The sequence below is a fragment of the Aotus nancymaae genome, unplaced genomic scaffold (assembly GCF_030222135.1).
Source record: "Aotus nancymaae isolate 86718 unplaced genomic scaffold, 86718_ANA_hifiasm-v0.15.2.pri h1tg000012l, whole genome shotgun sequence".
NCBI lineage: Eukaryota > Metazoa > Chordata > Mammalia > Primates > Aotidae > Aotus > Aotus nancymaae.
Genome location: NW_026988423.1, coordinates 39,699,652 through 39,768,445, shown reverse-complemented (window position 1 = coordinate 39,768,445; position 68,794 = coordinate 39,699,652). Strand labels below are relative to the sequence as shown.

Sequence of the window (68,794 nt, the reverse complement as noted above, 5' to 3'; positions counted from 1 at the left end):
TCCCTCCTTTCAAGGTCTAGACCAGGGACATACTTCAATGAGTAGTGGGTGATGACAGCGTGCCCTGATTGGGTCCGAACAGCCTCTTCAGCAAAACAGCACAGGAGCAGACGCTCGGCTGCTTTCTTCATTTACACTTTAATTCCGCGATGCCTCCGTGCCCGTCTGACAACGTCTCTCCTGGGGTCTGAGGCTCTGCTGCTCTTCAGTGTCCACTGAGAGGGGGCCCTGGCCGTCTTCAGGCATGAAAACCTCCAAGCCCGCCGTCCTCACCATGGGGTCCCTGGGCCAGGGCATCAGCCTCACTGGGAAATCTGTGGATCTGCTCATTCTTAGGCCCCACCCAGGCCTATTCAAAGACTCCAGAGGCAGGGCCTGGCAGCCTGTATTTCCACCAGATCTGTGTTAAAGCTCAGATGAAACAGCCCAGGCGATGCTGACACGGGAAGCAAAAGGTTGAGAGCCAGTGTCTAATGCACCTGTGCCCACAGGGCGGGGCAGCCCCTGCCTGCACAGCTGTGATCAGGTTTGTGTTCCCCTCGCTGTCCTGCAGTTGATATCAACGTGGGAGTACTCAGCTGAGGACACCATGGGATCCACAAAGCTGTGGTAGCAGGCGACAATAAGGCCGATCCGGCCACTGTGATCAGTCTCCTGTGCCTCCTCGATGCTCACCCCGCGTGGCACCAGCGTCCACAGCAGCACCCCCACCTCCGGGACGCCCTCCAGGAGGCTCTCCACGCTCTCGACGCCCTGCTCCTCCTTGTCCTGGAAAGAGAAGAAAGAGTCATCCAAGGCAATGCTGCTGCCGGCATAGGGCCGATTCCAGAAGTCCTGGAACTCTTCTTAGCCAGTGCTGTCCTCGACCTTCGCACCCCCAGGTGGGGATGGCATTGGCGCCCCGAGGTGGGGTCATGCAGCGCCTCCTGCCACCCTCCGGCGGGGTCCAGGTCAGCAGTACCATTCAGGCGGGGAGCAGGGGCCTTCCCGCCTCCGCCTCTCCGCCTCCGCCTCCTCCTCCTCCTCCGCCTCTCCGCCTCTCCGCCTCTCCGCCTCCGCCTCTCCGCCTCTCCGCCTCTCCGCCTCCGCCTCTCCGCCTCCGCCTCCGCCTCCGCCTCTGCCTCTCCGACTCCGCCTCTGCCTCTCCGACTCCACCTCTCCGCCTCCGACTCTTCGCCTCCGCCTCCGCCTCCGCCTCTCCGCCTCCGCATTGTCTGGAATACTAGACTAGGTTCAAAGGTTTCTTTTCTTATATTGCTGAGATTCCTTTTAAAGAGAAGCATCTAACATGTGAAAGAATAAAACTCTTACTTAAGTTCCTAGGTATGTGACATGGATAACATGCCACTAAAGTATAGGCGGAGGCGGAGAGGCGGAGAAGCGGAGGCGGAGGCGGAGGCGGAGGCGGAGGCGGAGGCGGAGAGGCGGAGAGGCAGAGGCGGAGGCGGAGGAGGATATAAAAATATCCCCCCCAAACCCATCTTTTTTTTTTTTTCCTTGAGACAGACTCTTACTCTGTCGTCCAGGCTGGAGTGCGGTGGTGCCATTTCGGCTCACTGCAACCTCCACTTCCCGAGTTCAAGTGATTCTCCTGCCTCAGCCTCCAGAGTAGCTGGAACTACAGGCGTGCGCCACCATACGCGACGGCCTCCGCCTCGCCTCCGCCTCCGCCTCCGCCTCTCCGCCTCCGCCTCCCCGCCTCTCCGCCTCCGCCTCTCCGCCTCCGCCTCCCCGCCTCCGACTCTCCGCCTCCGCCTCTCCGCCTCTCCGCCTCCGCCTCTCCGCCTCTCCGCCTCCGCCTCCCCGCCTCTCCGCCTCCACCTCCGCCTCTCCGCCTCTCCGCCTCCTCCTCTCCGCCTCTCCGCCTCCGCCTCCCCGCCTCTCCGCCTCCACCTCCACCTCTCCGCCTCCGCCTCCACCTCTCCGCCTCTACCTCCGCCTCCGCCTCTCCGCGTCCGCATTGTCTGGAATACTAGACTCGGTTCAAAGGTTTCTTTTCTTATATTGCTGAGATTCCTTTTAAAGAGAAGCATCTAACATGTGAAAGAATAAAACTCTTAAGTTCCTAGGTATGTGACATGGATAACATGCCAGTAAAGTATAGGCAGAGGCGGAGAGGCGGAGGCAGAGGCGGAGAGGCGGAGAGGCGGAGGGGCGGAGGCGGAGGAGGATATAAAAATATCCCCCACAAACCCATCTTTTTTTTTTTTTCCTTGAGACAGAGTCTTACTCTGTCGTCCAGGCTGGAGTGCGGTGGTGCCATTTCGGCTCACTACAAACTCAGCTTCCCGAGTTCAAGTGATTCTCCTGCCTCAGCCTCCAAAGTAGCTGGAAATACATGCGTACGCCACCATACGCGACCGCCTGCGCCTCCGCCTCCGCCTAAGCCTCCGCCTCCCCGCCTCTCCGCCTCCGCCTCCGCCTCCCCGCCTCTCCGCCTCCGCCTACGCCTCTCCGCCTCCGCCTCCGCCACCGCCTCTCCGCCTCCGCCTCCCCGCCTCTCCGCCTCCGCCTCTCCGCCTCCGCCTCAGCCTCTACGCTTCCACCTCCCCGCCTCCGACTCTCCGCCTCCGACTCCGCCTCCGCCTCTCCGCCTCCGACTCTCTGCCTCCGCCTCCGCCTCCGCCTCCGCCTCTCCGCCTCCGCCTCTCCGCCTCCGCCTCGGCCTCCGCCTCTCCGCCTCCGGCTCTCGGCCTCCGTCTCGGCCTCCGCCTCTCCGCCTCTCCGCCTCTCCGCCTCCGCCTCTGCGCCTCTGCGCCTCCGCCTCCGCCTCCGCCTCTCCGCCTCCGGCTCTCGGCCTCCGCCTCCGCCTCCGCCTCCGCCTCTCCGCCTCCGCCTTTCAACCCCTCCGCCTCCGCCTCCGCCTCTCCGCCTCCGCCTCCGCCTCTCCGCCTCCGCCTCCGCCTCCGCCTCCGCCTCCCCGCCTCCCCGCCTCCGACTCTCCGCCTCCGCCTCCGCCTCAGCCTCCGCCTCTCCGCCTCCGCCTCCGCCTCTCCGCCTCCGCCTCTCCGACTCCGCCTCCGCCTCCGCCTGGGCCTCCCCGCCTCTCCGCCTCCGCCTCCGCCTCCGCCACTCCGCATCTCCGCCTCCGCCTCCGCCTCTCCGCCTCTCCGCCTCCGCCTCCGCCTCTCCTCCTCTCCGCCTCCGCCTCCGCCTCTCTGCCTCCACCTCCGCCTCCGCCTCTCTGCCTCCGCCTCTCCGACTCTTCGACTCCGCATCTCCGCTTCTGCCTCCGCCTCCGCCTCTCCGCCTCCGCCTCCGCCTCCACCTCTCTGCCTCCGACTCTCCGCCTCCGCCTCCGCCTCCGCCTCCGCCTCCACCTCTCCGCCTCCGCCTCTCCGCCTCCGCCTCCGCCTCCGCCTCCGCCTGTCCGCCTCCGGCTCTCGGCCTCCGCCTCCGCCTCCGCCTCCGCCTCCGCCTCTCCGCCTCCGCCTTTCAACCCCTCCGCCTCCGCCTCCGCCTCTCCGCCTCCGCCTCCGCCTCTCCGCCTCCGCCTCCGCCTCCGCCTCCGCCTCCCAGCCTCCCCGCCTCCGACTCTCCGCCTCCGCCTCCGCCTCAGCCTCCGCCTCTCCGCCTCCGCCTCTCCGCCTCCGCCTCTCCGACTCCGCCTCCGCCTCCGCCTGGGCCTCCCCGCCTCTCCGCCTCCACCTCCGCCTCTCTGCCTCTCCGCCTCCGCCTCTCCGCCTCTCCGCCTCCGCCTCCGCCACTCCGCATCTCCGCCTCCGCCTCCGCCTCTCCGCCTCCGCCTCCGCCTCTCCGCCTCTCCGCCTCCGCCTCCGCCTCCGCCTCTCCTCCTCTCCGCCTCCGCCTCCGCCTCTCTGCCTCCGCCTCTCCGACTCTTCGACTCCGCATCTCCGCCTCTGCCTCCGCCTCCGCCTCTCCGCCTCCGCCTCCGCCTCCACCTCTCCGCCTCCGACTCTCCGCCTCCGCCTCCACCTCTCCGCCTCCGCCTCTCCGCCTCCGCCTCCGCCTCCGCCTCCGCCTCTCCGCCTCCGCCTCCGCCTCTCCGCCTCCGCCTCCGCCTCTCCGCCTCCGCCTCCGCCTCCGTCTCTCCGCCTCCGCCTCCGCCTCCGCTCCGCCGCCGCCTCTACACCTCCGCCTCCGCCTCCGCCTCTCCGCCCCCGCCTCTCCGCCTCCGCCTCCACCTCCGCCTCTCCACCTCCCCCTCTGACTCCGCCTCTCCGCCTCCGCCTCCGCCTCCACCTCAGCCTCCCCGCCTCCGCCTCTCCACCTCCGCCTCCGCCTCCGCCTCCGACTCTCCGCCTCCGCCTCTCCGCCTCCGACTCTTCGCCTCCGCCTCTCCGCCTCCGAATTGTCTGGAATACTAGACTAGGTTCAAAGGTTTCTTTTCTTATATTGCTGACATTCCTTTTAAAGAGAAGCATCTAACATGTGAAAGAATAAAACTCTTACTTAAGTTCCTAGGTATGTGACATGGATAACATGCCACTAAAGTATAGCGGAGGCGGAGAGGCGGAGGCGGAGGAGGATATAAAAATATACCCCCCAAACCCATCTTTTTTTTTTTTTCCTTGAGGCAGAGTCTTACTCTGTCGTCCAGGCTGGAGTGCGGTGGTGCCATTTCGGCTCACTGCAACCTCCGCTTCCCGAGTTCAAGTGATCCTCCTGCCTCAGCCTCCAGAGTAGCTGGAACTACAGGCGTGCGCCACCATACGTGACCGCCAGCGCCTCCGCCTCCGCCTCCGCCTCCGCCTCCGCCTCCGCCTCCGCCTCCGCCTCCGCCTCCCCGCGTCACCCGCCTCCGCCTCCGCCTCTCCGCCTCCGCCTCTCCGACTCCGCCTCCTCCTCCGCCTCTCCGCCTCCGCATCTCTGCCTCCGCCTCTCCGCCTCCGCCTCCGCCTCCGCCTCTCCGCCTCCGCCTCCGCCTCTCCGCCTCCGCCTCCGCCTCTCCGCCTCCGCCACTCTGCCTCCGCCTCCCCGCCTCTCCGCCTCCGCCTCCCCGCCTCTCTGCCTCTCCACCTCCGCCTCTGCCTCTCCGCCTCTCCGCCTCCGCCTCTCCGCCTATCCGCCTCCGCCTCCGCCTCTCCGCCTCTCCGCCTCCGCCTCCGCCTCTCTGCCAATCCACCTCCGCTTCTCCGCCTCCGCCTACGCCTCGGCCTCTGACTCTCCGCCTCCCCCTCTCCGCCTCCGCCTCCACTTCCACTTCTCCGCCTCCGCCTCTCCGCCTCCGCCCCCGCGTCCGCCTCTCCGTCTCCGCCTCCTCCTCCGCCTCTCCGCCTCCGCCTCCGCCTCCGCTTCCGCCGCCGCCTCTCTGCATCTCCGCCTCCGCCTCTCTGCCTCTCCGCCTCCGCGTCCGCCTCTCCACCTCTCCGCCTCCGTCTACGCCTCTCCGACTCTAAGCCTCCGCCTCCGCCTCTCCGCCTCCACCTCCCCGCCTCTCCGCCTCCGCCTCCCCGCCTCTCCGCCTCTGCCTCCGCCTCTCCGCCTCCGCCTCCGCCTCCGCCTCTCCGCCTCCGCCTCCCTGCCTCCGCATCTCCGCCTCCGTCTCCGCCTCAGCCTCCGCCTCTCCGCCTCCGCCTCTCCGCCTCCGAATCTGCCTCCGCCTCTCCGCCTCCGACTCTGTGCCTCCGCCTCCGCCTCCGCCTCTCCGCCTCCGCCTCTCCGCCTCTCCGCATCCGTCTCTCCGCCTCCGCCTCGGCCTCTGCCTCTCCGCCTCCGCCTCCGCCTCTCCGCCTCCGCCTCCGCGTCCGCCTCCCCGCCTCTGGGCCTCCGCCTCCGCCTCCGCCTCTCCGCCTCCGCCTCCGCCTCTCCGCCTCCTCCTCTCCGCCTCTCCGCCTCCGCCTCCGCCTCTCCGCCTCCTCCACTCCGCCTCTCCGCCTCCGCCTCCGCCTCTCCGCCTCCGCATCCGCCTCTCCGCCTCCGCCTCAGCCTCCGCCTCTCCGCCTCCGACTCTCCGCCTCCGCCTCCGCCTCAGCCTCCGCCTCTCTGCCTCCGCCTCTCCGCCTCCGCCTCTCCGCCTCCGCCTCCGCCTCCGACTGGGCCTCCCCGCCTCTCCGCCTCCGCCTCCGCCTCTCCGCCTCTCCGCCTCTGCCTCTCCGCCTCTCCGCCTCCGCCTCCGCCACTCCGCCTCTCCGCCTCCAACTCCGCCTCTCCGCCTCTCCGCCTCCGCCTCCGCCTCTCCACCTCTCCGCCTCCGCCTCTGCCTCCGCCTCTCCTCCTCTCCGCCTCCGACTACGCCTCTCTGCCTCCGCCTCTGCCTCCGCCTCTCCGCCTCCGCGTCTCCGCCTCTCTGCCTCCGCCTCTCAACCTCCGCCTCCGCCTCTCCACCTCCGCCTCCGCCTCCGCCTCCGACTCTCCGCCTCCACCTTCGCCTCCTCCTCTCCGCCTCCGCCTCCGCCACTCCGCCTCTCCGCCTCCGCCTCCGCCTCTCCGCCTCTCCGCCTCCGCCTCCGCCTCTCCACCTCTCCGCCTCCGCCTCCGCCTCCGCCTCTCCTCCTCTCCGCCTCCGACTACGCCTCTCTGCCTCCGCCTCTGCCTCCGCCTCTCCGCCTCCGCGTCTCCGCCTCTCTGCCTCTGCCTCTCAACCTCCGCCTCCGCCTCTCCACCTCCGCCTCCACCTCCGCCTCCACCTCTCCGCCTCCGCCTTTGCCTCCTCCTCTCCGCCTCCGCCTCTCCACCTCCGCCTCTCCGCCTCCGCCTCCGCCTCCGCCTCCGCATCCGCCTCGACGCCTCTCTGCCTCCGCCTCCGCCTTCCCGCCTCTCCGCCTCCGCCTCCGCCTCTCCGCCTCCGCCTCTCCACCTTCGCCTCCGCGTCCGCCTCTCCGTCTCCGCCTCTGCCTCCGCCTCTCCGCCTCCGCCTCCGCCTCCGCTTCCGCCGCCGCCTCTCTGCATCTCCGCCTCCGCCTCTCTGCCTCTCCGCCTCCGCGTCCGCCTCTCCACCTCTCCGCCTCCGTCTACGCCTCTCCGACTCTAAGCCTCCGCCTCCGCCTCTCCGCCTCCGCCTCTCCGCCTCCGCCTACGCCTCCGCCTCTCCGCCTCTGCCTCTCCACCTCCGCCTCTGCCTACGCCTCGGCCTCTGACTATCCGCCTCCCCCTCTCCGCCTCCGCCTCCGCCTCCCCGCCTCCGCCTCTCCGCCTCCGCCTCCGCCTCCGCCACCCCGCCTCCGCCTCCGCCTCTCCGCCTCTACTCCTCCGCCTCTCCGCCTCTCCGCCTCTCCACCTCCGCCTCTCCGCCTCTCCGCCTCCACATGTGCCTCTCTGCCTCTCCGCCTCTGCCTCTCCGCCTCTCCGCCTCCGCCTCCTCCTCTCCGCCTCTCCGCCTCTCCGCCTCCGCCTCTCCGCCTCCGCCTCCACCTCCTCCTCTGCCTCTCCGCCTCCGCCTCTCCGACTCCGCCTCCGCCTCCGCCTCTCTGCCTCCGCCTCTCCGCCTCCGCCTCCGCCTCCGCCCCTCCGTCTCCACCTCTGCCTCCGCCTCTCCGCCTCCGCCTCCGCCTCCGCTTCCCCCGCCGCCTCTCCACCTCCGACTCCGCCTCCGCCTCTCCGCCTCCGCCTCCGCCTCCGCCTCCGCTTCCGCCTCCGCCTCTCCGCCTCCACCTCCTCTTATGCCTCTCCGCCTCCGCCTCCGCCTCTGCCTCTGCCTCTCCGCCTCTGCCTCTCCGCCTCCGCCTCTTCGCCTCAGCCTCCGCCTCGGCCTCTCCGCCTCCGCATTGTCTGGAATACAAGACTAGGTTCAAAGCTTTCTTTTCTTATATTGCTGAGATTCCTTTTAAAGAGAAGCATCTAACATGTGAAAGAATAAAACTCTTACTTAAATTCCTAGGTATGTGACATGGATAACATGCCACTAAAGTATAGGCGGAGGCGGAGAGGCGGAGAGGCGGAGAGGCGGAGGCGGAGGCGGAGGAGGATATAAAAATATCCCCCCCAAACCCATCTTTTTTTTTTTTCCTTGAGACAGAGTCTTACTCTGTCGTCCAGGCTGGAGTGCGGTGGTGCCATTTCGGCTCACTGCAACCTCCACTTCCCGAGGTCAAGTGATTCTCCTGCCTCAGCCTCCAGAGTAGCTGGAACAACAGGCGTGCGCCAACATACGTGATCGCCTCCGCCTCTGCCTCACCGCCTCGCCGCCTCCGCTGCTCTGCCTCTCCGCCTCCGCCTCCGCCTCTCCACCTCTCCGCCTCCGTCTCCGCCTCTCCGCCTCTCCGCCTCTGCCTCCGCCTCTCCGCCTCGGCCTCCGCCTCTCAGCCTCCACCTCCGCCTCTCCGTCTCCCCCTCCGCCTCTCCGCCTCCGCCTCTCCGCCTCTCCACCTCCGCCTCTCCGCCTCCGCCTCCGACTCTCCGCCTCCGCCTCCGCCTCCACCACAACTTCTCCGCCTCCGCATCTCCGCCTCTGCCTCTCCGCCTCCGCTTCCGCCTCTCCTCCTCCGCCTCTGCCTCCGCCTCTCCGCCTCCGCCTCCACCTCTCTGCCTCCGCCTCCGCCTCTCCGCCTCCCCCTCCACCTCTCCGCCTCTCTGCCTCCGCCTCCGCCTCCACCTCCACCTCTCCACCTCCGCCGCCCCGCCTCTGCCTCTCCACCTCCGCCTCTGCCTTCGCCTCCGCCTCTCCGCCTCTGCCTCCGCCTCCAACTCTCCGCTTCCGAATCCACCTCCGCCTCCGCCTCTCCGCCTCCACATTGTCTGGAATACTAGACTAGGTTCAAGGGTTTCTTTTCTTATATTGCTGAGATTCCTTTTAAAGAGAAGCATCTAACATGTGAAAGAATAAAACTCTTACTTAAGTTCCTAGGTATGTGACATGGATAACATGCCAGTAAAGTATAGGCAGAGGCGGAGAGGCGGAGAGGCGGAGGCGGAGGTGGAGAGGCGGAGAGGCGGAGGCGGAGGAGGATATAAAAATATCCCCCACAAACGCATCTTTTTTTTTTTCCCTTGAGACAGAGTCTTACTCTGTCGTCCAGGCTGGAGTGCGGTGGTGCCATTTCGGCTCACTACAAACTCAGCTTCCCGAGTTCAAGTGATTCTCCTGCCTCAGCCTCCAGAGTAGCTGGAACTACATGCGTACGCCACCATACGCGACCGCCTGCGCCTCCGCCTCCGCCTCCGCCTCCGCCTCCCTGCCTCTCCGTCTCCGCCTCCGCCTCCCCGCCTCTCCCCCTCCACCTCCCCGCCTCTCCGCCTCCGCCTCCGCCTCTCCGCCTCCGCCTCTCGGCCTCCACCCCCGCCTTTCCGCCTCCGCCTCCGCCACCGCCTCTCCGCCTCCGCCTCCGCCTCTCCGCCTCCGCCTCCGCCTCTCCGCCTCCGCCTCTCGGCCTCCGCCCCCGCCTTTCCGCCTCCGCCTCCGCCACCCGCCTCTCCGCCTCCGCCTCCGCCTCTCCGCCTCCGCCACCGCCTCTCCGCCTCCGCCTCCGCCTCTCCGCCTCTGCCTCCGCCTCTCCGCCTCCGCCTCCGCCTCTCCGCCTCCGCCTCCACCTCCCCGCCTCTCCGCCTCCGCCTCCCCGCCTCTCCGCCTCCGCCTCTCCGCCTCCGCCTCCGCCTCTCCGCCTCCGCCTCACCGCCTCTGCATCTCCGCCTCCGTCTCCGCCTCAGCCTCCGCCTCTCCGCCTCCGCCTCTCCGCCTCCGCCTCGGCCTCCGCCTCTCCTCCTCTGCGCCTCCGCCTCTCCTCCCCCACCTCGGCCTCCGCCTCTCCGCCTCCGCCTCCGCCTCCGTCTCTCCGCCTCCGGCTGTCGGCATCCGCCTCCGCCTCCGCTTCTCCGCCTCCGCCTTTCCACCCCTCCGCCTCCGCCTCCACCTCTCCGCCTCCGACTCTCCACCTCCGCCTCTGCCTCGGCCTCCGCCTCTCCGCCTCCACCTCTCCGCCTCCGCCTCTCCGCCTCCGCCTCTCCGACTCCGCCTCCGCCTCCGCCTGGGCCTCCCCGCCTCTCCGCCTCCACCTCCGCCTCTCTGCCTCTCCGCCTCCGCCTCTCCGCCTCTCCGCCTCCGCCTCCGCCACTCCGCCTCTCTGCCTCCGCCTTCGCCTCTCCGCCTCTCCGCCTCCGCCTCCGCCTCTCCGCCTCTCCGCCTCTCCGCCTCTCCGCCTCTCCGCCTCCGCCTCTCCGCCTCTCCGCCTCCCCTCCTCTCCGCCTCCACTTCCGCCTCTCTGCCTCCGCCTCCGCCTCCGCCTCTCCGCCTCCGCCTCTCCGCCTCTCTGACTCCGCATCTCCGCCTCTGCCTCCGCCTCCGCCTCTCCGCCTCCGCCTCTGCCTCCGCCTCCGACTCTCCACCTCCGCCTCCGCCTCCACCTCTTCGCCTCCGCCTCCGCGTCCGCCTCTCTGCCTCCGCCTCTCTGACTCCGCCTCTCCACCTCTCCGTCTCCGCCTCTCCGCCTCCGCCTCTCCGCCTCCGCCTCTCCGCCTCCGCCTCCGCCTCTCCGCCTCCGCCTCTCCGCCTCCGCCTCTCCGCCTCCACCTCTCCGCCTCCGCCTCCGCCTCCGCCTCCGCCTCTCCGCCTCCACCTCTCCGCCTCCGCCTCCGCCTCCGCCTCTCCTCCTCCGCCTCTCCTCCTCCGCCTCTCCGCCTCCGCCTCCGCGTCCGCCTCTCCGCCTCCGCCTCCGCCTCCGCTTCCGCCGCCGCCTCTACGCCTCCGCCTCAGCCTCCGCCTCTCCGCCCCCGCCTCTCCGCCTCCGCCTCTCCGCCTCCCCCTCCGACTCCGCCTCTCCACCTCCGCCTCCGCCTCCGCCTCCGCCTCCGCCTCCGACTCTCCGCCTCCGCCTCTCCGCCTCCGCCTCTTCGCCTCCGCCTCCGGCTCCGCCTCTGCGCCTCCGCATTGTCTGGAATACTAGACTAGGTTCAAAGGTTTCTTTTCTTATATTGCTGACATTCCTTTTAAAGAGAAGCATCTAACATGTGAAAGAATAAAACTCTTACTTATGTTCCTAGGTATGTGACATGGATAACATGCCACTAAAGTATAGCGGAGGCGGAGAGGCGGAGAGGCGGAGGCGGAGGCAGAGAGGCGGAGGCGGAGGCGGAGGAGGATATAAAAATATCCCCCACAAACCCATCTTTTTTTTTTTTCCTTGAGACAGAGTCTTACTCTGTCGTCCAGGCTGGAGTGCGGTGGTGCCATTTCGGCTCACTGCAACCTCCGCTTCCCGAGTTCAAGTGATTCTCCTGCCTCAGCCTCCAGAGTAGCTGGAACTACAGGCGTGCGCCACCATACGTGACCGCCAGCGCCTCCGCCTCCGCCTCCGCCTCCGCCTCCGCCTCCCCGCCTCTCCGCCTCCGCCTCCGCCTCCGCCTCTCCGTCTCCGCCTCTGCGCCTCCGCCTCCGCCTCCGCCTCTCCGCCTCCGCCTCTCCGACTCCGCCTCCTCCTCCGCCTCTCCGCCTCCGCATCTCCGCCTCCGCCTCTCCGCCTCCGCCTCCGTCTCTCCGCCTCCGCCACTCTGCCTCTGCCTCTCCGCCTCCGCCTCCGCCTCTCCGCCTCCGCCCCCGCCTCTCCGCCTCCGCCTCCGCCTCCCCGCCTCTCCGCCTCTGCCTCCCCGCCTCTCCGCCTCCGCCTCCGCCTCCCCGCCTCTCCGCCTCTCCACCTCCGCCTCTGCCTCTCCGCCTCTCCGCCTCCGCCTCCGCCTCTCCGCCTCTCCGCCTCCGCCTCCGCCTCTCCGCCTCCGTCTCTCCACCTCTCCGCCTCCGCCTCCGCATCTCCGCCTCCGCCTCCGCCTCCGCCTCTCCGCCTCCGCCTCGGCCTCCGCCACAACATCTCCGCCTCCGCATCTCCGCCTCCGCCTGTCTGCCCCCGCTTCCGCCTCTCCGCCTCCGCCTCTGCCTCCGCCTCTCCGCCTCCGCCTCCGCCTCTCCGCCTCCGCCTCCGCCTCTCCCCCTCTGACTCTGCCTCCTCCTCTCCGCTTCCGACTCCACCTCCGCCTCCGCATCTCCGCCTCCGCATTGTCTGGAATACTAGACTAGGTTCAAAGGTTTCTTTTCTTATATTGCTGACATTCCTTTTAAACAGAAGCATCTAACATGTGAAAGAATAAAACTCTTACTTAAGTTCCTAGGTATGTGACATGGATAACTTGCCACTAAACTATAGGCGGAGGCGGAGAGGCGGAGAGGCGGAGAGGCGGAGGCGGAGGAGGATATAAAAATATCCCCCACAAACCCATCTTTTTTTTTCTTTCTTGAGACAGAGTCTTACTCTGTCGCCCAGGCTGGAGTGCGGTGGTGCCATTTCGGCTCACTACAAACTCAGCTTCCCGAGTTCAAGTGATTCTCCTGCCTCAGCCTCCAGAGTAGCTGGAACTACAGGCGTACGCCACCATACGGGACCGCCTGCGCCTCCGCCTCCGCCCCCGCCTCTGCCTCCGCCTCCCCGCTTCCGCCTCCGCCTCCGCCTCCCCGCCTCTCGGCCTCCGCCTCCGCCTCCGCCTCTCCGCCTCCTCCTCTCCACCTCTCCGCCTCCGCCTCTGCCACTCCGCCTCCGCATCCGCCTCTCCGCCTCCGCCTCAGCCTCCGCCTCTCCGCCTCCGAATCTCCGCCTCCGCCTCCACCTCAGCCTCCGCCTCTCCGCCTCCGCCTCCGCCTCCGACTTGGCCTCCCCGCCTCTCCGCCTCCGCCTCCGCCTCTCCGCCTCTCCGCCTCTGCCTCTCCGCCTCTCCGCCTCCGCCTCCGCCACTCCGCCTCTCCGCCTCCGCCTCCGCCTCTCCGCCTCTCCGCCTCCGCCTCCGCCTCTCGGCCTCTCCGCCTCCGCCGCCGCCTCTCCTCCTCTCCGACTCCGACTCTGCCTCTCTGCCTCCGCCTCCGCCTCCGCCTCTCCGCCTCCGCGTCTCCGCCTCTCTGCCTCCGCCTCTCCACCTCCGCCTCCGCCTCTCCGCCTCCGCCTCCGACTCTCCGCCTCCAACTCCGCCTCCACCTCTCCGCCTCCGCCTTCGCCTCCTCCTCTCCGCCTCCGCCTCTCCGACTCCGCCTCTCCGCCTCTCCGTCTCGGCCTCTCCGCCTCCGCCTCTCTGCCCTCGCATCTCCGCCTCCGCCTCTCCGCCTCCGCCTCTCCGCCTCCGCCCCCGCCTCTCCGCCTCCGCCTCCGCCTCTCCGCCTCCGCCTCTCCGCCTCCGCCTACGCCTCCACCTCCGCATCCGCCTCGCTGCCTCTCCGCCTCCGCCTCCGCCTTCCCGCCTCTCCGCCTCCGCCTCCGCCTCTCCGCCTCCGCGTCCGCCTCTCCGTCTCCGCCTCCGCCTCCACGTCTCCGCCTCCGCCTCCGCCTCCGCTTCCGCCTCCGCCTCTCTGCCTCTCCGCCTCCGTGTCCGCCTCTCCACCTCTCCGCCTCCGTCTACGCCTCTCCGACTCTAAGCCTCCGCTTCCGCCTCTCCGCCTCCGCCTCTCTGCCTCCTCCTCCGCCTCCGCGTCTCCGCCTCTGCCTCTCCACCTCCGCCTCTCCGCCTCTGTGTACGCCTCGGCCTCTGACTCTCCGCCTCCCCCTCTCCGCCTCCGCCTCCGCCTCCGCCTCTCCGCATCCGCCTCTCCGCCTCCGCCTCTCCGCCTCCGCCTCCGCCACCCCGCCTCCGCCTCCGCCTCTCCGCCTCTACTCCTCCGCCTCTCCGCCTCTCCGCCTCCGCCTCTCCGCCTCTCCGCCTCCACATGTGCCTCTCTGCCTCTCCGCCTCTCCGCCTCTCCGCCTCCGCCTCTCCGCCTCTCCGCCTCCGCCTCCTCCTCTCCGCCTCTCCGCCTCTCCGCCTCCGCCTCTCCGCCTTCGCCTCCGCCTCCTCCTCTGCCTCTCTGCCTCTGCCTCTCCGACTCCGCCTCCGCCTCTGCCTCTCCGCCTCCGCCTCTCCGCCTCCGCCTCCGCCTCCGCCCCTCCGTCTCCGCCTCCGCCTCTGCCTCTCCGCCTCCACCTCCACCTCCGCTTCCCCCGCCACCTCTCCACCTCCGACTCCGCCTCCGCCTCTCCGCCTCCACCTCTCCGCCTCCGCCTCCGCCTCTCCGCCTCCCCCTCCACCTCCGCCTCTCCGCCTCCGCCTCCGCCTCCGCCTCCGCTTCCGCCTCCGCCTCTCCGCATCCACCTCCTCTTATGCCTCTGCCTCTCCGCATCCGCCTCTTCGCCTCCGCCTCCGCTTCGGCCTCTCCGCCTCCGCATTGTGTGGAATACAAGACTAGGTTCAAATGTTTCTTTTCTTATATTGCTGAGATTCCTTTTAAAGAGAAGCATCTAACATGTGAAAGAATAAAACTCTGACTTAAGTTCCTAGGTATGTGACATGGATAACATGCCACTAAACTATAGGCGGAGGCGGAGAGGCGGAGAGGCGGAGGCGGAGGCGGAGGCGGAGGAGGATATAAAAATATCCCCCCCAAACCCATCTTTTTTTTTTTTTCCCTTGAGACAGAGTCTTACTCTGTCGTCCAGGCTGGAGTGCGGTGGTGCCATTTCGGCTCACTGCAACCTCCACTTCCCGAGTTCAAGTGATTCTCCTGCCTCAGCCTACAGAGTAGCTGGAACTACAGGCGTGCGCCACCATACGTGACCGCCTCCGCCTCCGCCTCCGCCTCACCGCCTCGCCGCCTGCGCTGCCCTGCCTCTCCGCCTCCGCCTCCGCCTCTCCGCCTCTCCGCCTCCGTCTACGCCTTTCCGCCTCTCCGCCTCCGCTCCGCCTCTCCGCCTCGGCCTCCGCCTCTCGGCCTCCACCTCCGCCTCTCCGCCTCCGCCTCCGCCTCTCCGCCTCGGTCTCTCCGCCTCTCCGCCTCCGCCTCCGCATCTCCGCCTCCGCCTCCGCCTCTCCGCCTCCGCCTCCGCCTCCGCCACAACATCTCCGCCTCCGCATCTCCGCCTCCGCCTGTCTGCCCCCGCTTCCGCCTCTCCGCCTCCGCCTCTGCCTCCGCCTCTCCGCCTCTGCCTCCGCCTCTCCGCCTCCGCCTCTCCGCCTCTGACTCTGCCTCCTCCTCTCCGCTTCCGACTCCACCTCCGCCTCCGCATCTCCGCCTCCGCATTGTCTGGAATACTAGACTAGGTTCAAAGGTTTCTTTTCTTATATTGCTGACATTCCTTTTAAACAGAAGCATCTAACATGTGAAAGAATAAATCTCTTACTTAAGTTCCTAGGTATGTGACATGGATAACATGCCACTAAAGTATAGGCGGAGGCGGAGAGGCGGAGAGGCGGAGGCGGAGGAGGATATAAAAATATCCCCCACAAACCCATCTTTTTTTTTCTTTCTTGAGACAGAGTCTTACTCTGTCGTCCAGGCTGGAGTGCGGTGGTGCCATTTCGGCTCACTACAAACTCAGCTTCCCGAGTTCAAGTGATTCTCCTGCCTCAGCCTCCAGAGTAGCTGGAACTACAGGCGTACGCCACCATACGGGACCGCCTGCGCCTCCGCCTCCGCCTCCGCCTCTGCCTCCGCCTCCCCGCCTCCGCCTCCGCCTCCGCCTCCCCGCCTCTCCACCTCCGCCTCCGCCTCTCCGCCTCCGCCTCCGCCTCCGCCTCTCCGCCTCCGCCTCCACCTCTCCGCCTCCACCTCTGCATCTCCGCCTCCGCCTCCCTGCCTCTCCGCCTCCGCCTCTGACTCTCCGCCTCCGCCTCTGCTTCCGCCTCTCCGCCTCCGCCTCCCCGCCTCTCCGCCTCCGCCTCCCCGCCTCTCCGCTTCCGCCTCCGCCTCTCCGCCTCCGCCTCTGCCTCCGCCTCTCCGCCTCCGCCTCTCCGCCTCCGCCTCTCCGCCTCCGCCTCCGCCTCCGCTTCCCCCGCCGCCTCTCCACCTCCGACTCCGCCTCCGCCTCTCCGCATCCACCTCTCCGCCTCCGCCTCCGCCTCTCCGCCTCCCCCTCCACCTCCGCCTCTCCGCCTCCGCCTCCGCCTCCGCCTCCGCTTCTGCCTCCGCCTCTCTGCCTCCACCTCCTCTTATGCATCTCCGCCTCCGCCTCCACATCCGCCTCTGCCTCTCTGCCTCTGCCTCTCCGCCTCCGACCCCTCGCCTCCGCCTCTGACTCGGCCTCTCCGCCTCCGCATTGTCTGGAATACAAGACTAGGTTCAAAGGTTTCTTTTCTTATATTGCTGAGATTCCTTTTAAAGAGAAGCATCTAACAGGTGAAAGAATAAAACTCTTACTTAAGTTCCTATGTATGTGACATGGATAACATGCCAGTAAAGTATAGGAGGAGGCGGAGAGGCGGAGAGGCGGAGGCGGAGGCGGAGAGGCGGAGAGGCAGAGGCGGAGGCGGAGGAGGATATAAAAATATCCCCCCCAAATCCATCTTTTTTTTTTTTCCTTGAGACAGAGTCTTACTCTGTCGTCCAGGCTGGAGTGCGTTGGTGCCATTTCGGCTCACTGCAACCTCCACTTCCCGAGTTCAAGTGATTCTCCTGCCTCAGCCTCCAGAGTAGCTGGAACTACAGGCGTGCGCCACCATACGTGACCGCCTCCGCCTCCGCCTCCGCCTCACCACCTCGCCGCCTCCGCTGCTCTGCCTCTCTGCCTCCGTCTCCGCCTCTCCGCCTCTCCGCCTCCGTCTACGCCTCTCCGCGTCTCCGCCTCTGCCTCCGCCTCTCTGCCTCGGCCTCCGCCTCTCGGCCTGCACCTCCGCCTCTCCGCCTCCGCCTCCGCCTCTCCGCCTCCGCCTCTCCGCCTCTCCGCCTCCGCCTCTCCGCATCCGCCTCCGCCTCTCCGCCTCCGCCTCCGCCTCCGCCACAACCTCTCCGCCTCCGCATCTCCGCATCCGCCTCTCCGCCTCCGCTTCCGCCTCTCCGCCTCCGCCTCTGCCTCCGCCTCTCCGCCTCCGCCTCCGCCTCTCCGCCTCCGCCTCCGCCTCTCCGCCTGGGCCTCCACCTCTCTGCCTCTCTGCCTCCGCCTCCGCCTCCACCTCCACCTCTCCACCTCCGCCGCCCCGCCTCCGCCTCTCCACCTCCGCCTCTGCCTTTGCCTCCGCCTCTCCGCCTCTGCATCCGCCTCCTCCTCTCCGCTTCCGACTTCACTTCCGCCTCCGCCTCTCCGCCTCCGCATTGTCTGGAATACTAGACTAGGTTCAAAGGTTTCTTTTCTTACATTGCTGAGATTCCTTTTAAAGAGAAGCATCTAACATGTGAAAGAATAAAACTCTTACTTAAGTTCCTAGGTATGTGACATGGATAACATGCCAGTAAAGTATAGGCAGAAGCGGAGAGGCGGAGAGGCGGAGGCGGAGGCCGAGAGGCGGAGAGGCGGAGGCGGAGGAGGATATAAAAATATCCCCCACAAACCCATCTTTTTTTTTTTTTCCTTGAGACAGAGTCTTACTCTGTCGTCCAGGCTGGAGTGCGGTGGTGCCATTTCGGCTCACTACAAACTCAGCTTCCCGAGTTCAAGTGATTCTCCTGCCTCAGCCTCCAGAGTAGCTGGAACTACATGCGTACGCCACCATACGCGACCGCCTGCGCCTCCGCCTCCGCCTCCGCCTCCGCCTACCTGCCTCTCCGCCTCCGCCTCCGCCTCCCCGCATCTCCCCCTCCGCCTCCCCGCCTGTCCGCCTCCGCCTCCGCGCCTCCGCCTCTGCCTCTCCGCCTCCGCCTCCGCCTCTCCGCCTCCGCATCCACCACCGCCTCTCCGCCTCCGCCTCCGCCTCTCCGCCTCCGCCTCCGCCTCTCCGCCTCCGCCTCCGCCTCCCCGCCTCTCCGCCTCCGCCTCCCCGCCTCTCCGCCTCCGCCTCTCCGCCTCCGCCTCCGCCTCTCCGCCTCCGACTCCCGGCCTCCGCATCTCCGCCTCCGTCTCCGCCTCAGCCTCCGCCTCTCCGCCTCCGCCTCTCCGCCTCCGCCTCCGCCTCCGCCTCTCCGCCTCCGCCTCTCCGCATCCGACTCTCTGCCTCCGCCTCCGCCTCAGCCTCTCCGCCTCCGCCTCCGCCTCCCCGCCTCCGCCTCCGCCTCTCGGCCTCCGCCTCCGCCTCCGCCTCTCCGCCTCCGCCTCCGCCTCTCCGCCTCCGCCACTCCGCCTCCGCCTCTCCGCCTCCGCCTCCGCCTCTCCGCCTCCGCCTCTCCGCCTCCGCCTCCGCCTCCCCGCCTCTTTGCCTCTGCCTCCCCGCCTCTCCACCTCCGCCACCGCCTCCGCCTCCCCGCCTCTCCGCCTCCGCCTCTGCCTCTCCGCCTCCGCCTCCCCCTCTCCGCCACTCCGCCTCCGCCTCCGCCTCTCTGCCTCTCCGCCTCCACCTCTCCGCCTCTCCGCCTCCACCTCTGCCTCCGCCTCCGCCTCTCCGCATCCCCCTCCGCCTCCGCGTCTCTGCCTCCGCATCCGCCTCCGCACCCCGCCTCCGCCTCTCCGCCTCCGCCTCCGCCTCCGACTGGGGTTCCCGCCTCTCCGCCTCCGCCTCTGCCTCTCCGCGTCTCCGCCTCTGCCTCTCCGCCTCTCCGCCTCCGCCACCGCCACTCCGCCTCTCCGCCTCCGCCTCCGCCTCTCCGCCTCTCCGCCTCCGCCTCCCCCTCTCCGCCTCTCCGACTCCGACTCCGCCCCTCCTCCTCTCCGCCTCTGACTCCGCCTCTCTGCCTCCGCCTCCGCCTCTCTGCCTCCGCCTCTCCGCCTCTCTGCCTCCGCCTCTCCACCTCCGCCTCCGCCTCCGCCACTCCGACTCCGCCTCCGCCTCCGCCTCCGACTCTCCGCCTCTCCGCCTCCGCCTCCGTCACTCCGCCTCTGCCTCCGATTCCGCCTCCGCCTCTCCGCCTCCACCTCCGCCTCCCCGCCTCCGCCTCCGCCTCCGCCTATCCGCCTACGCCTCCACCTCCGCCTCTCCGCCTCCGCCTCTCCGCCTCCGCCTCCACCTCTGCCTGTCTGCCTCGGCCTCTCCGCCTCCGCCTCTCCGCCTCCGCCTACGCCTCCGCCTCTGCCTCTCCGCCTCCCCCTCTCCGCCTCCGCCTCCGCCTCCGCCTCCGCCTCCACCTCTCCGCCTCCGCCTCTCCGCCTCCGCCTCCGCCTCTTCCTCCGCCTCTCCGGCTCCGACTCCGCATCCGCTTCCGCCGCCACCTCTACGCCTCCGCCTCCGCCTCCGCCTCTCCGCCCCCGCCTCTCCGCCTCCGCCTCCACCTCCGCCTCTCCGCCTACCCCTCCGACTCCGCCTCTCCGCCTCCCCCTCCGCCACTGCCTCTCCGACTCCACCTCTCTGCCTCCGACTCTTCGCCTCCGCCTCCGCCTCCGCCTCTCCGCCTCCGCATTGTCTGGAATACTAGACTAGGTTCAAAGGTTTCTTTTCTTATATTGCTGACATTCCTTTTAAAGAGAAGCATCTAACATGTGAAATAATAGATCTCTTACTTAAGTTCCTAGGTATGTGACATGGATAACATGCCACTAAACTATAGGCGGAGGCGGAGAGGCGGAGAGGCAGAGGCGGAGGCGGAGAGACGGAGAGGCGGAGGCGGAGGCGGAGGAGGATATAAAAATATCCCCCACAAACCCATCTTTTTTTTTTTTCTTGAGACAGAGTCTTACTCTATCGTCCACGCTGGAGTGCGGTGGAGCCATTTCGGCTCACTACAAACTCAGCTTCCCGAGTTCAAGCGATTCTCCTCCCTCAGCCTCCAGAGTAGCTGGAACTTCAGGCGTACGCCACAATACGCGACCGCCTGCGGGTCCGCCTCCGCCTCCACCTCCGCCTCCGCTTCCGCCTCCGCGCCTCGGCCTCCGCCTCCGCCTCCACGCCTCTCCGCCTCCGCCACCCCGCCTCTCCACCTCCGCCTCGGCCTCTCCGCCTCCGCCTCCGCCTCTCCGCCTCCGCATCCACCTTTCCGCCTCCGCCTCCGCATCTCCGCCTCCACCACCGCCTCCCCGCCTCTCCGCCTCCGCCTCCGCGCCTCTCCACTTCCGCCTCCGCCTCTCCACCTCCTCCTCTGGCTCCGCCTCTCCGCCTCCGCCTCCCCGCCTCCGCATCTCCGCCTCCGTCTCATCCTCAGCCTCCGCCGCTCCGCCTCCGCCTCTCCGCCTCCGCCTCCGCCTCCGCCTCTCCGCCTCCGGCTCTCCGCCTCCGACTCTCTGCCTCCGCCTCCGCCTCCGCCTCTCCGCCTCTGCCTCTCCGCCTCTCCGCCTCCGCCTCCGTCTCTCCGCCTCTCCGCCTCCGCCTCCGCCTCTCCGCCTCTCCGCCTTCGCCTCCGCCTCACCTCCTCTCCGCCTCCGCCTCCGACTCTCTGCCTCCGCCTCCGCCTCCGCCTCTCCGCCTCCGCCTCTCCGCCTCTCTGCCTCCGCCTCTCCGCCTCCGCCTCCGCCTCCGCCTCTCCGCCTCCGCCTCCGCCTCCGCCTCTGACTCTCCGCCTCCGCCTCTGCCTCCACCCCTCCGCCTCCGCCTCCGCCACCTCCTCTCCGCCTCCGCCTCTCCGCCTCCGCCTCTCCGCCTCTCCGTCTCTGCCTCTCCGCCTCCGCCTCTCCGCCTCCGCCTCTCCGCCTCCGCCTCCGCCTCTCCGCCTCCGCCTCTCCGCCTCCGCCTCTCCGCCTCCGCCTCCGCCTCCCCGCCTCCGCCTCAGCCTCCGCCTCCGCTTCCGCCTCTCCGCTTCCGCCTCCGCCTCTCCCCCTCCGCCTCCCCGCCTCTGCCTCCGCCTCCGCCTCCCCGCCTCCGCATCCGCGTCCGCCTCCGCCTCTCCACTTCCGCCTCCGCATCTCCGCTTTCGCTTCCGCCTCTCCACCTGCGCCTCCGCCTCTCCGCCTCCGCCTCCGCCTCTCCGCCTCCGCCTCCGCCTCTCCGCCTCCGCCTCCGCCTCCGCCTCTCCGCCTCCCCGACTCCGCCTCCTCCTCTCCGCCTCTCCGCCTCCGCCTCTCCGCCTCTCCGCCTCCGCCTCTCCGCCTCCGCCTCCGCCTCCGCCTCTCTGCCTCCGCCTCTCCGCCTCTGCCTCTGCGCCTCCACCTACGCCTCCGCCTCTGCCTCTCCGCCTCTCCCTCTCCGCCTCCGTCTCCGCCTCCACCTCTCCGCCCCCGCCTCTCCTCCTCCGCCTCCGCCTCTTCCTCCGCCTCTCCGTCTCCGCCTCCGCATCCGCTTCCGCCGCCGCCTCTACGCCTCCGCCTCCGCCTCCACCTCTCCGCCCCCGCCTCTCCGCCACCGCCTCTCCCTCCGCCTCTCCGCCTCCCCCTCCGACTCCGCCTCTCCACCTCCGCCTCCGCCTCCATCTCCGCCTCCCCGCCTCCGCCTCTCCGCCTCCGCCTCCGCCTCCGCCTCTCTGCCTCCGCCTCCGCCTCCGCCTCCTCATTCCTGCCTCTCCGCCTCCGCCTCCGCCTCCCCGCCTCTCCGCCTCCGCCTCTCCGCCTCTGCCTCCACCTCCGCCTCTCCGCCTCCGCCTCCGCCTCTCCGCCTCCGCCTCAGCCTCTCCGCCTCCGCCTCCGCCTCTCCGCCTCCGACTCCGCCTCCGCCTCTCAGCCTCCGCCTCCGCCTCTCTGCCTCCGCCTCCGCCTCTCCGCCTCTCCGCCTCCGCCTCTACGCCTCTCCGCCTCCGCCTCTCCGCCTCCGCCTCCGCCTCAGCCTCTCCGCCTCCGCCTCTCCGCCTCCGCCTCTCCGCCTCTGCCTACGCCTCCGCCTCTGCATCTCCGCCTCCCCCTCACCGCCTCCGCCTCCACCTTTCCGCCTCCGCCTCTCCTCCTCCGCCTCCGCCTCTGCCTCCGCCTCTCCGTCTCCGCCTCCACATTCGCTTCCGCTGACGCCTCTCCGCCTCCGCCTCAGCCTCTCCGCTTCTCCGCCTCCGCCTCCGCCTCTCCGCCTCTCCACCTCCGCCTCCGCCTCTCCGCCTCTCCGCCTCCGCCTCCTCATCTCCGCCTCTCCACCTCCGCCTCTCTGCCTCTCCGCCTCCGCCGCTCTGCCTCCGCCTCCGCCTCCGCCTCTCCGCCTCCCCCTCACCGCCTCCGCCTCCGCCTCCAGCTTTCCGCCTCCGCCTCTCCTCCTCCGCCTCTGCCTCGGACTCCGCCTCCGCCTATGCCTCTCCGCCTACCCCTCCGACTCCGCCTCTCCGCCTCCGCCTCCGCCTCCACCTCCGCCTCCCCGCCACTGCCTCTCCACCTCCGCCTCTGCCTCCGCCTCCGCCTCTCCGCCTCCGCCTCCGCCTCCGCCTCTCCGCCTCCGCCTCCGCCTCCGCCTCTCCGCCTCCGCCTCCGCCTCCGCCTCTCCACCTCCGCCTCCGCCTCCGCCTCCGACTCTCCGCATCCGCCTCTCCGCCTCCGCCTCTCCGCCTCCGCCTCCGCCTCCCCGCCTCCGCCTCCGCCTCCGCCTCCGTTTCCGCCTCTCCGCTTCCGCCTCCACTTCTCCGCCTCCGCCTCCCCGCCTCTGCCTCCGCCTCCGCCTCTCCGCCTCCGCCTCCGCCTCCGCCTCTCCGCCTGCGCCTCCGCCTCCGCCTCCGCCTCTCCGCTTCCACCTCCCCCTCTCCGCCTCCGCCTCCGCCTCCCCGCCTCCGCCTCCGCTTCCGCCTCCGCCTCTCCAACTCCGCCTCCGCCTCTCCGTTTCCACCTCCGCCTCTCCACCTCCGCCTCCGCCTCTCCGCCTCCTCCTCCGCCTCTCCGCCTCCGCCTCCTCCTCCGCCTCTCTGCCTTTGCCTCCGCCTCTGCCTCTCCGCCTCTCCGCCTCCGCCTCCTCCTCTCCGCCTCTCCGCCTCCAGCGTGGACGATAGAGTAAGACTCTGTCTCAAGAAAAAAAAAAAAAGATGGGTTTGTGGGGGATATTTTTATATCCTCCTCCGCCTCCGCCTCCGCCTCTCCGACTCTCCGTCTCCGCCTCCGCCTCCGCCTCTCCGCCTCCGCCTCTCCGCCTCCACCTACGCCTCCGCCTCTGCCTCTCCGCCTCCCCCTCTCCGCCTCCACCTCTCCGCCCCCGCCTCTCCTCCTCCGCCTCCGCCTCTTCCTCCGCCTCCGCATCCGCTTCCGCCGCCGCCTCTACGCCTCCGCCTCCGCCTCCGCCTCTCCGCCCCCGCCTCTCCGCCACCGCCTCTCCGCCACCGCCTCTGCCTCCGCCTCTCCGCCTCCCCCTCCGAATCCGCCTCTCCGCCTCCGCCTCCGAATCCACCTCCGCCTCCCCGCCTCCGCCTCTCCACCTCCGCCTCTGCCTCCGCCTCCGCATCTCCGCCTCCGCCTCCGCCTCTCCGCCTCCGCCTCCGCCTCCGCCTCTCCGCCTCCGCCTCCGCCTCTCCGCCTCCGCCTCTGCCTCCGCCTCCGTCTCTCCGCCTCCGCATTGTCTGGAATACTAGACTAGGTTCAAAGGTTTCTTTTCTTATATTGCTGACATTCCTTTTAAAGAGAATCATCTAACATGTGAAAGAATAAAACTCTTTCTTAAGTTCCTAGGTATGTGACATGGATAACATGCCAGTAAAGTATAGGCGGAGGCGGAGAGGCGGAGAGGCGGAGACGGAGGCGGAGAGGCGGAGAGGCGGAGGCGGAGGCGGAGGAGGATATAAAAATATCCCCCACAAACCATCTTTTTTTTTTTTTCCTTGAGACAGAGTCTTACTCTGTCGTCCAGGCTGGAGTGCGGTGGTGCCATTTCGGCTCACTACAAACTCAGCTTCCCGAGTTCAAGTGATTCTCCTGCCTCAGCCTCCAGAGTAGGTGGAACTACAGGCGTACGCCACCATACGGAACCGCCTGCGCCTCCGCCTCAGCCTCCGCCTCCACCTCCGCCTTCCTGCCTCTCCGCCTCCGCCTCCGCCTCCCCGCCTCTCCTCCTCCGCCTCCGCCTCTCCGCCTCCGCCTCCGCCTCTCCGCCTCCGCCTCCGCCTCTCCGCCTTCGCCTCCGCCTCAGCCTCTCCTCCTCCGCCTCCGCCTCTCCGCCTCCGCCATTCCGCCTCCGCCTCCGCCTCTCCGCCTCCGCCTCCGCCTCCGCCTCCGCATCTCCGCCTCCGCCTCCGCCTCTCCGCCTCCGACTCCGCCTCTCCGCCTCCGCCTCCGCCTCTCCGCCTCCGCCTCTGCCTCTCCGCCTCCGCCTCCGCCTCCCCGCCTCTCCGCCTCCACCTCTGCCTCTCCGACTCCGCCTCCGCCTCTCCGCCACTCCACCTCCGCCTCCGCCTCTCTGCCTCTGCGCCTCCACCTCTCCGCCTCTCCGCCTCCGCCTCTGCCTCTGCCTCCGCCTCTCTGCCTCGGCCTCCGCCTCCGCATACCCGCCTCCCCCTCTCCGCCTCCGCCTCCGCCTCCGACAGGGACTCCCCGCCTCTCCGCCTCCGCCTCTGCCTCTCCGCCTCTCCGCCTCTGCCTCTCCGCCTCTCTGCCTCCGCCTCCGCCACTCCACCTCTCCGCCTCCGCCTCCGCCTCTCCGCTACTCCGCCTCCGCCTCTCCGCCTCTCCGACTCCGCCTCCGCCTCTCCTCCTCTCCGCCTCTGACTCCGCCTCTCTGCCTCCGCCTCCGCCTCTCCGCCTCCGCCTCTCCGCCTCTCTGCCTCCACCTCTCCACCTCCGCCTCCGCCTCCGCCACTCCGCCTCCGCCTCCGCCTCCGCCTCCGACTCTCCGCCTCTCCCCCTCCGCCTCTCCGCCTCTCTGCCTCCGCCTCCGCCACTCCGCCTCCGCCTCCGCTTCCGCCTCCACCTTTCCGCCTCCGCCTCCGCCTCCCCACCTCCGCCTCCGCCTCCGCCTCTCCGCCTACGCCTCCGCCTCCGCCTCTCCGCCTCTGCCTCTCCGCCTCCGCCTCCACCTCTGCCTCTCCGCCTCGGCCTCTCCGCCTCCGCATCTCCGCCTCCGCCTACGCCTCCGCCTCAGCCTCTCCGCCTCCCCCTCTCTGCCTCCGCCTCCGCCTCCGCCTCCGCCTCCACCTCTCCGCCCCCGCCTCTCCTCCTCCGCCTCCGCCTCTACCTCCGCCTCTCCGTCTCCGCCTCCGCATCCGCTTCCGCCGCCGCCTCTACGCCTCCACCTCCGCCTCCGCCTCTCCACCTCCGCCTCCGCCTCCGCCTCCGCCTCTCCGCCTCCGCTTCCGCCTCCGCCTCCGTCTCTCCGCCTCCGCATTGTCTGGAATACTAGACTAGGTTCAAAGGTTTCTTTTCTTATATTGCTGACATTCCTTTTAAAGAGAAGCATCTAACATGTGAAAGAATAAAACTCTTTCTTAAGTTCCTAGGTATGTGACATGGATAACATGCCAGTAAAGTATAGGTGGAGGCGGAGAGACGGAGAGGCGGAGGCGGAGGCGGAGGAGGATATAAAAATATCCCCCACAAACCATCTTTTTTTTTTTTTCCTTGAGACAGAGTCTTACTCTGTCGTCCAGGCTGGAGTGCGGTGGTGCCATTTCGGCTCACTACAAACTCAGCTTCCCGAGTTCAAGTGATTCTCCTGCCTCAGCCTCCAGAGTAGGTGGAACTACAGGCGTACGCCACCATACGCGACCGCCTGCGCCTCCGCCTCCGCCTCCGCCTCCACCTCCGCCTTCCTGCCTCTCCGCCTCCGCCTCCGCCTCCCCGCCTCTCCGCCTCCGCCTCCCCGCCTCTCCGCCTCCGCCTCCGCCTCTCCGCCTCCGCCTCCGCCTCCGCCTCTCCGCCTCCGCCTCCGCCTCTCCGCCTCCGCCTCCGCCTCTCCGCCTCCGCCTCCGCCTCCGCCTCTCCGCCTCCGCCTCCGCCTCTCCGCCTCCGCCTCCGCCTCTCCGCCTCCGCCTCCTCCTCCCACTCTCCGCCTCCGCCTCCGACTCTCCGCCTCCGCCTCTCGGCCTCCGCCTCCGCCTCCACCTCTCCGCCTCCGCCTCTGCCTCCGCCACTCCGCCTCCGCCTCCGTCTCTCCGCCTCCGCCTCCATCTCCGCCTCTCCGCCTCCGCCTCCGCCTCTCCGTCTCCGCCTCCGCCTCTCCGCCTCCGCCTCCGCCCCTCCGCCTCCGCCTCTGCCTCTCCGCCTCTGCCTCCGCCTCCCCGCCTCTCCGCCTCCGCCTCTGCTTCTCCGCCTCCGCCTCCGCCTCTCCGGCACTCCGCCTCCGCCTCCGCCTCTCTGCCTCTGCGCCTCCACCTCTCCGCCTCTTCGCCTCCGCCTCTGCCTCCGCCTCCGCCTCTCAGCCTCCCCCTCCACCTCCGCCTCTCTGCCTCCGCCTCCGCCTCCGCATCCCCGCCTCCGCCTCTCCGCCTCCGCCTCCGCCTCCGACTGGGCCTCCCCGCCTCTCCGCCTCCGCCTCTGCCGCTCCGCCTCTCCGCCTCTGCCTCTCCGCCTCTCCGCCTCCGCCTCCGCCACTCCGCCTCTCCGCCTCCGCCTCCGCCTCTCCGCCTCTCCGCCTCCGCCTCCGCCTCTCCGCCTCTCCGCCTCCGCCTCCGCCTCTCCTCCTCTCCGCCTATGACTCCGCCTCTCTGCCTCCGCCTCCGCCTCTCCGCCTCCGCCTCTCCGCCTCTCTGCCTCCGCCTCTCCACCTCCGCCTCCGCCTCCGCCACTCCGCCTCCGCCTCCGCCTCCGCCTCCGACTCTCCGCCTCTCCGCCTCCGCCTCTCCGCCTCCGCCTCCGCCTCCCCACCTCCGCCTCCGCCTCCACCACTGCCTCTCCGCCTCGGCCTCTCCGCCTCCGCCTCTCCGCCTCCGCCTCCGCCTCCGCCTCTGCCTCTCCGCCTCCCCCTCTCCGCCTCCGCCTCCGCCTCCGCCTGCGCCTCCACCTCTCCGCCTCAGCCTCTCCGCCTCCGCCTCCGCCTCTTCCTCCGCCTCTCCGGCTCCGCCTCCTCATCCGCTTCCGCCGCCACTTCTATGCCTCCGCCTCCGCCTCCGCCTCTCCGCCCCCGCCTCTCCGCCTCCGTCTCCACCTCCGCCTCTCCGCCTACCCCTCCGACTCCGCCTCTCCGCCTCCGCCTCCGCCTCTGCCTCTCCGTCTCCACCTCTCCGCCTCCGACTCTTCGCCTCCGCCTCCGCCTCTCCGCCTCCGCATTGTCTGGAATACTAGACTAGGTTCAAAGGTTTCTTTTCTTATATTGCTGACATTCCTTTTAAAGAGAAGTATCTAACATGTGAAAGAATAAAACTCTTACTTAAGTTCCTAGGTATGTGACATGGATAACATGCCACTAAACTATAGGCGGAGGCGGAGAGGCGGAGAGGCGGAGGCGGAGGCGGAGAGACGGAGAGGCGGAGGCGGAGGCGGAGGAGGATATAAAAATATCCCCCACAAACCCATCTTTTTTTTTTTTTCTTGAGACAGAGTCTTACTCTGTCGTCCACGCTGGAGTGCGGTGGTGCCATTTCAGCTCACTACAAACTCAGCTTCCCGAGTTCAAGTGATTCTCCTGCCTCAGCCTCCAGAGTAGCTGGAACTACAGGCGTACGCCACCATACGCGACCGCCTGCGCGTCCGCCTCCGACTCCACCTCCGCCTCCGCCTCCCCGCCTCGGCCTCCGCCTCCGCCTCCCCGCCTCTCCGCCTCCGCCTCCCCGCCTCTCCATCTCCGCCTCCGCCTCTCCGCCTCCGCCTCCACCTCTCCGCCTCCGCATCCACCTTTCCGCCTCCGCCTCCGCATCTCCGCCTCCACCACCGCCTCCCCGCCTCTCCGCCTCCGCCTCCCCGCCTCTCCGCCTCCGCCTCCGCCTCTCCGCCTCCGCCACTGGCTCCGCCTCTCCGCCTCCGCCTCCCCGCCTCCGCATCTCCACCTCCGTCTCATCCTCAGCCTCCGCCTCTCCGCCTCCCCCTCCCCGCCTCTCCGCCTCCGCCTCCCCGCCTCTCCACCTCCGCCTCCGCATCTCCGCCTCCGCCTCTCCGCCTCCGCCTCCGCCTCCGCCTCTCCGCCTCCGCATCCAGCTTTCGGCCTCCGCCTCCGCATCTCCGCCTCCACCACCGCCTCCCCGCCTCTCCGCCTCCCCGCCTCCGCATCTCCGCCTCCGTCTCATCCTCAGCCTCCGCCTCTCCGCCTCTGCCTCTCCGCCTCCGCCTCCGCCTCCGCCTCTCCGCCTCCGTCTCATCATCAGCCTCCGCCTCTCCGCCTCCGCCTCCCCGCCTCCGCATCTCCGCCTCCGTCTCATCCTCAGCCTCCGCCTCTCCGCCTCCGAATCTCTGCCTCCGCCTCCGCCTCTGCCTCTCCGCCTCTGCCTCTCCGCCTCTCTGCCTCCGCCTCCGCCTCTCCGCCTCCGTCTCATACTCAGCCTCCGCCTCTCCGCCTCTGCCTCCCCGCCTCCGCATCTCCGCCTCCGTCTCATCCTCAGCCTCCGCCTCTCCGCCTCCGACTCTCTCCCTCCGCCTCCGCCTCCGCCTCTCGGCCTCCGCCTCCGCCTCTCCGCCTCTCCGCCTCCGCCTCGGCCTCTCCGCCTCTCCGCCTTCGCCTCCGCCTCACCTCCTCTCCGCCTCCGACTCCGACTCTCTGCCTCCGCCTCCGCCTCCGCCTCTCCGCCTCCGCCTCCGCCTCTGACTCTCCGCCTCCGCCTCTGCCTCCACCACTCCGCCTCCGCCTCCGCCACCTCCTCTCCGCCACCGCCTCTCCGCCTCCGCCTCTCCGCCTCCGCCTCTCCGCCTCTCCGTCTCTGCCTCTCCGCCTCCGCCTCTCCGCCTCCGCCTCTCCGCCTCCGCCTCCGCCTCTCTGCCTCCGCCTCTCCGCCTCCGCCTCTCCGCCTCGGCCTCCGCCTCCCCGCCTCCGCCTCCACCTCCGCCTCCGCTTCCGCATCTCCGCTTCCGCCTCCGCCTCTCCGCCTCCGCCTCCCCGCCTCTGCCTCCGCCTCCGCCTCTCCGCCTCCGTCTCCGCCTCCGCCTCTCCGCCTCCGCATCTGCCTTCGCCTCCGCCTCTCCGTTTCTCCCCCTCCGCCTCCTCCTCTCTGCCTCTCCGCCTCCGCCTCTCCGCCTCTCTGCCTCCGCCTCTCCGCCTCCGCCTCCGCCTCCGCCTCTCCGCCTCCGCCTCTCCGCCTCTGCCTCTCCGCCTCCACCTACGCCTCCGCCTCTGCCTCTCCGCCTCCCGCTCTCCGCCTCCGTCTCCGCCTCCACCTCTCCGCCCCCGCCTCTCCTCCTCCGCCTCCGCCTCTTCCTCCGCCTCTCCGTCTCCGCCTCCGCATCCGCTTCCGCCGCCGCCTCTACGCCTCCTCCTCCGCCTCTGCCTCTCCGCCCCCGCCTCTCCGCCACCGCCTCTACCTCCGCCTCTACGCCTCCCCCTCCGACTCCGCCTCTCCGCCTCCGCCTCCGCCTCCACCTCCGCCTCCCCGCCTCCGCCTCTCCACCTCCGCCTCTGCCTCCACCTCCGCGTCCGCCTCTCCGCCTCCGCCTCCGCCTCCGCCTCCGTCTCTCCGCCTCCGCATTGTCTGGAATACTAGACTAGGTTCAAAGGTTTCTTTTCTTATATTGCTGACATTCCTTTTAAAGAGAAGCATCTAACATGTGAAAGAATAAAACTCTTTCTTAATTTCCTAGGTATGTGACATGGATAATATGCCAGTAAAGTATAGGTGGAGGCGGAGAGGCGAAGAGGCGGAGGCGGAGGCGGAGAGGCGGAGAGGCGGAGGCGGAGGCGGAGGACGATATAAAAATATCCCCCACAAACCATCTTTTTTTTTTTTCCTTGAGACAGAGTCTTACTCTGTCGTCCAGGCTGGAGTGCGGTGGTGCCATTTCGGCTCACTACAAACTCAGCTTCCCGAGTTCAAGTGATTCTCCTCCCTCAGCCTCCAGAGTAGGTGGAACTACAGGCGAACGCCACCATACACGACCGCCTGCGCCTCCGCCTCCGCCTCCGCCTCCGCCTCCGCATTCCTGCCTCTCCGCCTCCGCCTCCGCCTCCCCGCCTCTCCGCCTCCGCCTCCCCGGCTCTCCGCCTCTGCCTCCCCGCCTCTCCGCCTCCGCCTCCGCCTCTCCGCCTCTGCCTCCGCCTCCGCCTCTCCGCCTCCACCTCCGCCTCTCCGACTCCGCCTCCGCCTCTCCGCCTCCGCCTCCGCCTCCGCCTCTCAGCCTCCGCCTCCGCCTCTCCGCCTCCGCCTCCGCCTCTCCACCTCTCCGCCTCCGCCTCCGCCTCTCAGCCTCCGCCTCTCCGCCTCCGCCTCCGCCTCCACCTCTCCGCCTCCGCCTCTCTGCCTCCGCCTCTCCGCCTCTGCCTACGACTCCGCCTCTGCCTCTCCGCCTACCCCTCACCGCCTCCGCCTCTGCCTCCACCTTTCCGCCTCCGTCTCTCCTCCTCCGCCTCCGCCTCTGCCTCCGCCTCTCCGTCTCCGCCTCCACATTCGCTTCCGCTGCCGCCTCTCCGCCTCCGCCTCAGCCTCTCTGCTTCTCCGCCTCCGCCTCTCCGCTTCTCCGCCTCCGCCTCCGCCTCTCCGCATCTCCGCCTCCGCCTCTCCGCCTCTCCGCCTCCGCCTCCTCATCTCCGCCTCTCCACCTCCGCCTCTCCGCCTCTCCGCCTCCGCCTCTCCGCCTCCGCCTCCGCCTCTCCGCCTCCGCCTCTCTGCCTCCGCCTCCGCCTACGCCTCCGCCTCTGCCTCTCCGCCTCCCCCTCACCGCCTCCGCCTCCGCCTCCACCTTTCCGCCTCCGCCTCTCCTCCTCCGCCTCCACCTCTGCCTCCGCCTCTCCGTCTCCGCCTCCGTATCCGCTTCCGCCTCTGCCTCTCCGCCTCCACCTCTCCGCCTCCGCCTCCGCCTACGCCTCCGCCTCTGCCTCTCCGCCTCCCCCTCACCGCCTCCGCCTCCGCCTCCACCTTTCCGCCTCCGCCTCTCCTCCTCCGCCTCCGCCTCTGCCTCCGCCTCTCCGTCTCCGCCTCCGCATCCGCTTCCGCCGCCGCCTCTACGCCTCCGCCTCCGCCTCCGCCTCGGCCTCTCCACCTCCCCCTCCGACTCCGCCTCTCCGCCTCCGCCTCCGCCTCCACCTCCGCCTCCCCGCCTCTGCCTCTCCACCTCCGCCTCTGCCTCCGCCTCCGCCTCTCTGCCTCCGCCTCCGCCTCCGCCTCTCCACCTCCGCCTCCGCCTCCGCCTCTCCGCCTCCGCCTCTCCGCCTCCGCATTATCTGGAATACTAGACTAGGTTCAAAGGTTTCTTTTCTTATATTGCTGACATTCCTTTTAAAGAGAAGCATCTAACATGTGAAAGAATAAAACTCTTACTTAAGTTCCTAGGTATGTGACATGGATAACATGCCAGTAAAGTATAGGCGGAGGCGGAGAGGCGGAGAGGCGGAGGCGGAGGCGGAGAGGAGGAGAGGCGGAGGCGGAGGCGGAGGAGGATATAAAAATATGCCCCACAAACCATCTTTTTTTTTTTTTCCTTGAGACAGAGTCTTACTCTGTCGTCCAGGCTGGAGTGCGGTGGTGCCATTTCGGCTCACTACAAACTCAGCTTCCCGAGTTCAAGTGATTCTCCTGCCTCAGCCTCCAGAGTAGGTGGAACTACAGGCGTACGCCACCATACGCAACCGCCTGCGCCTCCGCCTCCACCTCCGCCTCCACCTCCGCCTTCCTGCCTCTCCGCCTCCGCCTCTGCCTCTCCGCCTCTCCGCCTCCGCCTCCCCGCGTCTCCGCCTCCGCCTCCGCCTCTCCGCCTCCGCCTCCGCCTCCGCCTCCGCCTCTCCGCCTCCGCCTCCGACTCTCCACCTCCGCCTCCGCCTCTCCGCCTCCGCCTCCGCCTCTCCGCCTCTGCCTCCGCCTCCGCCTCTCCGCCTCCGCCTCCGCCTCTCCGCCTCCGCCTCCGCCTCCGCCTCTCCGCCTCCGCCTCTCCGCCTCCGCCTCCGCCTCTCCGCCTTCGCCTCCGCCTCTCCGCCTCCGCCTCCGCCTCCGCCTCTCCGCCTCCGCCTCCGACTCTCCGCCTCCGCCTCTCGGCCTCCGCCTCCGCCTCCGCCTCTCGGCCTCCGCCTCCGCCTCTCCGCCTCCGCCTCCGACTCTCCGCCTCCGCCTCTCGGCCTCCGCCTCCGCCTCTGCCTCTCCGCCTTCGCCTCCGCCTCTCCGCCTCCGCCTCCGCCTCCGCCTCTCCGCCTCCGCCTCCGACCCTCCGCCTCCGCCTCTCGGCCTCCGCCTCCGCCTCCCCCTCTCGGCCTCCGCCTACGCCTCCGCCTCTCCGCCTCCGCCTCCGCCTCCGCAACCGCCTCCGCCTCCGCATCCGCCTCCGCCTCTCCGCCTCCGCCTCCGCCTCTCCGCCTCCGCCTCTCCGCCTCCGCCTCCACCTCCGCCTCCCCGCCTCTCCGCCTCCGCCTCCGCCTCCGCCTCCGCCTCTCCGCCTCGGCCACTCCGCCTCCGCCTCTCCGCCTCCACCTCCGCCTCCGCCTCTCCGCCTCCGCCTCCGCCTCTCCGCCTCCGCCTCCGCCTCTCCGCCTCCGCCTCTGCCTCTCCGCCACTCCGCCTCCACCTCCGCCTCTCCGCCTCGGCCTCCGCCTCTGCCTCTCCGTCTCCGCCTCCGCCTCCGCCTCCGCCTCTCCGCCTCCGCCTCCGCCTCTCTGCCTCCGCCTCCACCTCTCCGCCTCCGCCTCCGCCTCCGCCTCCCCGCCTCTCCGCCTCCGCCTCTGCCTCTCCGCCTCCGCCTCAGCCTCTCCGCCTCCGCCTCCGCCTCTCCGCCTCTCTGCATCCGCCTCCGCCTCCGCCTCTCCGCCTCCGCCTCCGACTCTCCGCCTCTGCCTCTCGGCCTCCGCCTCCGCCTCCGCCTCTCCGCCTCCGCCTCCGCTTCTCCGCCTCCGCCACTCCGCCTCCGCCTCTCCGCCTCCGCCTCCGCCTCTCCGCCTCCGCCTCTCCGCCTCCGCCTCCGCCTCTCCGCCTCCGCCTCCCCGCCTCCGCATCTCCGCCTCCGCCTCCGCCTCTCCGCCTCCGCCTCTCCGCCTCCGCCTCTGCCTCCGCCTCTCCGCCTCCGCCTCCGCCTCCGCCTCCCCGCCTCTCCGCCTCCGCCTCCGCCTCTCCAAATCTCCGCCTCCGCCTCCGCCTCTCTGCCTCTCCGCCTCCGCGTCCGCCTCTCGGCCTCTCCGCCTTCGCCTCCGCCTCTCCTCCTCTCCGCCTCCGACTCCGCCTCTCTGCCTCCGCCTGCGCCTCCGCCTCTCTGCCTCCGCCTCTCCGCCTCTCTGCCTCCGCCTCTCCGCCTCCGCCTCTGCCTCCGCCTCTCCGCCTCCACCTCCGCCTCCGCCTCTAACTCTCCGCCTCCGCCTCTGCCTCCACCCCTCCGCCTCCGCCTCCGCCTCCTCCTCTCCGCCTCCGCCTCTCCGACTCCGCCTCTCCGCCTCTCCGTCTCCGCCTCTCCGCCTCCGTCTCTCCGCCTCCGCCTCTACGCCTCTGCCTCCGCCTCTCCGCCTCCACCTCTCTGCCTCCGCCTCCGCCTCCCCGCCTCCTCCTCCGCCTCCGCCTCTCCACCTCTCCGCCTCTCCGTCTCCGCCTCTCCGCCTCCGTCTCTCCGCCTCCGCCTCCGCCTCTCTGCCTCCGCCTCCGCCGCCGCCTCTCCGCTTCCGCCTCCGCATCCCCGCCTCCGCCTCCGCCTCCCCGCCTCCTCCTCCGCCTCCGCCTCTCCGCCTCCGCCTCCGCCTCCGCCTCTCTGACTCCGCCTCCGCCTCCGCCTCACCGCCTCTCCGCCTCCGCATCAGCCTCTCCGCCTCCCCGCATCCGCCTCTCTGCCTCTCCGCCTCCGCCTCCGCCTCTCCGCCTCTCCGCCTCGGCCTCTGCCTCTCCGCCTCTCCGCCTCCGCTTCCTCCTCTCCGCCTCTCCGCTTCCGCCTCTCCGCCTCCGCCTCTCCGCCTCCGCCTACGCCTCTGCCTCTGCCACTCCGCCTCCCCCTCACCGCCTCTGCCTCCGCCTCCACCTTTCCGCTTCCGCCTCTCCTCCTCCGCCTCCGCCTCTGCCTCCGCCTCTCCGTCTCCGACTCCGCATCCGCTTCCGCCGCCGCCTCTCCGCCTCCGCCTCAGCCTCTCCGCCTCTTCGACTCCGCCTCTCCGCCTCTCCGCCTCCGCCTCCGCCTCTCCGCCTCTCCGCCTCCGCCTCCGCCTCTCCGCCTCTCCGCCTCCGCCTCCTCCTCCCCGCCTCTCCGCATCCGCCTCTCCGCCTCTCCCCCTCCGCCTCTCCGCCTCCGCCTCCTCCTCCGCCTCTCCGCCTCCGCCTCTCTGCCTCCGCCTCTCCGCCTCCGCCTACACCTCCGCCTCTGCCTCTCCGCCTCCCCCTCACCGCCTCCGCCTCCGCCTCCACCTTTCCGCCTCCGCCTCTCCTCCTCCGCCTCCGCCTCTGCCTCCGCCTCTCCGTCTACGCCTCTGCATCTGCTTCCGCCGCCGCCTCTACGCCTCCGCCTCCGCCTCCGCCTCGGCCTCTCCGCCTCCCCCTCCGACTCCGCCTCTCCGCCTCCGCCTCCGCCTCCACCTCCGCCTCCCCGCCTCCGCCTCTCCGCCTCTCCGCCTCCACCTCCGCCACTCCGTCTCCGCCTCCGCCTCCGCCTCCGACTCTCCGCCTCCGCCTCCGCCTCCACCTCTCCGCCTCCGCCTCTGCCTCCTCCTCTCCGCCTCCGCCTCTCCGACTCCGCCTCTCCGCCTCTCCGTCTCCGCCTCTCCGCCTGTTCCTCTCCCCCTCCGCCTCTCCGCCTCCGCCTCCGCCTCTCCGCCTCCGCCTCCGCCTCTCCGCCTCCGCCTCTCCGCCTCCGCCTCTCCGCTTCCGCCTCTCCGCCTCCGCCTCCGCCTCCGCCTCTCCGCTTCCGCCTCCGCCTCTCCGCCTCCGCCTCCACCTCCCCGCCTCCGCCTCCGCCTCCGCCTCCGCCTCTCCGCCTACGCCTCTGCCTCCGCCTCTCCACCTCCGCCTCTCCGCCTCCGCCTCCACCTCTGCCTCTCCGCCTCGGCCTCTCCGCCTCCGCCTCTCCGCCTCCGCCTACGCCTCCGCCTCTGCCTCTCCGCCTCCCCCTCTCCGCCTCCGCCTCCGCCTCCACCTCTCCACCTCCGCCTCTCCGCCTCCGCCTCCGCCTCTTCCTCCGCCTGTCCGCCTCCGCCTCCGCATCCGCTTCCGCCGCCGCCTCTCCGCCTCCGCCTCCGCCTCCGCCTCTCCGCCTACCCCTCCGATTCCGCCTCTCCGCCTCCGCCTCCGCCTCTGACTCTCCGACTCCGCCTCTCCGCCTCCGCATTGTCTGGAATACTAGACTAGGTTCAAAGGTTTCTTTTCTTATATTGCTGACATTCCTTTTAAAGAGAAGCATCTAACATGTGAAAGAATAAAACTCTTACTTAAGTTCCTAGGTATGTGACATGGATAACATGCCACTAAACTATAGGCGGAGGCGGAGAGGCGGAGAGGCGGAGGCGGAGGCGGAGAGACGGAGAGGCGGAGGCGGAGGCGGAGGAGGATATAAAATTATCCCCCACAAACCCATCTTTTTTTTTTTTCTTGAGACAGAGTCTTACTCTGTCGTCCACGCTGGAGTGCGGTGGTGTAATTTCGGCTCACTACAAACTCAGCTTCCCGAGTTCAAGTGATTCTCCTGCCTCAGCCTCCAGAGTAGCTGGAACTACAGGCGTACGCCACCATACGCGACCGCCAGCGCGTCCACCTACACCTCCACCTCCGCCTCCGCTTCCGCCTCCCCGCCTCGGCCTCCGCCTCTGACTCCCCGCCTCTCCGCCTCCGCCTCCGCCTCTCCGCCTCCGCCTCCACCTCCGCATCTCCTCCTCCGCATCCACCTTTCCGCCTCCGCCTCCGCATCTCCGCCTCCACCTCCGCCTCCCCGCCTCTCCGCCTCCGCCTCCCCGCCTCTCCGCCTCCGCCTCCGCCTCTCCGCCTCCGCCTCTGGCTCCGCCTCTCCGCCTCCGCCCCCCGCCTCCGCATCTCCGCCTCCGTCTCCTCCTCAGCCTCCGCCTCTCCGCCTCCGCCTCTCTGCCTCCGCCTCCGCGTCCGACTCTCCGCCTCCGCCTCTCCGCCTCCGACTCTCTGCCTCCGCCTCCGCCTCCGCCTCTCCGCCTCTGCCTCTCCGCCTCTCCGCCTCCGCCTCCACCTCTCGGCCTCTCCGCCTCCGCCTCCGCCTCTCCGCCTCTCCGCCTCCGCCTACTCATCTCCGCCTCTCCACCTCCACCTCTCCGCCTCTCCGCCTCCGCCTCTCCGCCTCCGCCTCCGTCTCTGCCTCTCCGCCTCCGCCTCTCCGCCTCCGCCTCTCCTCCTCCGCCTACGCCTCCGCCTCTGCCTCTCCGCCTCCCCCTCACCGCCTCCGCCTCCGCCTAGATCTTTCCGCCTCCGCCTCCGCCTAGACCTTTCCGCCTCCGCCTCTCCTCCTCCGCCTCCGCCTCTACCTCCGCCTCTCCGTCTCCGCCTCCACATCCGCTTCCGCCGCCGCCTCTACGCCTCCGCCTCCACCTCCCCCTCCGCCTCTCCGCCTCCCCCTCCGACTCCGCCTCTCCGCCTGCGCCTCCACCTCCACCTCCGCCTCCGCGCCTCCGCCTCTCCACCTCCGCCTCCGCCTCCGCCTTCGCCTCTCCGCCTCCGCCTCCGCCTCTCCGCCTCCGCCACTCCGCCTCCGCCTCCGCCTCTCCGCCTCCGCCTCCATCTCCGCATCCGCCTCTCCGCCTCCGCCTCCGCCTCTCCGCCTCCGCGTCCGCCTCTCCGCCTCCGCCTCCGCCTCCCCCTCTCCGCCTCCGCCTCCGACTCTCCGCCTCCGCCTCTCGGCCTCCGCCTCCGCCTCCGCATCTCCGCGTCCGCCTCCGCCTCTCCGCCTCCGCCAGTCCGCCTCCGCCTCTCCGTCTCCGCCTCCGCCTCTCCCCCTCCGCCTCTCCGCCTCCGCCTCCGCCTCCCCGTCTCTTTGCCTCTGCCTCCCCGCCTCTCCGCCTCCGCCTCCGCCTCCGCCTCCCCGCCTCTCCGCCTCCGCCTCTGCCTCTCCGCCTCCGCCTCCGCTTCTCCGCCACTCCGCCTCCGCCTCCGCCTCTCTGCCTCTCCGCCTCCACCTCTCCGCCTCTCCGCCTCCGCCTCTGCCTCCGCCTCCGCCTCTCCGCCTAGCCCTCCGCCTCCGCCTCTCTGCCTCCGCCTCCGCCTCCGCATCCCCGCCTCCGCCTCTCCGCCTCCGCCTCCGCCTCCGACTGGGCCTCCCCGCCTCTCCGCCTCCACCTCTGCCTCTCTGCCTCTCCGCCTCTGCCTCTCCCCCTCTCCGCCTCCGCCTCTGCCACTCCGCCTCTCCGCCTCCGCCTCCGCCTCTCCGCCTCTCCGCCTCCGCCTCCGCCTCTCCGCCTCTCCGACTCCGCCTCCGCCTCTCCTCCTCTCCGCCTCTGACTCCGCCTCTCTGCCTCCGCCTCCGCCTCTCCGCCTCCGCCTCTCCGCCTCTCTGCCTCCGCCTCTCCACCTCCGCCTCCGCCTCCGCCACTCCGCCTCCGCCTCCGCCTCCGCCTCCGACCCTCCGCCTCTCCGACTCCGCCTCTCCGCCTCTCCGTCTCCGCCTCTCCACCTCCTCCTCTCCGCCTCCGCCTCTCCGCCTCTGCCTCCGCCTCTCCGCCTCTGCCTCTCCGCCTCTGCCTCTCCGCCTCCGCCTCTCCGCCTCCGCCTCCGCCTCCGCCTCTCCGCTTCCACCTCCGCCTCTCCGCCTCCGCCTCCGCCTCTCCGCCTACGCCTCCGCCTCCGCCTCTCCGCCTCCGCCTCTCCGCCTCCGCCTCCACCTCTGCCTCTCCGCCTCGGCCTCTCCGCCTCCGCCTCTCCGCCTCCGCCAACACCTCCGCCTCTGCCTCTCCGCCTCCCCCTCTCCGCCTCCGCCTCCGCCTCCACCTCTCCGCCACCGCCTCTCCGCCTCCGCCTCCGCCTCTTCCTCCGCCTCTCCGGCTCCGCCTCCGCATCCGCTTCCGCCGCCACCTCTACGCCTCCGCCTCCGCCTCCGCCTCTCCGCCCCCGCCTCTCCGCCTCCGCCTCCGCCTCCGCCTCTCCGCCTACCCCTCCGACTCCGCCTCTCCGCCTCCGCCTCCGCCTCTGCCTCTCCGACTCCACCTCTCCGCCTCCGACTCTTCGCCTCCGCCTCCGCCTCCGCCTCTCCGCCTCCGCATTGTCTGGAATACTAGACTAGGTTCAAAGGTTTCTTTTCTTATATTGCTGACATTCCTTTTAAAGAGAAGCATCTAACATGTGAAAGAATAAAACTCTTACTTAAGTTCCTAGGTATGTGACATGGATAACATGCCACTAAACTATAGGCGGAGGCGGAGAGGCGGAGAGGCGGAGGCGGAGGCGGAGAGACGGAGAGGCGGAGGCGGAGGCGGAGGAGGATATAAAAATATCCCCCACAAACCCATCTTTTTTTTTTTTTCTTGAGACAGAGTCTTACTCTGTCGTCCACGCTGGAGTGCGGTGGTGCCATTTCGGCTCACTACAAACTCAGCTTCCCGAGTTCAAGTGATTCTCCTGCCTCAGCCTCCAGAGTAGCTGGAACTTCAGGCGTACGCCACCATACGCGACCGCCTGCGCGTCCGCCTCCGCCTCCACCTCCGCCTCCGCTTCCGCCTCCCCGCCTCGGCCTCCGCCTCCACCTCCCCGCCTCTCCGCCTCCGCCTCCCCTCCTCTCCACCTCCGCCTCCGCCTCTCCGCCTCCGCCTCCGCCTCTCCGCCTCCGCATCCACCTTTCCGCCTCCCCCTCCGCATCTCCTCCTCCACCTCCGCCTCCCCGCCTCTCCGCCTCCGCCTCCCCGCCTCTCTGCCTCCGTCTCCGCCTCTCCGCCTCCGCCTCTGGCTCCGCCTCTCCGCCTCCGCCTCCCCGCCTCCGCATCTCCGCCTCCGTCTCATCCTCAGCCTCCGCCGCTCCGCCTCCGCCTCTCCGCCTCCGCCTCCGCCTCCGCCTCTCCGCCTCCGCCTCTCCGCCTCCGACTCTCTGCCTCCGCCTCCGCCTCTGCCTCTCCGCCTCTGTCTCTCCGCCTCTCCGCCTCTCCGCCTCTCCGCCTCTCCGCCTCCGCCTCCGCCTCTCCGCCTCTCCGCCTTCGCCTCCGCCTCACCTCCTCTCCGCCTCTGACTCCGACTCTCTGCCTCCGCCTCCGCCTCCGCCTCTCCGCCTCCGCCTCTCCGCCTCTCTGCCTCCGCCTCTCCGCCTCCGCCTCCGCCTCCGCCTCTCCGCCTCCGCCTCCGCCTCCGCCTCTGACTCTCCGCCTCCGGCTCTGCCTCCACCCCTCCGCCTCCGCCTCCGCCACCTCCTCTCCGCCTCCGCCTCTCCGCCTCCGCCTCTCCGCCTCCGCCTCTCCGCCTCCGCCTCTCCGCCTCCGCCTCCGCCTCTCCGCCTCCGCCTCTCCGCCTCCGCCTCTCCGCCTCCGCCTCTCCGCCTCCGCCTTTCTGCCTCTGCCTCCGCCTCCGCCTCTCCGCTTCCGCCTCCGCCTCTCCGCCTCCGCCTCCGCCTCCCCACCTCCGCCTCCGCCTCCGCTTCCGCCTCTCCGCTTCCGCCTTCGCCTCTCCGCCTCCGCCTCCCCGCCTCTGCCTCTCCGCCTCCGCCTCTCCGCCTCCGCCTCCGCCTCTCCGCCTCCGCCTCTCCGCCTCCGCCTCCGCCACCTCCTCTCCGCCTCCGCCTCTCCGCCTCCGCCTCTCCGCCTCCGCCTCTCCGCCTCCGCCTCTCCGCCTCCGCCTCCGCCTCTCCGCCACCTCCTCTCCGCCTCCGCCTCTCCGCCTCCGCCTCTCCGCCTCCGCCTCTCCGCCTCCGCCTCTCCGCCTCCGCCTCCGCCTCTCCGCCTCCGCCTCTCCGCCTCCGCCTCTCCGCCTCCGCCTTTCTGCCTCCGCCTCCGCCTCCGCCTCTCCGCTTCCGCCTCCGCCTCTCCGCCTCCGCCTCCCCACCTCCGCCTCCGCCTCCGCTTCCGCCTCTCCGCTTCCGCCTCCGCCTCTCCGCCTCCGCCTCCCCGCCTCTGCCTCCGCCTCCGCCTCTCCGCCTCCGCCTCCGCCTCCGCCTCTCCGCCTCCGCCTCTCCGCCTCTGCCTCTCCGCCTCCGCCTACGCCTCCGCCTCTGCCTCTCCGCCTCCCCCTCTCCGCCTCCGTCTCCGCCTCCACCTCTCCGCCCCCGCCTCTCCTCCTCCGCCTCCGCCTCTTCCTCCGCCTCTCCGTCTCCGCCTCCGCATCCGCTTCCGCCGCCGCCTCTATGCCTCCGCCTCCGCCTCCGCCTCTCCGCCCCCGCCTCTCCGCTTCCGCCTCCGCCTCCGCCTCCGCCTCTCCGCCTCCACCTCTCCGCCTCCGCCTCTCCGCCTCCGTATTGTCTGGAATACTAGACTAGTTTCAAAGGTTTCTTTTCTTATATTGTTGACATTCCTTTTAAAGAGAAGCATCTAACGGGAAAGATTAAAACTCTTACTTAAGTTCTTAGGTATGTGACATTGATAACATGCCACTAAAGTATAGGCGGAGGCGGAGAGGCGGAGAGGCGGAGATGGAGGTCGAGAGTCGGAGAGGCGGAGGCGGAGGCGGAGGACGATATAAAAATATCCCCCCCACACCCATCTTTTTTATTTTTTTCTTGAGACAGAGTCTTTCTCTGTCGTCCAGGCTGGAGTGCGGTGGTGCCATTTCGGCTCACTGCAACCTCCGCTTCCCGAGTTCAAGTGATTCTCCTGCCTCAGCCTCCAAAGTACCTGGGACTACAGGCGTGCGCCACCATACGCGACGGCCTGCGCCTCTGCGTCCGCCTCTGCCTCCGCATCCGCCTCCCCGCCTCTCCGCCTCCGCCTCCGCCTCCCCGCCTCTCTGCCTCCGCCTCCGCCTCCCCGCCTCTCCGCATCCGCCTCCGCCTCCCCGCCTCTCCGCCTCCGCCTCCGCCTCCTCCTCTCCGCCTCCGCCTCCGCCTCCGCCTCTGCCTCTCCACCTCCGCATTGTCTGGAACACTAGCCTAGGTTCAAAGGTTTCTTTTCTTATATTGCTGAGATTCCTTTTAAAGAGAAGCATCTAACATGTGAAAGAATAAAAGTCTTACTTAAGTTCCTAGGTATGTGACATGGATAACATGCCACTAAAATATAGGCGGAGGCGGAGAGGCAGATAGGCGGAGGCGGAGGCGGAGAGGCGGAGAGTCGGAGGCGGAGGCGGAGGAGGATATAAAAATATCCCCCCCAAACCCATCTTTTTTTTTTTTTTCCTTGAGACAGAGTCTTACTCTGTCGTCCAGGCTGGAGTGCGGTGGTGCCATTTCGGCTCACTGCAACCTCCGCTTCCCGAGTTCAAGTGATTCTCCTGCCTCAGACTCCAGAGTAGCTGGAACTACAGGCGTGCGCCACCATAGGCGACCGCCTGCGCCTCCGCCTCCGCCTCCGCCTCCGCCTCCCCGCCTCTCCGCCTCCGCCTCCGCCTCTCCAAATCTCCGCCTCCGCCTCCGCCTCCCCGCCTCTCCGCCTCCGCCTCTGCCTCTCCGCCTCACCGACTCCGCCTCCGCCTCTCCGCCTCTCCGCCTCCTCCTCCGCCTCTCCTCCTCTCCGAATTCGCCTCTCCGCCTCTCCGCCTCCGCCTCCGCCTCTCCGCCTCTCCGCCTCCGCCTCCGCCTCTCCGCCTCCGCCTCCGCCTCTCCGCCTCCGCCTCCGCCTCCGCCTCTCCCACTCCGCCTCCCCGCCTCTCCTCCTCCGCCTCTCCGCCTCCGCCTCCGCCTCCGCCTCTCCGCCTCCGCCTCCGCCTCCGCCTCTGACTCTCCGCCTCCGCCTCCGCCTCCCCCTCCGCCTCCGCCTCTCCGCCTCCGCCTCCGGCGCCGCCTCCGCCTCTCTGCCTCCGCCTCTCCGCCTCCGCCTCTCCGCCTCCCTGCCTCCGCCTCACCGCCTCTGCCTCCGCCTCCGCCTCTCCGCCTCCGCCACTCCCCCTCCGCCTCCGCCTCCGCCTCTCCGCCTCCGCCTCTGCCTCTGCCTCTCCGCCTCCGCCTCCGCCACCGCCTCCGCTTCTCCGCCTCCGCCTCTGCCTCTCCGCCTCCGCCTCCGCCTCTCCGCCTCCGCCTCGGCCTCCGCCTCTCCGCCTCCGCCTCCGCCTCCGCCTCTCCGCCTCCGCCTCCGGGGATACCTGGAAGTTTTAGCCTCACTGTTCTCAAGGCGGGTTAATTAGCCCAAGAAGCATGATATTCATTTTCTGCATATGCCGCAGAAGGATCCGTGCCAGAAGCAAGCCTGTGAGATACAGAAATGTTTACAAGCCAACAACTACGTGGAAGCAAAGTGTCAGGCTGTCATCCAAGAACTGTGTAAGTGTTGTGCTCAGTATCCGAAGAGAAGGTCTGTCGTCTGTTCAGGATTTGAAAAAGAAGAGGAAGAAACCTAACACTGAAGTCTGCATCGAAGTAACGTTCTGCTGAAGTGCTTCTCCATGTTTCCACAGAATGAATTTTTTTTATCTTCCTGTCTTTCTTTAGGCCAGGTAGCAGCAAATAGCAAATGAAAAAGTCAGCTATAAGAGTTAATGAATATGCCATCTATGCAGGACAGGCAGAAATATAAACACATTAAAAGATAAGTATGCAGAATGTAATAAACTGAGCTGCTAATATAAACCTGTTTAAGAGAAAAAAAAATACCCTACTGTATTTTTAGTAGAGATGGGGTTTCACCATGTTGGTCAGCTCTGGATCTCCTGACCTTGTGATCCGCCTGCCTCTACCTCTCAAAGTGCTGGGATTACAGGCATAAGCCACCATGCCTGACCCAAAATAACTCTTCTTAACATGTTAAGTTTGACATGTTTAAAAGAGTATCACAATTTGAGACATCAAGCAAGCCCCTAGATTTGTGAGTCTGGAGCTTACATATGTGGAGTGGAGATATTTAAACCCTGAGAATGGAGCTTTAATTGTGAGCAGGCTGTATGGAGAGGGAAGCTAAAGATATAGATGTGTATTCAGAACAAGTTCTGAAGGATTCTGGGTTCAGAAAGGGTCCAGAAATAGATGATCCGGAAAGGGAATAGGAGCCAGAAACACAAGCTGAAGAGAAGCCAGTGTGGAGGAGAACCCTAAATGCTGATTTCTGGACCTAAAGGAAGAGTATTTCAAAATAAGAGAGTGACAAACTGCATAGCGCACTGCTGTGAGGTGGGGCAAGATGATATTGTTGGAATTGGCAAGAGGAAGGTTGTTGGCATCCTTTGAGAAAATAGCTTTTTTTGCAGTCTTGGTGGTAGAAGCCAGACTGAAGTGAGATTGTGTGAATGGATGGCAAGAAGTGCCGAGGATGCTTGTGATGAAAGAGCAATGGGAACTACCTGGAGGGGTATCTGAGGTCAAGTGAATGGAACTTGGTGAGCACATGGAGAAATCAAATCAGTGAGAGTTCAAAAAAGAAGGAAATGTGAATTGGCCTTGAAAGATGAAATTGTTTCAGTTGTTTCAAAGGCAGTTCTGTGGAGGGGAGCATTATGAGTACATTGCCACATAAAGGTAGCAATGAAATTTATCGAATCAAGGGAAGATCATGGATTTAATAATTAGGACTACTCTGACTAGAAGTAGTGACAAATATTTAGGGTGGGAACAAGTGATGAAAGGCCTGAAATATGACTATAACGTCTTTTACCCATATATTGTTGGCAAATTAGTCTATATTTAAAATGAATAATTTAGTGCTTTCCTGAACTAATGATGTTTAACTAAGACTAAGAAACCTACTTACTAATATTTAATACATTCCAAACAAGATATTTCCTTTTCTATAATATTTTTTTTTAATAGTGGACTTAAGTTTTGATTAGAGCACATACTAGTGTATATGTTTTTAAATCCATGGTTTTTTACTATTTGTTCATCTAAAGGTCAACAATTCTTGTTTCTTGTGCTTTGTTTTTCATGATTCCTGTTAACCTTTTTCATTTTATTTGGATATTTTATGCCTTTCAATATGTCATAGCCAGAAAAAGACTAGCAGAATACTGGCCAGGAGCGGTGGCTCATACCTGCAATCCCAGCACTTTGGGAGGACGAGTTGGGTGGATCACGAGATCAGGAGATTGAGACCATCCTGGCCAACATGGTGAAACCCTGTCTCTACTAAAATACAAAAATTAGCCAGGCATGGTGGTGCACGCTTGTAATCTCAGCTACTCTTGAGGCTGAGTCAGGGGAATTGCTTTAACCTGGGAGGCAGAGGTTGCAGTGAGACGAGATCACACCACTGCACTCCAGTGCAGCAAGACTCTATTTCCAAAAAGAAAAAAAAAAAACTAGCAGAATACTGTGTTATCTAATATAAAAAGTGGGAATAAATGATTGTTTTTAAATATACAGTTTTCTTAAGAAGTATATTTCAAGAAAATATACATATTAGTGGTTCTGTATTGAAGGTTAGTAGATTTTACAGTCTGAACATTATTTATAATAGTTCCTGAATTCCCAGCCTGGCTCTATAATTTAGTGTAATTTTGGTGCATGGGCCATTGAATGGCATGTAGGTGTATGTTTGTCTTGCCCCACGGGGCATGCTAATTGCTTTGTACTCCCTCCTAGAACTGTTCGTTTTAAGTATTTAGTCACCTTGGTAGAGGTAGGTGAAAATGAAAGCTTAAAATAAGCTATAATTATATTCAGCATTGGTGATATATTACTCTGACAGAGGAATGTAAATTGGATCTAGATATTATATGGTATTAAAGCTGACCTTCCAAGTTTAAGATATGAAATTTGTTAGTTTGTCACATGTGAGCAGTAATGTATTTTTTCTCATTTGAAGAAGCTTTGTATATTGATTTTAAACCACCTAGATTTCTGTTTCCCTCGGCATTCATGTAAGATTATTCTTTTGGGTAATTAAAAATATTTTTCTTATTACTAAAAAAAATAAGTTCATTATATGACAAGTAAATATGCAAAAGGAAAATCAAGAAAAATATATATTATCTACTTAAATAGACACTAACTTGGAGGAAGAGAGAGAGAGAGAGACAGACAGAAAGAGAGAGACTGACTCTGTCTACAGAGAAAGTCTTCCTGTCTAATACCATTAGTTGGTTGGTTGGTTAAAAACATTTGTTAGCATGTAATCATCAAATAAATAATTCAAATATACCCCAAACTTTTTTTTAATTCAATTAAAAGTATAATCATTCTTCCTCTAGATATTTCACGTGGAGCAGACCTTTTCTTGGAATGGGCAAAGGCTGATTGCATAAAACATACCCATAATGCATTGTCTTCCTGGTATTGGTGTTTTAAAGTAGAACAGGATCGTAAAGGCTCTGGCAAAGCAATCTGAGTACAGAACTACTCATCTGTTAAAAAAAAAAATCTTGGTTGGGCGCTGTGGCTCACACCTGTAATCCCAGCACTTTGAGAGGCCAAGGTGGGCAGATCATGAGGTCAAGAGATCGAGACCATCCTGGCCAACATGGTGAAATCCTGTCTCTACTACAAATACAAAAAAAAAAAAAACATTTGCTGAGCGTGGTGGTGCACACCTGTAGTCCTAGCTACTCGAGAGGCTGAGCCAGGAGAATTGCTTAAACCCAGGAGGCAGAGATTGCAGTGAGCTGAGATCATGCCACTGCACTACAGCCTGGGTAACAATGCGAGACCCGTCTCAAAAAAAAAAAAATTTTTGGTACTATGATTTCCCTTTAATATATAGTTGTGCCCACATTTACTTTTACTACAATTTTAAAAAGTAACATATTTTTAGCTTTCCAAAATGTTAGGCTTAGTTTTCATAGAAGTACCTCTTTCCCAATTACGTGTAACCTTTTTGTATCATATTAATTGTATACAGTAGTAAGTACAACTGTCAAGAATGGATTTGGAGATAAACCCAACTGGTTCTGGTGGGAGCAGTGTGTGGGAATGTATGAGAGAGTAGAACGCAGGCCTTGAATTAGCTGACTAGGTGGAGGATAGTTAAGAATGTGTTTGTGTAGCTGCACATATGTACATACATTTCTTATATGTGAACAAAAAAATTTTTGTATAATAGAAAATGCCTTATATACCATTTCTACTTTTAAAACTTAAGATATATGAGCATCATTCCACTTCAGGATTGTAGGCATAGTTTTTTCTTTAAGTTGGGTTTTGTTCCTAGGACCTAGCTAAGTTAGGTAGCCATCTTCATTGCTCCTCTGATATTCTCTGCTTATTTTTGTAATAGTGGTTACTGCACACAGTTTTTTTTTATTGTTCTCATGTCAATCATCCTTCAAGTTTCTTCCATCAACTCTTTAATCCCAAATTATGTTTTTTTCTTTGTTCTTACTATCCCCTTTCTCCTTTAATTGTTTTTGCAATCAGGATTTCACTTCCACAGAATTATTTATAAACTGCTCTTGAATTCATTTATTTATAGTTCTTTTTAGCCCTTATTTTATTTGACCTTATTTCAGCACTTGACTCTTCTCTCTTTTGAAACTTTCTCTTTCCTTTGGATTTGTTTTGTCAGATTTACTTGGTTCTCCTCTTACAAAACACTGTCACTGCCTTTTTCTAATTTTCTTGGTGGGAACTTCTGCCTGTTCTCACACTCTAACAGTGGATATTTCAGACTTGTGTTTGAAGGATAGACTAAATCTATTTTTTCCTATTTCTTTTGCTAAGCACAACTAGAAATATTGGACATTATATGTGAAACTGATATAAGAAGACAGTCTCGTAAGCTTGGGACTTAAGGAACAATATGGCAGTGAGTTTGCTGGGTTGTCTTTCTGCCTTTTTGTCAGATTTGGTGGTGAAGTCAGCAACTCAGAAATGACAGGGGGCACAGAAGAAGTCCCAACAAAAGCCTTCTCTCTTAAACCAAAGGACCACAAAAATGGCAGCAAGCAAGACAGAAAACATTAACAATAACTATTCTGTGCCTGTTAAATACCACGGAAAAAGATCTGTGGCCCTATCCCTACCCACACCATCAAAAAGCAAAGTGGGTAGTCTGGATTTCTATCCACAGATGGCAGTAATGAGGCATTCTTCCCCCTCCTGACTGGCATTGTGTTCAAAAAGGCCAATAGAGTCAGGGCTTTCACCATTACCAGTAATAACAGATGTCCACATCTCCCTTCCATGGTGCTATTGTAGGTTACATATTGGCCATAATGAGGCAGTCCTTTTCTCCATCAGGGAGTGCCCAGATTTTCATACATGTCAAGTGGTAACAAAGAATCTCTCTTGGACTTCTGTTTCCACCTGGCAGTGATGAGGTGGTGCTTTCTCTTCTTCCGCTGGAGCTATGCCACAGAAAGCTTACTGAAATAAGAGGTTTATATAAGATTTGGAGTCTTATAACACAATATCCCAAATTTTCAGGCTTCTATATTAAAAATATGTCATACCAAGAAGCAGGAAAATCCCAAACTCAGTGAAGAAAGAAAATAGGTGACAACACTGATATGACAGAGATGGTAGAATTATCTGGCAAGAATCTTTTAAAAAGCAGCCATCATAAAAGTGTTACAATGGGCAAATAGGAATGTGCTGAAACAAAAGAAAAGAAATAGAAAGTCTCAGCAAAGAAATAGAGGAAACTTTATTTCTTCTTTTAAAGAACCAAATGGAAATCTTAGAAGTGAAAAATGCAATAACTGAAACAAAAAGCTTACTGGAGGGCCTCGAGAGCAAAACATGAGGCTGAGAGAATTAGTTAACTAGACTATAGAATGATAGAAAGTACACAATCTGGACAACCAGGAAAAAAATAGATTGGGAAAAAAATACATAGAGTCTTAGGGACTTGTGGGTCTATAACCAAAGATATAACATTCTTGTCATTGTAGTCTTGAGAAAGAGGACAGGATAAAAAAGTACATGAAGAAATAACGGCAGAATAGGCTGGGCACTGTGGCTCATACCTGTAATCCCAGCACTTTGGTAGGCCGAGGTGGGTAGATCAGGGTAGATCACCTGAGGTCAGGAGTTTGAGACCAGCCTGGCCAACATGGTGAAACCCTGTCTCTACTAAAAATAAAACATTAGCCAGGCGTGGTGGCAAATGCCTATAATCCCAGCTACTTGGGAGGCTAAGGCAGGAGAATCGCTTAGAACCCGGGAGGTGGAGGTTGTAGTGAGCCAAGATTGCGCCATTGCACTCCAGCCTGGGTGACAGAGCGAGACTGTGTCTCAAAAAAAAAAAAAAAGTCTGAATAGTTCCCAAATTTGGCAAGACATAAACCTACAAAAACTGAATGAATCACAAACAGGATAAACTCAAAAAAATTCACACACGGATGTATCATACTCAAATTTCTGAGAACTAGGCTGGGCATGGTGGCTCACACTATAATCCCATCACTTGAGGAGGCTGAGGTGGCTGGATGACTTGAGGTCAGGAGTTCGAGACTAGCCAGGCCAAGATGATAAAATCCTGCCTCTACTAAAAATACAAAAATTAGCCAGGCATGGTGGCACGTGCCTGTAATCCCAACTACTTGGGAGGCTAAGGCAGGATAATTGCTTGAACCCAGGAGGCAGAGATTGCAGTGAGCTGAGATTGCATCACTGCCTTCCAGTTTGGGAGACAGAGTGAGACTCTGTGTTAAACAAACAAACAAACAAAAAGTCTGGAAACCAAAGATAGATTAAAAACACCTTGAAAGCTGTGCCCAAATTGCCAATTGCATAAATTAAACAAGAGATGTTACCAATACATCAACAGGGTAATAAGGGAATATTCTGAACAACTTTAAATACACAATTCAATAAGTTAGATGAAATAGATCAGTTCTTCGAAAAACACAAACTACTACAACACACCCATTAGGAAACAGATAGTTTGGATGGTCCTCTCACTATTAAGAGAATTAAATTTCTGCTTTAACCGTCCTGTAAAAGATCTTCAGGTATGGGTGATTTCAATGCAGAATTGTGCCAAAAACTTAAAGAGGAATGCCAATTTGCCATAGCCTCTTCCAGAAATAGCAGAGAAGAGAGCAATTAATTTTTTTTAATGAGGCTTGAATTACCTGATAGCAAAACCAGACCAATACAGTATCAAGATAGAACAAACAAAACCAAAAATCCCTCACACTTATAGACCAATGTTCATCATGAATATAGATATAAAAATTCTTATATAATGCATTATATTGACAAGCAAAAGAGGAAAAGTCACTTGATCATATGAATTGATTTGAAAAAAGCATTTGACAAAATTCAACACTTGTTCATAATAAAAACTCTTAGAAAAATAGGAATAGAGGGGGAGTTCAGTTGTGTCCCATAGAAAGATATGTTTAAGTTCTTAACAGTCTTTCTGCAGAATGTGGCCTCTTTTGGAAGCAGAGTCATTGCAGTGTAATTAAGATGAAGTCATAAGGGTGTAGGGTAAATTCTTGATCCAGTATGACCTGTATCCTTAAAAAAGCAGAGATACAGAGAGAGTCTCATGTGATGACTAGAAGAATTGGCAGCTTCCATCAGAAGCTAGGAAGAGGCAGTGAAGGATTCTACCCAGAGTCCCAGGCAGCAGCCCTGTTTACACTTTGAACACCTAGCTTCCGGAACTACAAGATCTATTACAAGATCTGTTTTAAACTACTCATTTTTTGGTACTTGGTTGCTGCAGCCCTAGGAAACTAATACAGAGAGGAACTTTCTCAACTTGGTAAAGAGATCTACAAAAATCCTACAGTTAATATTCTATTTTGTGATGAAAGACCAAATGCTTTCCCTTTAAGATAGGTTGAGAACAAGGCAAGGATGCCTGCTCTCAGGCATCCTTTTATTTTACACCATGGAGAAGTTCTAGGTAGAACACTGAAGCAAGAAAAGGAAATAAAGGCATGCAGCTCAGAAACATAGACAGAAAACTGTCCCTATTTGCAGATGACATTTGGTTCAGTATGAAGGTTGAGACAGTTTCAGTAATGGTGTGGAGACCTGTCATCTCTTTGTGTTTGTTTCTGTATATATAAAGGCCACAAGCCTGGTGATCAGCAGACCTAGATATTATTTCTAAGTGATTATAACCTCTTATATGTAACAATAGAAGGGGGCTTAGTTTCATTTTAAAATGATTTATTGAGTGCTCATTCTATCCCATGCTAGAAAAAAATAGGATAAATAAGAAATGGTTCCTATACTCGATGAGTATGCATCAGGTACATAGAGAATCTCAAGAAATCTACCAAAAACTCCTAGGACTTATCACGGTGTTCAGCAAGGTTGCAAGATGCAAGATGCCAGATAACAATATAAAATTGTATTTCTATGTAGTAGCAATGAACTTGTGGAAAATGAAATGAAAAACACAATACCATTCATAATTGCTCAAAAAATAATTGTAATTCTTATGACTTACAGATAGGACTTTTATGCTGAAAACTACAAAATAATCATGAAAGAAGTTAAAGCAGATCCAAATAAATAGAGACATCTAGTGTTTATGAATAAGAGACTCAACTCTATTTGCTTGTCCATTTGGGTTATTGGCAGAACCCAATTTCTTGTGGTTGTGGGATTAAGATTCTTATTTCTTTTCTAGATGTCAGTTGAGGGCCATTCCCAGGTGTTTCAGTCCAACGACATTTCTTGGATTTTCTTTGGCTTCCTTCATTTTCAAAACCAGTAAAGGCGAGTTGAGTCCCTTTTACGCTTTTTGTTGTTGTTGTTGTTGTTGTTGTTGCCGTTGTTGTGAGGCAGAGCCTTGCTCTGTTGCCCAGTCTGGAGTGAAGTGGTGCCATCTTGGCTCACTGTAGTCTCCGCCTTCTGGGCTCAAGGAATTCTCTTGCCTCAGCCTCCCAAGTAGCTGGGATTACAGGCACCCACCACCACTCCTGGCTATTTTTGTATTTTTATTAGAGATGGGTTTTCTCCATGATGGCTAGGCTGATCTCCAACTCCTGGCCTCAAGTGATCCACCTACCCCAGCCTCCCAAACGATGGGATTACAGGTGTGAGCCCTGGTGCCTGTCCCTTTTTATCCTTTGACTCTCTTTCTTTCATCTCATCTCTCTAACCAAGCTGGGAAATTAAGAATTATATGTATGATTAGATTGGAACCACCTGGATAAACTAGGGTAATCTTTCTATTTTAAAATCATCTGATTAGCAACCTTAATTCCATCTGCAACCTGAATTTCTCCTTTGCTACGTGGAGTAATATATTCTTAGGTTCTGGGTTTAACGTGCAGATCTTTTGGTGGGCAAGGGTAGGATTACTCTCTTTATTACACATGTCTAATCCTTTTATATCCTCCCATTGCCTATGGCATTATATATATGGTTTTTCAAGATCAAGCCCTTTCTTACTTGTTTGGTTTTATCTCTGATACAGCTTCCTGTGGTGCTCAGCAGAGGCCATTTCTTTTATGTTTAATGTTTTTGTGTGTATGCCCTCCTGCTTAGAAAGACTCAGGTCAGACAGCAGATGCTTTGAAGTTCCCAAGGGAGGTCAATATTGTACTCCTGTTCCCAGAGCACCATGATTATAGCATTTATTACATTATGAAAATAATTTTGTTCAAATTTGTTTCAACCACTAGTCTGTGATCTTTTTCAAGGGCAGAGAACATATTTTATTCAGTTTTGTATTTCTCATACTTAGTGCTGTATCAAGAACACAGTGTACCCTTAATAAAGGCCGACTTGACTGGGCATAGTGGCTTACACCTGTAATCCCAGCACTTTTGGAAACTAAGATGGGAGGATTTGCTTGAGGCTAGGAGTTTGGACTGGTCTGGGCAACATAGTGAGACCCTATCTCTACAAAAACTAAAATTAGCTGAATGTAGTGACACACACTTAAAGTCCTAGTAACTAGGAAGGCTGAGGCAGGAGGATCGCTTGAGCCCAGGAGGTTGAGGTGGCAGTGGGGCATGATTGTGCCACTGTACTGCAGCCTGGGCGACAGAGTGAGACCAGGTCTTTGGTTTTATCATCTTTGGTTCAGTATGGGTAAGTAACAGTTCTGAAATCACAATGAAAGTTTCTAGCTTGAAGGTTGAGACAGTTTCAGTAATGGTGTGGAGACCTGTCATCTCTGTTTGTTTCTGTATATGTAAAGGCCACAAGCCTGGCGATCAGCAGACCTAGATATTATTTCTAAGTGACTATAACCTCTTATTTTTTTTTTTTTTTTGAGACGGAGTTTCGCTCTTGTTACCCAGGCTGGAGTGCAATGGCGCGATCTCGGCTCACCGCAACCTCCGCCTCCTGGGTTCAGGCAATTCTCCCGCCTCAGCCTCCTGAGTAGCTGGGATTACAGGCACACGCCACCATGTCCAGCTAATTTTTTGTATTTTTTTTTTTAGTAGAGACAGGGTTTCACCACGTTGACCAGGATGGTCTCGATCTCTTGACCTCGTGATCCACCTGCCTCGGCCTCCGAAAGTGCTGGGATTACAGGCGTGAGCCACCGCGCCTGGCCTGACTATAACCTCTTATATGTAGCAATAGAAGGGGGCTTAGTTTCATTTTAAAATGATATATTGAGTGCTCAGTCTATCCCATGCTAGAATAATTAGGATAAATAAGAAATGGTCCCTATATTCAATGAGTATGCATCAGGTAAAATTGCTCTTATGATCTGGTATGTTTATTACAGATCATAGGGTAATAATTCCAAGATTAATTACATTATAATTTATGATGCATTTGTCTTTCCCTTTTTAAGAGCACATCTGGGAAGAAAGGTAGTAACGTGAAACAAAACAAAGGAAGGGTAGGAGGGTCGGTCTTTGGGAAACATACTTGAGAGTGCTTTGTTCCTTTTGGCCAGGAGGTAAGTCTGAGACCTGATTGTTGCCTCTATTGTTCAATGAGGTGACTGACTGTATTTGCTTCCTAAAGCCAACAACGTGTCAGAAACCGCTTTATACACTTTCAGCTTCATCTTGTGTTTCTGGAAGTAGTAACTGAATTTCAAAGCCTAAGCTGCTTTTGAACATTTAAAGGTGGGTTAAACATTGTAATTCTGGGGCCCTGTTCTCCCTCTTTGTGTGTGTGTGTGTGTGTGTGTGTGTGTGTGTGTGTTTTAAAATTTTTATTAAGTTTTATTACCCTTCATCTCTTATTTTCTCATATATTGAGACCCTTACTAGGAAGTGCTAAATGGTAATAGAAGTTTTCCTTGAGGCAATTAGAAGAGTTTGATATTTCCTGTTACAGAATTTTAAGAGGTAGATTTTGTGTTAAATTAGTATTTAGCACTCTACAGTTGCTGTTTTAAAGCAGATTTTTTTTCTGATACAAATGTCATACTGATCTCTGTGTCATTTCTATTCATGAAGAAGAAAAATGTGCTTATTTATCCTTGAATGCAGTTTATAGTTAAACCGCATAATGCCTGATGGTACTGTCCTGACAGGCACAGAACAAATAGTGCAGATTTTAGTTCCTAGAGATTGATCATTTATAGATCAGTTGATAATTTTTTTCCAGGTTGCTTCTTACACTGATGATGAGAAATTTTTCATTTTTGTAGAAAGTTATGGATCTCAATAAAACTCTGTCAAGACCGCAGACCTACCTACTCAATATCACTTTTTATCTTGAACATCTTCTCTGGTGGAGATAGGAAGTGATATTTGTATCCCTATCCTTAAAAATAATATTGCTGAAAATAGTAGGGGTGAAGGTGAAACACTTGAGATTATTGCTTTGTGAGTGACAACCTGTTAATACAACAGTATGTTGACTGCAAATTTTTAAGAAAACAGGGAGATCTTTTATGCATATTTAATTTTTAATCTTTTTAATAAGTACTTTTGGTAGCTTTCTTTTAATTTTTATATATTTCTTTGGTTGTCAAGTGTCTCAGTTTTCTTTCCCTATACCCTGTCCCACTATTCTTGTTTTTTGACATGTTTTATGAAATAAAATGTGTAACCTGGTTTTTCAGAAGGCCATTGCCCACTTCTCTGATTTTATTGTTGTTGAGAATTGTTGAGATATTGCAACAATGATTAAAAGATGAAGTGATTTGGTTTAATGTCTCTTTACATGCAACTTTAATAAGTTTTGTTTTATAGAGAATTAGTTTATATGTAAAATATGTGAGTGCGTATAAATATTATTTGAATAGTTCATATTCTGTAGTTTAGAAGAGAGTTATGTAGTGGGTCTAGAAATAGTTGACTTGAGACTGTCTGAGTTTCATAATTCTAGTTTTAATTTTGTTAAAATTAAAGCTAGAATTATGAGGGTGATGAATTTTAAATAGCTTTTTTTATTATTAATTATGTAGATTAGAGAACCTACTGATTTACATGGATTTGTGTTTCCTAAATTTATAGTGGGTCATGGTATAAGCATTAGGGTCATGATATAAGCATTAGTGTAACTAAGTCTTTTTGTTATATTAACATGATTTAAAATTCCTTTGGGTATTTTGGTGTAAGGCAGTTTGATGAACAGTGATTTTATTCTTCACAATGATTGAAGGTGATAGTAATATGAATAATCTGAAACCATTTATATTAGCTTTAGAATGTGGATATACTTTTGAATATGAAGATTGTTGAAAATGTATTTCAAACAAAATATGAAAGCCCCACTGTGAAGTATTAAAGAGTAGGGCCTTTAGAGTCTCTCTCCATGCATCTCAATGTCAGCCCAAGTAAAACTCTCAGATTACTCCTCACTTCCCTGCTGCATGTGAAATAGGAATAAATTCAGAATAGGGTGTCAACAAGGCAAACAGTTAAGTGAGATGCTGTAAGTGTTTTCATGAAATATGAAAACAGGATTTTAAATGCCTACAGGTAATCTGCCTGTCACTGATAGTAGCGAGTAAACTCTTCACTTTTGAAGTAGCATCCTGGTTTGAAAACAGCAACCTCGCTTTAACTTTTTCCTCACCTTAACTATAATAGCAATCTTCAGTCTTTACAAGAGAGTATCTTTCCTGTTCAAGTGCATTTAAAAAATTAGTTATTTCGTGGCTTTCACTGGAAAGAGATGCATAAAATTTTTCTGAGAAGAGATTGCTAATCTAAATGTCAGTTTTCATTTCTTTTTTGTAAAATCAGAAATTCTGAACATGGATGGGTGTCAAGTTGTGTTCACAGAAATATGGAAATGAAGAAGCTGGATTTTAAACAATATTTGTATTTTTTATATAAATTTGTCGCCTTTGGTTTTTATTCTCTTGTTTTCACTAGAAATGCTATATTGTATCTTAAGGAAGAAAATGATATTTTGTTATTTTCTGATATATGACTTAAGCTTGTTTTTATTCTTTATAATGCCCTGTTTTGGATTCCTTGAAATCCTTTTTTTTTTTTTTTTTTTTTTTGAGATGGAGTTTCACTCTTGTTGCCCAGGCTGGAGTGCAGTGGCGTGATCTTGGCTCACTGCAACCTCCACCTCCCAGGTTCAAGTGGTTCTTCTGCCTCAGCTGCCTGAGGATTACAGGCATGTGCCACCACACCTGGCTAATTTCGTATTTTTAGTAGAGATGGGGTTTTGCCATGTTGGTCAGTCTGGTCTCGAACTTCTGACCTCAGATGATCCACTCACCCTCTGCCTCCCAAAGTGCTGGAATTCCAGGCAGGAGCCACCGCACTTGGCTGAAATTTTGTTTTTAACATCTTATTGTTCAAATACTACACATACACATATATAAAATCACATATATAAGCACATGTATACAAATAAATATACACAAGCGTATCTTTTCTTTCCTCCATTCTTTTGGTGACAGATTATTGTCATTGTATTATTTATTGGCCTAGATTTCCAAATGTCCACTGAAAAAAGATATTCATTTCTACTAAGGTAGTTTTCCTGTAATCAAGGCAAGCTGTTGTCTAGTGACAGTAATGTTCTAGTTATGTAAAGGCCTCTGATTAGGTCAGTGAGTTTATGGGACAGGTTTGGTTTGGTGAAGATTAACATACTCATTTAAAAACCTGTGATGCAGTTTTTTAAATTTTTTAATTTTTTTTTAAGCAACTGAACTTTGAAACTTAGGAAATTCTTAACATTTATTGGGATGTAGTTCAGTGTTTGGGGAAATTCTGCTAAAGCATCTCTTTTTCATTGTTTTAATTAATTTTTGCCATCAACATTTTTCTTTATGTTCATCTACATCTTTCCTCCATAGATATTTACTCACTTGCATAATTTGTGTTCTTTGACATAGCCCAAAATAGGCTAAAATTAGGGGTGTGCTGGTAAATGTTTAGAGCCAGCTCTGGGTGGGGGAAGCTCTGATTGGTAGCATTTGCCAATTTCTGTGGTATGAATACTTTAACTGTGGCTGATTTCAAGCTACCCACATGATGTCCCTGGACCTGGAGTATGGAAGAGATGGCCACAGTCTACTCTTACAAGCTTGTGCAAGTTGAGTTCAGCACAGTATTGGCATATCCCATCTTTGGTTCTTTCGAAACTAAGATTATGAATCATGAATAATTTTTTATATGTGGTCTTATTCTTATGTTTTAGTTATGATTATGAATATAGCAAATATAAAATACTTGTGAGTATATAACATTATCGTGATAACACAAGCTGCATTACTGACAATGTGTAACTATCTTTTATTCTTTTTCAGTTGGATGGAAAGCTTTGGACGTGAGGGGCTTGGATTATTACTAGACATTTTGGAAAAACTGATTAGTGGAAAAATGTAAGTATTGCTAATAATTATTTTCAAGTAAGCATTATTTGTATGTCCAGTTATAATTACAACGCTTCTATTTTTTATGTCAATACAGGCAAGAAAAAATTGTAAAGAAAAATCAACATAAAGTCATACAGTGTCTAAAAGCCCTTATGAATACACAGGTATGTACATAGGTAATTAGTATTTGTCCATCACCAATTTTGTAATATATGATTTTCAGTTGCAGTGAAGTGATGATATATTGTTCTGATGTGTTTTTCAGTACATGATGGAAAAATAATAGAATTTTATTGAATTCCAGTTTCAACTGTCTTGCAATAGGAGAAACTCAAGAATGAATAAATCCTCTTCTGGTGCCGAACTCCTCATGTATAGGCTAATTATCTCTCCTCATTCTTTCCTCCCCCTCAACGCTGCCCACCCCCACCCCTTCCCCCTATCCCCACCCCCTCACCCCATCCCCCACCCCATCTTCTTTCTTTTTTTCTCTTCTCCTCCCACCCTTTCTTTGATGTTTTTGTCCTCCTCGTCCTCTTTTCTTCCTTCCCTCATTTCCTCTCTCATGAGTCAGCTGTAAGATCATGATTGTTAAATGTGAGCTGCAATAATACTTACTACCAAAGGGTTGGGAAGAGTTCTTATATTCTAGGAATTAAAAATCTACAATGAAATTAATGTAAACAGATATAAGCAGATCTCAGAAGTGGAGCAATGATGCTTAACCCAAGTAATATCGAGAACAAACGTAATATGGAGGAATTTGCATAAAGAGGTTACATTAAAAGGGAGAAACCTGCTTGTGCCTGTCGCCTATAATCTTAGCACTTCGGGAGGCAGGAGGATTGCTTGAAGCTAGGAGTTTGAGACCAGCCTGAGGAACACAGTGAGACCCCCATCTCTACAAAAAATAAAACAAATAGCTGGGTACATGCAGGTAGTCCCAGCTACTCAGGAGGCTGAGTTGGGAGGGTGGCTTGAGCCCAGGAGTTTTAGGTTAGAAAAAAAGAGGAATTTTTAAGCTCTTTACTGAAGTTAGATTTTAGTTTTATCTAGCAATGTTTCTGTTTTGCTTTTATACTGTTAACTGCAGAAGTTAGCATTATCCTATGCCATTTATTTGGCTCCAGCATCTAAACACATCTACCTTACGATGTGTGAAGTAATGATATGTGTTTGAGTTGCTGTTAGACAGCAGGGGAGGAAATTTTACCTCTGGTGGTATGATGATTTTTGTTTTATAGCAAAACCATCTGTATATTTCTGATTAATTTTAATTTATAATTTGCCATATTCTCATTTAAAAATAAACTTTTGGCCGGGCGCGGTGGCTCAAGCCTGTAATCCCAGCACTTTGGGAGGCCGAGGCGGGTGGATCACGAGGTCAAGAGATCGAGACCATCCTGGTCGACATGGTGAAACCCCGTCTCTACTAATACAAAAAAAAATTAGCTGGGCATGGTGGCACGTGCCTGTAATCCCAGCTACTCAGGAGGCTGAGGCAGGAGAATTGCCTGAACCCAGGAGGCGGAGGTTGCGGTGAGCCGAGATCACGCCATTGCACTCCAGCCTGGGTATCAAGAGCGAAACTCCGTCTCAAAAAAAAAATAATAATAATAATAAAAAAATAATAAACTTTTATAAGGCTACACACTTAAGTACTACTTAAATTATTAAGATTTATATTTCTTTTTACTAAATGTATTAGCAAATATTTATATTTTCTAATTATTTTTGTCTTATTAAACTATGTATTTTTAAGCATTTTTCTGGAGCTAAGCTTTCTATTTTTAACTGGTGAAATATTTTTTCTTCCCTGCCTCCTCTAATCAGATATTATTTTCAAAGAAAATATATGATGTAGGAATCACAACTCTTTTGTATGCTGAATTCATGGTTCTTTGAAAATCAGATGTTAGATATATAAGGTAGCTTTTAACATATCTGTTTTAAGAGTAAATTAATAAAAGAATCAAATTGCTGATAGGGAGAGGTCTTTTCCCACTAAGTACATAGAACTGGTTTAGGAAGCCCTTTCTAAAGTGAGAATATAGAAATTGGAAATTTTATTAGTGATGGGAAGGCTGAAAATAGAAAAAAAAAACGGGAACTTTTTTTAAACCAAAGGAACATTTGGATTGTAATCTGAATTCAAGAAGAATATCATGCTTAAAGTAAGATGGTAAATAGAAGATAATATTCTTACTTGTGTCGGAGTGAATCGGAGGAAAAGTGAACTTTATTAATTTTGTAATTGATATACTATTATTATTCCCTTAAGAGATTTTTGTTGCTAGTGGTTTATATATATGGAGCTATAAATTATTGCCATTTCTATTTGGTGCTATTGTCTGTGCTGTTAAGAATAAAAAGTTAGGAGGCTGAGGCAGGAGAATTGCCTGAACCCAGGAGGCGGAGGTTGCGGTGAGCCGAGATCGCGCCATTGCACTCCAGCCTGGATAACAAGAGCGAAACTCTGTCTCAAAAAAAAAAAAAAAAAAAAGAATAAAAAGTTAATTTAAGTTATTGGTACTTAGTATTATAATGTCTGAATTCTAAATCTAGCAATATTTGAAAATTTTGGTAAAGTTTTTTCTCTTCAAGATTGGTTAATGGTTTTCTTAATCTTTATTTGATCACACATCTATCAGTACAAAATTTGTTAAACTTCACTTATACAGTCTTTAGTAGCATTCATTGAATGATGAAAATATAAGTTTTAAAAGAAAATGTGGTGCCTTCTTTGATACTAGTAATTAATTATATAATTAATGAGCAAATTTGATAACATTACATGAAAGGGAATTTCTTATAACATTAAATTGGACTAAGAGTATTTTTGTAAATGGAAGAGAATTTTAATTACCTAGGGGGAAGAAAATAAAAGGTGATAAGGATGAAAAGTTAGTCTATTCAAATTGAAAGGTAAGAACAGAGGCTTCCATTTGGTCAGTTAACTTTGTGTGTGTTGCTTTGAGGAGTACACCCAAGGTGAGGGTGCTTTGCTCCTGAAGCCAGCTCCTTTACTCACATTATCTCTGCTGCTGGGATTAACTCATTGTGGGTAGCTGCTCAGCACCAGTAGTCATGCAGCACTGGGTCCAGATGCTGGTCATCCTACATGAGGATTTAGGGCATTAACTTTCCTCTACCTAACACATCATCTGCAGTGGCCTGAAATTCCATCTGTTACCTAATAATAGGCCTCATGTGGAATGGAATCAGAACCTGGCATTGATCCTCTGTTAAGAACAGGCCAGTTACCATATTATCTGAAGTGGGTCCTTGACATTCAGGAAAGATACATCCTTAGACCTTTCAAAATTTGTCATGCCTCTCTAACCTAAAATAGCCCTCATTAAATACACTTTAATCCTACCACTGATAAGTCGACTGCTTCTCACACATAGTCAACAGTTTTTGTTTTGTTTTGCTGTGTTTTTTAAATAATTGAGACTAATTTTATACAAGTAGCAATTCTTTATTTCGTTACAGATACTGAGTAGTAGTAATCTGGCTTCATTCCAGTCTTAAAATGAGTATGACACAATTTTGCATTGCCAAAATCAGAGGATGTTGCCTGTGATGGACTTTTGGGGGTTACAGGATGATGGTTGAACCTGTGAAATCAGAATATTCTAACATTTCACCTTTCATACATGATGGTTTAGGGCCAGAGGGCTTGACAGAGAAGGTAGATAGTATCACTTGGAGGAATACAGCATGTGTAACCTTGGGTGGCTTGATGAGTCACAGGATTCTGATTCTAGAAGGGCAGGTGTTAGCTAAGGACAGCCAGGTGGATGGGAAATGAAGGAGAAATGCTAGAGGCAAGCTTTACTCAATTCCCAGGTTTGTTAGGACAGAGCCAGTTCTTCTGTACTTGGTAATCATTGACTGACTTTCTGAATTGAATCTAAGTGGTACTTTATAAACCTGAAAATTCCCTGGAATGATTATCAAATGATTAGCTTTTGGCCTCTGCCTGCCTTTTCATTCTTTATCAAGTTATGTAATAGCCCAGGGTATCATAAAAGTATTTCCTGACTGTTTAGCAGTCTCGTTGTAAACTTTTCCCTATCACTAACAAGACCGAGTAATCTCTCCAAAATTCATAATCTGGGGCCCTTGGCCTTTCCTTGTACTTTCTCCATTGTTCCTGTGTTTCTTAGATAGTGGCTTAAAATAAATGTGATATTTCAGCACAGTACAAGGTTTCTTTGCATAAATGGCCACATACAAGATAGGAAAGTTATAAATAGGATTTTATAACAATCAAAGTACTTCGTTCTAAGCTGCTTATAGATTCAACTTTGATGCTTACATGTAGTGCCAATTTTGAGTTTAGGTCATAGGCCTGTAATTGGGAATAGGGCCCTTTTTTAGTGTTTGGTAGTAACTGATTAGTCAATTTCTCATGCTTTAGTAGGATCCTCTGAGATGTATCCTCTGTTTTATTTTTTCTATTCATCCTCTCTATTTTGACAGTTATCTTTCATAGATATGCCATTAACATAACTTCTTATCTTCTAATTGGTTTTGACATCCTGGCAGTAGTAAATAAACTTTATCCTAAATCCAGTCATCTCATTTATAGGAGAGTTTACAACTGCATTGTTTTCCTAATAATAAATACCACTATGATTAGAATACCTGTGCCCATTATGGCAGTTTCTACCTGGTGTCTGCCCAAATCATCCTTCAGTTTTTGCCCATTTGTGAACTAAGTGCTAATATCTAGGCCTGTATTTTGTAATATGGTAGCTACATGTGGCTTCTGAGCATTTGAAATGTAGCTAGTCTGAACTGAGATGTGCTACAGTGTAAAATACACACTGGATTTCAAATATTTAGGAAGAAAAAAGTGAAATGTCATCAATAAATGTTTTATATTGGTTATACATTGAAATGATAATATTTTGGATATATTGGATAAATTTTATTGAAAGTAGTTTTGCTTGCTTGAAATTTTGAAATTACTCATGTGGTTTACATTCTTTTTCTCTTGGACAGTACTGATCTGTGTGTTTGCTTATGGTAATGTATATCTAACCAACCTTCCTTCCCAGGAAAAAGATTTTTATCACCTCAGTGTCTGGTGCATTATCTGGCTGTTTGTTTCTTATATTTCTGTTGGCAAATCCCGTATTTCTTACTGCTTCTCTCTTTCTCCATTTGGCTACTTAACCTGTCTTAATAATTATTAGCTGTATTGCTGTAAAATCACCTTTGAGGAGTTATCTTTATTTGGTTTAGTTTTGTGGTTCTTGACATAAAGTGAATACCCTTATGAACTTTTTTTTCCCTTTCCGTTTTTTTTTTTTTTTTTTTGGGAAACTGAGTTTTGCTCTTGTTGCCTAGGCTGGAGTGCAGTGGTGTAATCTTGGCTCACCATAACCTCCACCTCCCTGGTTCAAGTGATTCTCCTGCTTCAGCCTCCAGAGTAGCTGGGATTACAGGCATGCACCACCATGCCTGGCTAATTTTGTATTTTTAGTAGAGCAGGGGGTTTCTCCATGTTGGTCAGGCTGGTTCGAACTCCTGACCTCAGGTGATCCAACCACCTCGACCTTCCAATGTGCTGGGATTACAGATATGAACCATCATGACTGACCATGAATTTTTTAAAGTGTTACACAGTCTATATATTTTAGTTTTAGTAAGTGTAAAAATATATTATCCTTCAAAAAATTTTTAGTAACTACATTTCCTTCAGGGCATCATTTTTCTAACTAATTTCTAACATTTGACCTCTTATTTTCAAAATATTATAGTATGGCTTGGAAAGAATTATGAGTGAGGAGAGGAGTCTTTCATTATTGGCCAAAGCCATGGATCCCAAACACCCCAATATGATGACAGATGTGGTTAAACTTCTCTCTGCGGTATGCATTGTAGGGGAGGAAAGCATGTAAGTGTTCTCAACCTTTTTCTCTAATTATATAATTTCATACAGATTGATTCATTTAATGTTTCCTTATCTACTCTAGGCTAGAATTTACTAGAATTTAAATAAATGTTGAGGTATATTTAAGCAGCTAATTTAGGTTCTTATTGACTGCAAATTTTTGTGTAATATTATTTATCTTAATTGATATATTAGTTATGGGCTAAAATGCTTCTATGAAAAACTGATTTATTTATCATATTTAAATTGTTTTGAACTGAAACCCTAAATTTTAAAAAATTCAAAATGAAGACTTTGAAAATATATAAATGATTCTGTTTCTTATCTGATTTTTTTTCCCAGAAAGAATTATTTCAAACTGTAGGTCTTGTCTATCCCCTTATAAAATAAAACATATTATGATTTGGAAATCTATATGTAAGGCAGATTAGAAAGTGATATGTTTAATAGTAGTTTACTAGTTGAGGGTACAAAGTCCTTCAGCATAAAGCACATACTAAAGCTGTCAAGAACTTAACCACATTTCTTATAACTATAATAAAATACGATTACATACATATTAAAGATAATTGTAAAGATAAAGATTTTTTTAAAAAGAGAAAATTAGGGTTCTAATTATAAGGAAGCATTTAAAAATTATTTAAAATTCCTTTTTCAAAAGAAAAAAATGTAAAAACTAAGCTGGCAAAAGAACTAACAGAAATATCTCCCACATGTAGGGGTAGGCAGAGCCCTATAAGGGGAGCCTCCTGTGTTCATTTGAAAATCAGCCTTGTGGAGGTCCTGCTGGAGTCGGTGGGATTGAACAGGTTCAGCTTGATAGTTGCATAGTCAAAGAAACTACTCGGCCGGGCACTGTGCCCCCAGTGTGTCTACAGTGTTTATCTATGGAAGAGGCTTAGCTATACTCAGCAGCATTCCTAACTGTGGAAAGCCAGGCATACAGCTTCAGTACTTAAGGCCATATAAATGTTGGTGTACAAATCTAAGAGTGAAATTTCTGTTGACATATATGATATTTTCTGAGCTTTCCTTCCTGCTTTCTTCCTTTATCCCTTCCACCATCATTTTTTGCTTCTCTCTTTTAACTTCCTTTCTCTTTTTCCTTTTTCTTCCTCCTCTTACCTCTTGGACTCTTCTTTGCTTTTGTTTTCCCTTCCATATTCTGTTATCCTTCCCCTTTCCTTGTTTGTTGACTTCAGAATGGGTTATCAAGATCCTGTAAATAACATTTAGGACTACATGTCCATATCCATCCACAAACTGTGAGCTTTTCCAGTGTGCTGGATGCTGTTAACTAATATTTAAAAGAGGAGGAAGTGTAGTTTTTTGCATAATTATTATATTTCATATTTGGATATTTATGATACCATACTACTATATATTGTCAACTATCACAGAGCTTCATTTACTTAAATTTGTGAGGCATAAGAGTGTAATGCTTAAGAGCATTTATATAGTGCTCACCACATAAACTGTCTGGTTTCAGATTCTTGCTCCACCATTTCTTGGTTGTGAAACCTTGGACAGATTGCTTAACCTTTTTCTGCCTTAGTCTCCTAATCTATAACATGGGTTAATAATGGTACCTACCTCAAACAGTTGTTATATACTTTAAAGTGAGTTGATATTTGTGATGTGGTTTAAATGGTACCTGATGTGTAGTAAGCATTATATAAATGCTTGATAAACATCTTCACAGGGTTATTGTCAGGGATAAATGGTTATAATATAACATGCTTAGAACTGTGCTTGATACATGCTATGTATTCAGTAAGCTACTGCTAAAATATATTGGCTGTTTAGGGTATTGACTTCTTTAGTAGAATAAAGCAATTGTATAATGGCATTTGTGTTTGCTACTTGCAATTTAATTGACTCAAAGGCTAAGATGAAATTCTACCCCAAAATTCTACAGACTACAAAACATGATGTTCCAGTTTTTCTCTGGCTTGTGAGAAAGTGACTCTCCTGGTATTTCCTGTGGGGTTATTCTCTCTCCTGACATTGCCTGGGGCAACCACTGGCAGAGAGCAGAAAATGCTGGGGCTCATCCCAGCACTCCCAGACACCCTGAGGTCCTGGGTGCTGCATGGTCGAAGAGCCACTGCCAGTTTTATAAGGTTCATTCCCCCTCATTGCTTCATCCCTTATGGTTATTTGCCTAAAGCTGATTTTAAAAAGTACCGGCATCTTTAGGAAGACACTGCAGAAGGATTCCGGAGCTGTAACTTGCTTCCTTTGCCTCTCTGACAAGGCATTGCTCAATCAACTGACTCTGAAGGACCTAACACAGCCACTCACATTAGGCTTTCACGGCTTCAGGAACTGATGATCCCAGAGCTTTGTCCAAGACTTAGCTGGACAAATTTCTTAAATGATCATCCCAGTAAAAGCTCTTCTGCTGCTTCAAGGTAAAATGCAATCAGACCTTTCTCTCTGTATCCCTCTCTGTCCAACCCAAGCCACCCACATGCTCCCACCAAGCCTCGGTCCCTTTGCATTTCCCCTTTTGCTGGTTCTCTGTCTCCAGACCTCTCTGACACCTCCGGGCCCTGCTACCCAGCCTCTTGCCTCAGCATGTCCTATTGGCCTTTCAGCTCCCTGTTTTCTATAGAAAGATCCCATTATTAAGAATCCCATCAGCCCCGAGTAGGCAGCAGGTAGAGGAGATCACATGCAGCGCAGGGCAGGGCTCAGGGCTCAGACTCTGTGGCCTGGGTGCCTGGGGCTGAACCCCAGATCTGCTGCCCATGACCCATACTCCAGGTCTCACTCTCCATCGGTGAAATGAGAATAGTAATTGTGCTACTGCATAGTCACCACATGTAGGAGAAACACAGGAAAAAATACCTCGTATCTAGCAGATGCTTAGTGAATATTATCTATTGATGTTGTTACTTGTCATAGTAACTTCCCCATACTCCCTTCACATACCGCTAGCTCCCCAGGCTTCCCTGTAGCGGATCCGAGCACGAGCCGGGGATTCAGGCGTGAGCAGGGGTGAGCTCCAGGGCTGCACATAAAGCAGGCCCATCTAGAATAACGCCTCCTGACGGAAAAGCTCTTTCCTTCTGATTACCCGAGCCGACTGAAATCTGCTGCAAATGAAGCACGTGACTGCATGGGCAGTCGCTCTTCACAGACAGCAGTGATGAAAGCTGGCATGCATCAGCCATCCACCACGTGCCAGGGGCTCTGGCTGACCCGGCCATGCGCTTGCCCTAATCCTCACAGCGGGGCTGCAAGGGGGCGCCATATCCCTACTTTGCGGGTGGAGGCAAAGAGGCTCAGAGAGGCTGGGGATGCAGCCAAAGTCACCCACTGGTGAGAGGCAGAAATCAGACTTGAAATTAGATGTTCTGACTCCAGATCCACAGGGAGCTGAGCCTGGGTTCTTTCCACTTCCAATGTCCATGATTCTGTGATCCTAACACTGGTTTTTATTCCATGAGGGAGAAATGGCCTGGTTTTCAGGCCACAGAGCGACCTTATCTGGTAGCTCCTGGCTTCCTTGCTTCTTGAACTACATTCTCCTGTCCCCTGCAGCCTGGGGCCTGGGTCTGGCCAGAGGCAGGACCTACCTGTCGCTCTTAGGAAGCCCCAGGCCAGAAGAAACTCAGATCAGGTCTGAGTCACTCTGCAGTTTTAGACTGTCAGCCTTTGGGAAGTAGGACGACATTGAGGGAAATACTGGTGATTTTCATAGAGGACTTTGCATTGTCTGATGGAGATAATGAAGCTCCTTCCTCCTTACGTGTGTGCCCCATTTTGCTGCTGGTGAATAATGCCAGGTCTCTCGTCTTTGCAGAACCTGGCCTGCTCTTGCACATGTATTTAAAGCCCCACACCCCAGGTCCCTGGATCATCTATTTGTCTAAGCCCCCAGAGCCTCCACTGGCTCATGGCTTGAGAATGGGATCTGTCTGACAGTCAGCCTTGTTCAACAGTGCTAAAGATTTAACCTCACAGAAGAGAGTCTAAGGCAGGAAACCAGAGCCAGCTTCTGCCAGGTGAAGCACCTTCTTCCAGGCATCTGTCACACTCGTGTACAGCCAAGGCTCAGCCTGGGGCTTCTCTTGCTCTCCTCAGGACACTTGCAGACAAGGAGCCACTGTTCAACTTCACAGAGAGTCCACAATCTTGCCCCTGGTCTTGAAAGGATCCCACACTGTAATGGAAAAGGATCGATGTGGGAGGAAGAGGTCTGCTCACTTTCTGACTTGTTCTCTCGTGCTCACCTAAATCTCTGTCTTCAGACATCAGCCCCGGTGCTGTCAGGAGACCTGATGCACAGCTGGGGCCCTCTGCACCAGTTCTTCCCTGGGCAGACACTTGGCAATATCTGGGTTTGCTGAGGGCCTGCTCTTCCTGCTGCAGCAAATGTTCCGGCCAGGACCCTATTAACAGAGAAGGGCATGCATCCTCTGCAGGGACTCCTGGTGCCACAAGTCCTGCAAGTCAACAGATGTATATGATGTTTACTTGGAGCCAACACAAGATCCTGTTTTCCCAACTCGTGGTGGTGAGCTGTATGTCCTACAGGCTACAAGCTCAGCTCTGTCTCTTAGTTTAACTGGGCAGCCCATAATTATTGTCCATAGCAATGTGTGACTGGAGCACACATTATTGAATTCCTGCAGACCTGTGTTTGAGTTCTCACGCTGCAGTTTATTAGCTAGACCACCCAGTAATCACTGTCACTCTACATTTCAGTTTCCATAGCTTTAGAAAGAGTTTAATTATACCAATTGTATAAATAATGTTCTAAGAATTCATGAGATAAGAGATAATGCATTTAAAGTCATCACCACAGTGCCCCATAAGAAGTAAAAATAGAGTAATATGCTTCCTGCCTTCAGGAGCTGGTCCCTGTCTTTGGGGACAGGATGGTGGCTCTCAGGAGGAAGTGAAGGGCAACCCCACAACCTCCACTTAGCCCCATGCTCCTCCATCCCAAAGGCTCTGATGAAAGGCTTTTCTATCTGCCAAACTCCTACCTTGACACATACTTGCCACAGGACCATGTAGGCTGAAGTTACATGGTGATGTGATAATTGTCCATGGCCCTCTGTTTTCTCAAGAGGAGCAGGTGTAGAATTAAAACGATGCTGTTTAACTGTCTAGAAGCTACTTTGTCAGCTGGGACCCACCTCTCTGATGCTGACAAAAGGGTCCAGCCAAGCAGTGGGATCTGCTGCTCTTCGAGGGAAGACCAAGGCTGTCAAGTGGGAGGGTGTAAGTGCGTGCTGCTTGTAGGCCTCGCCCCTTAGCTCTCTCCTATCCTCTGCTTCCAAGTAGGCTTCATGACAACTGTCGGTTGCTGCTTAGGAGACATCCCTGTCACCGTAGACAATGGAGATTCTTTTATGCTATCAAGAGCTTGGTCCTCTTAAAATGAGTTAAGGAACACCCAGAGGGAGGGAGGCAGGCCCGTACTGTGTATGTGGCTGTCTTTATGAGAGAATGAAGGCAGGAATGGAGAGGGTGGGAATGAGGAAGACCAGCCTCAATGCTTCCAAATACCAGTGTCTGTGTGTATGCAAACACATATCCTGGATTTTGGAGACATTCACTCTGCCTTGTCACTCCTAATTTCCCCTTTCCAGCTTATAACACTGACACACACACAAACACAACATACCCACATGGGCACACACAAACACACACATATGTGCATACATGCACACATACCCACATGCACACACATTGACGCATATGCACACACATATTTATACATGCACGTGTGCATACAAATACATACGTGAGCTTGCACACCTATGCATGCACATAAACACACACACTGAGCACAGATCCCATCAGTAAGCAAACACATTTAGTAGTAAACATGAACTATAAACCAAATGCTGAGAAGGGCTGAAGGAATGCAAAGCTGAGAAAAAACTGGTTCCTGCCTGATATAGCTTGGCTGTGTCCCCAGTCAAGTCTCATATTGAATTGTAGTTCCTGTAATCTGCAAGTATCATAGGAAGGACATAATTGAATAATAAAAGCTGTTACCTCCATGCTGTTGTCATGATAGTGAGTGAGTTCTCACGAGGTCTGATGGTTTTATAAAGGGCTTTTCCTCGTTCACTCTGTAATTCTTGCTGCCACCATGTGAAGAAGGACATGTTTGCTTCCCCTTCTATCATGATTGTAAGTTTCCTGAGGCCTTTCCAGGCCTGCAAAACGGTGAGTCAATTAAACCTCTTTCCTTTATAAATTACCCAGTCTTGAGTATGTCTTTATTAGTGGCATGAGAATGGACTAACACACTGCCCACAAGGCTTTTAAAAAGAGCTGGAAGATAAATGCACAGGTAACTGACAAGCAAGGTGATACTGGCATGTACGAAAATAAAACTTGGGATGATTTCAGAGACAAGCTATGTGTCTAGAACAGGAGTCAGGAGAACAGCCTCAGCCACAGGCTCACTGCAGAGCCTCAGGACATGCTTTTATCTTGCTGTGCTGTGTCCTCATCTGTAAAGCGCAAATGAAGACACTTGCCTCAGAAGGCAGCTCAGAGGAGCAAACAAACACTGCCTCTAAAAGCTGCAAAAATAAAGGACTATTATTACAAAATCCATGGGGGTATCATGACAATGGAATTGGAGAGGGCATGGCCAAGGTAGGCCTGAGCGCCAGCAGGTGAAAGTCTAGCAGAGATGAGACATAGGCCGAGAGAGAACACCACGAAGTAAGCAGGTGGAACACGCTGCTGGCCTCAGGGCGCCAGCAGGAGGAGTGTGCTGGGGATTGGGGGCAGCCAGGTGATGGATCTGGA

The 68,794-nt window shown here is 57.6% G+C and overlaps 1 protein-coding gene, 2 long non-coding RNA genes and 1 pseudogene across 3 annotated transcripts; 2 read left to right on the top strand and 2 right to left on the bottom strand.

The window, feature by feature from the left end:
• The window catches only part of LOC105715026 (ankyrin repeat domain-containing protein 33B-like), a 1,721-nt pseudogene extending 757 nt beyond the window's left edge, over positions 1-964 (bottom strand).
• Positions 965-41,707: 40,743 nt separating this feature from the next.
• Positions 41,708-41,890, top strand: LOC135274584 (cx9C motif-containing protein 4-like). Its single transcript, XM_064375322.1, has one exon. The coding sequence runs from the start codon at positions 41,708-41,710 to the stop codon at positions 41,888-41,890; it is 183 nt and encodes a 60-aa protein (XP_064231392.1).
• A 4,761-nt stretch (positions 41,891-46,651) lies between these two features.
• On the bottom strand, positions 46,652-59,819 carry LOC135274583 (uncharacterized). The gene is made up of 3 exons (XR_010342373.1): positions 59,678-59,819; positions 50,781-50,868; positions 46,652-46,781 (listed from the first exon to the last, which is right to left on the bottom strand). It is a non-coding gene; the product is annotated as an uncharacterized LOC135274583 (long non-coding RNA).
• Positions 56,032-61,994, top strand: LOC110568670 (uncharacterized). The gene is made up of 3 exons (XR_010342372.1): positions 56,032-56,103; positions 56,192-56,261; positions 61,872-61,994. It is a non-coding gene; the product is annotated as an uncharacterized LOC110568670 (long non-coding RNA).
• The last annotated feature ends 6,800 nt before the right edge of the window (positions 61,995-68,794 follow it).

Bases quoted from the DNA above. Each gene is read 5' to 3' on its own strand.
- LOC135274584 (XM_064375322.1), top strand. From the start codon at position 41,708: ATGCCGCAGAAGGATCCGTGCCAGAAGCAAGCCTGTGAGATACAGAAA.